We start from the raw sequence: 72,089 nt of genomic DNA on the forward strand, positions 1-72,089 counted from the left end.
GGTTGGTCCATCTGCTTCGTTCCCGAAGTGTGGTTCTCCCTGAGATCCCAAGTTTAGGGATCCCTCGTGCACAATTTATTTACCTAGATCGTAGGAACGGTCACCGAGTGAAGATTCACATCCCTCCTCGTCGCCAAATGTCGTAGGAAATGTCCTCTATTTACCAAATCATGAGCGCAAGCCACACACAGTCAGAGTTAGTTATCAAAGTCCATCTTTAATTATATGAGCTCCATCACAACCCTGTGACTCTCAGGCAATTCAGTTTCTATCAATGAATTCTCTGAGAGCCCCTTACTAAACACATTGCAACTGAGATCCTTTAATAGCAAAGAACACACATAGTCAGACAGCATAGACATAATCTTGAAAACAGATAACTGTTCAGAGAAGTAACTCAAACATATGATGAATATAAAACATCTTACCTATGTTACAAACCCCAGAACCATAAACCAATCCTCCATATCAACAGGCATATATCAAATTGTCATTTAGATACAACCCAATAGTTATGATGAACTAAATAAAAACCCAATCCTGGAAACCCAAGTTATGATGAACTTAAACCCACGTAGTTATGAGAACAGACAATCAGTAGGTTAAACCCACAACAGTAGTTATGATGAACAGACAATCAGTAGGTTAAACCCACAACAGTAGTTATGATGAGACAATCAGTAGGTAAAAACCCACAACAGCACAACACAGTGGAGCAAAATATATGTAAATGATGATCCCTTGAAACCCACGACCAGTAGTTATGATGAACAGACAATCAGTGCCCACAACAGTAGTTATGATGAACAGACAATCAGTAGGTTAAACCCAACAGTAGTATGAACAGACAATCAGTAGGTTAAAACCACAACAGTAGTTATGATGAACATCAGAGGTTAAACCCACAACAGTATGATGAACAGACAATCAGTAGAGTAAAAACCCACAACAGTACCAATCAGTAGGTTAAACCACAACAGTAGTTATGATGAACAATCAGTAAACCCACAACAGTAGTTATGATGAACAATCAGTAGGTTAAACCCACAACAGTAGTTATGATGAACAGACAATCAGTAGGTAAAACCCACAACAGTAGTTATGATAATGAGACAATCAGTAGGTTAAACCCACAACAGTAGTTATGATGAATAAACCCAAACAGTACAATCAGTAGGTTAAACCCACAACAGTAGTTATGATGAACAGACAATCAGTAGGTTAAACCCACAACAGTAGTTATGATGAGACAATCAGTAGGTAAAACCCACAACAGTAGTTATCTGCAAATGATAAATGTAAATGATGAGACAATCAGTAGGTTAAACCCACACAGTAGTTATGATGAACAGACAATCAGTAGGTTAAACCCACAACAGTAGTTATGATGAACAGACAATCAGTATCAGTAGGTTAAACCCACAACAGTAGTTATGATGAACAGACAATCAGTAGGTTAAACCCACAACAGTAGTTATGATGAGACAATCAGTAGGTTAAACCCACAACAGTAGTTATGATGAACAGACAATCAGTAGGTTAAACCCACAACAGTAGTTATGATGAACAGACAATCAGTAGGTTAAACCCACAACAGTAGTTATGATGAACAGACAATCAGTAGGTTAAACCCACAACAGTAGTTATGATGAACAGACAATCAGTAGGTTAAACCCACAACAGTAGTTATGATGACAATCAGTAGGTTAAACCCACAACAGTAGTTATGATGAGACAATCAGTAGGTTAAACCCACAACAGTAGTTATGATGAGACAATCAGTAGGTTAAACCCACAACAGTAGTTATGATGAACAGACAATCAGTAGGTTAAACCCACAACAGTAGTTATGATGAACAGACAATCAGTAGGTTAAACCCACAACAGTAGTTATGATGAACAGAAACCCAATCAATCAGTAGGTTAAACCCACAACAGTAGTTATGATGAACAATCAGACCCACAATAGTTATGATGAGACAGTAGGTTAAACCCACAACAGTAGTTATGATGAACAGACAATCAGACAATCAGTAGGTTAAACCCACAACAGTAGTTATGATGAACAGACAATCAGTAGGTAAATGAACCAATCAGTAGGTTAAAACCCAAACAGTAGTTATGATGAACAGACAATCAGTAGGTTAAACCCACAACAGTAGTTATGATGAACAGACAATCAGTAGGTTAAACCCACAACAGTAGTTATGATGATCAGTTTATGTAGTTATGAGTTGACAGATAAACCACAACAGTAGTTATGATGAACAGACAATCAGTAGGTTAAACCCACAACAGTAGTTATGATGCAAATCAAATTAAACCCACAACAGTAGTTATGATGAGACAATCAGTAGGTCCCACAACAGTAATTATTTTTATGGTTTCAGGTAAACCATGAAATACCAAATACAGTGAAATGCTGAATACAACAGGTACCATGAAATACCTTACAGTGAAATGTTGAATACAACAGACAATCAGTACCATGAAATACCAATTACAGTGAAATGCTGACTACAACAGGTACCATGAAAACCCACAACAGTAATTACAGTGAAATGCTGAATACAACAGGTACCATGAAATACCTTACAGTGAAATGCTGAATACAACAGGTACCATGAAATACCTTACAGTGAAATGCTGAATACAACAGGTACCATGAAATACCTTGACAGTGAAATGTGAAATGTCTGAATACAACAGGTACCATGAAATACCTTACAGTGAAATGCTGACTACAACAGGTACCATGAAATACCTTACAGTGAAATGCTGAATACAACAGGTACCATGAAATACCTTACAGTGAAATGCTGAATACAACAGGTACCATGAAATACCTTACAGTGAAATGCTGAATACAACAGGTACCATGAAATACCTTACAGTGAAATGCTGAATACAACAGGTACCATGAAATACCTTACAGTGAAATGCTGAATACAACAGGTACCAAATAATTAAATAATTATAATTAATAATCAAATAATTAAAGAGCAAATAATAAAATGTGATTAGAATAGAATAAAAGTAACAAATAATTAAAGAGCAAAGTAGAAAACCTGCATTTGCAGAAAGGATCCCAAGGCACCTTGATTACATAGATCACACAGAGGAGAGGTTATGGTTTTCATTAAATGATGTTTTCTAGGTGGAAGGTGAACCCTGTTTATGAGATTATAATGTATCAGCTGGTGATTAGGATTGTTAGATGAACCCACTAAGTTCCTGATGAATTCCTCTTCAGCAGCTACTTCCATGGACACAGTGATTTCAATGTCCTTCACCAAGGTCAGATGACCCTCAGTCAACAGTCTCTTTGGTGCATCTTCACTCCGTAGCCACATTCTAGTCTGTCTCTTATGATGTCATTTAGAACACCATTCAACTCAGTGTTCTGATAGGTTCTTTACTGCAGCAGCAAACATTGGTCCTGATTCTCCCTCTTCCTGATGTGTCCTGTGGAACCTGAACCTTTCAGTATTAACTAGTGGTTCTGGTGAAACATGTCCTTTCAGTATTAACTAGTGGTTCTGGTGAAACAGGTCCTTTCAGTATTAACTAGTGGTTCTGGTGAAACATGTCCTTTCAGTATTAACTAGTGGTTCTGGTGAAACAGGTCCTTTCAGTATTAACTAGTGGTTCTGGTGAAACAGGTCATTTCAGTATTAACTAGTGGTTCTGGTGAAACATGTCCTTTAAGTATTAACTAGTGGTTCTGGTGAAACAGGTCCTTTCAGTATTAACTAGTGGTTCTGGTGAAACAGGTCCTTTCAGTATTAACTAGTGGTTCTGGTGAAACATGTCCTTTAAGTATTAACTAGTGGTTCTGGTGAAACATGTCCTTTCAGTATTAACTAGTGGTTCTGGTGAAACAGGTCCTTTCAGTATTAACTAGTGGTTCTGGTGAAACAGGTCCTTTCAGTATTAACTAGTGGTTCTGGTGAAACAGGTCCTTTCAGTATTAACTAGTGGTTCTGGTGAAACAGGTCCTTTCAGTATTAACTAGTGGTTCTGGTGAAACAGGTCCTTTCAGTATTAACTAGTGGTTCTGGTGAAACAGGTCCTTTCAGTATTAACTAGTGGTTCTGGTGAAACAGGTCCTTTAAGTATTAACTAGTGGTTCTGGTGAAACAGGTCCTTTCAGTATTAACTAGTGGTTCTGGTGAAACAGGTCCTTTCAGTATTAACTAGTGGTTCTGGTGAAACATGTCCTTTAAGTATTAACTAGTGGTTCTGGTGAAACAGGTCCTTTCAGTATTAACTAGTGGTTCTGGTGAAACAGGTCCTTTCAGTATCTTCACAACATCCCCATACGTCTTATTACCTGTTCTGTCTGGATGTAACAGGCTGACTAGTAAATTACATGTCTTTGGCCCCATTACACTAAAAACTATAAGCACAATGATGTCCTCATCAATGTAATTTGCAAGAACAGAATATTCAAACCTTTCTGTATATGAGCTCGACTGTCCAATGGTACCAACAATTCCAGACATTTTTCATTATTCAATAGGCTCCTGATTGTCACTCACTTCAGTATTGTCCTCAACCACAGCAATAATTTCCTCAGTCACGTGATCTTTATTCACTTCGCTCATTTAGCAGTTTTAAATTCCAAAGTTCTTTGGTTTAAGTGTAATTAATGTCCTTTCTTTTAATCACTGTATATTTCTCCCGTTTTAATCAAATTGTTTTCCCGCTCCGACATCCGTCTCGGGTCCTTTTCTGCCCTTCATGATGGGTGATTCCTTCCGGAGACACCTGAAACCCCACCTCTTTCAGGAATACCTAGGATAGGATAAAGTAATCCTTCTCACCCCCCTTAAAAGATTTAGATGCACTATTGTAAAGTGGCTGTTCCACTGGATGTCTTAAGGTGAACGCACCAATTTGTAAGTCGCTCTGGATAAGAGCTTCTGCTAAATGACTTAAATGTAAATGTAAAATGATAACTCTCTCTGTTAGCTCCACTTCCCTCCATGATGATGTTAACTCTCTCTGTTAGCTCCACTTCCCTCCATGATGATGTTAACTCTCTCTGTTAGCTCCACTTCCCTCCATGATGATGTTAACTCTCTCTGTTAGCTCCACTTCCTCCATGATGATGTTAACTCTCTCTGTTAGCTCCACTTCCCTCCATGATGATGTTAACTCTCTCTGTTAGCTCCACTTCCTTCCATGATGATGTTAACTCTCTCTGTTAGCTCCACTTCCTCCATGATGATGTTAACTCTCTCTGTTAGCTCCACTTCCCTCCATGATGATGTTAACTCTCTCTGTTAGCTCCACTTCCCTCCATGATGATGTTAACTCTCTCTGTTAGCTCCACTTCCCTCCATGATGATGTTAACTCTCTCTCCACTTCCCTCCATTAGCTCCACTTCCCTCCATGATGATGTTAACTCTCTCTGTTAGCTCCACTTCCCTCCATGATGATGTTAACTCCTCTGTTAGCTCCACTTCCTCCATGATGATGTTAACTCTCTGTTAGCTCCACTTCCCTCCATGATGATGTTAACTCTCTGTTAGCTCCACTTCCCTCCATGATGATGTTAACTCTCTCTGTTAGCTCCACTTCCCTCCATGATGATGTTAACTCTCTCTGTTAGCTCCACTTCCCTCCATGATGATGTTAACTCCTCTGTTAGCTCCACTTCCCTCCATGATGATGGTAACTCTCTCTGTTAGCTCCACTTCCCTCCATGATGATGTTAACTCTCTCTGTTAGCTCCACTTCCCTCCATGATGATGTTAACTCTCTCTGTTAGCTCCACTTCCCTCCATGATGATGTTAACTCTCTCTGTTAGCTCCACTTCCCTCCATGATGATGTTAACTCTCTCTGTTAGCTCCACTTCCCTCCATGATGATGTTAACTCTCTCTGTTAGCTCCACTTCCCTCCATGATGATGTTAACTCTCTGTTAGCTCCACTTCCCTCCATGATGATGTTAACTCCCTCTGTTAGCTCCACTTCCTTCCATGATGATGTTAACTCTCTCTGTTAGCTCCACTTCCTCCATGATGATGTTAACTCTCTCTGTTAGCTCCACTTCCCTCCATGATGATGTTAACTCTCTCTGTTAGCTCCACTTCCCTCCATGACGATGTTAACTCTCTCTGTTAGCTCCACTTCCCTCCATGATGATGTTAACTCTCTCTGTTAGCTCCACTTCCCTCCATGATGATGTTAACTCTCTCTGTTAGCTCCACTTCCCTCCATGATGATGTTAACTCCCTCTGTTAGCTCCACTTCCCTCCATGATGATGGTAACTCTCTCTGTTAGCTCCACTTCCCTCCATGATGATGTTAACTCTCTCTGTTAGCTCCACTTCCCTCCATGATGATGTTAACTCTCTCTGTTAGCTCCACTTCCCTCCATGATGATGTTAACTCTCTCTGTTAGCTCCACTTCCCTCCATGATGATGTTAACTCCCTCTGTTAGCTCCACTTCCCTCCATGATGATGTTAACTCTCTCTGTTAGCTCCACTTCCCTCCATGATGATGTTAACTCTCTCTGTTAGCTCCACTTCCCTCCATGATGATGTTAACTCTCTCTGTTAGCTCCACTATGCACTTGCCTCTGCTAGTAATACACTGTGTTAACATGAGCCTTGACTGAACCACAGAAAATCAGTTTTAAACAGTTGTAAAAACCGACTCCTTCCAGACAGAATAGTTCCTGTTGTCAGGGTTTTCCTGTGGTGAAGTAGAGGAGGACCAAAACGCAGCGTGGTTATATTGACTCATGTGTTGTCAGGGTTTTCCTCTGGTGAAGTAGAGGAGGACCAAAACGCAGCGTGGTTATATTGACTCATGTTTAATAAAAACAGATAAACATGAACACTACAAAACAATAAACGTGGAAAACCAAAAACAGCCCTATCTGGTGCAAAACAGGAACAATCACCCACAAACACACAGTGAAACCCAGGCTACCTAAGTATGATTCTCAATCAGAGACAACTAATGACACCTGCCTCTGATTGAGAACCATACTAGGCCGAAACATAGAAATACCCCCAAAACATAGAAAAACAAACATAGACTGCCCACCCAACTCACGCCCTGACCATACTAAATAATGACAAAACAAAGGAAATAAAGGTCAGAACGTGACACCTGTAGATTCAGACTCATCGACAATCTTTCGTTATGTTTTGTGGGTTTCATAACCAGGTCTGTATAACAATTCAATAATGATGAGACGGGAGACAGGAATCAGTTCAACCATTTATCTGGAACGTGATCATCTCAACACATACAAACCCCCATGATGCTCTGCGGCACAACCCCAATACACAACAAATACATCATACATAAGTAAATGGACAGTAAACAAAACTCAGAGGACTTTAAATGTTCAGTTATAGAAAGTAGAACCATGGGACAGGGTCAGAAAGGTCAGTATGTTTGATACCTGGTTACAGAGGTGACATAACAAGCATAAGGTCCATTATAACACAGTGAAGTAGGGCCATGGGACAGGGTCAGAAAGGTCAGTATGTTTGGTACCTGGTTACAGAGGTGACATAACAAGCATAAGGTCCATTATAACACAGTGAAGTAGGGCCATGGGACAGGGTCAGAAAGGTCAGTATGTTTGATACCTGGTTACAGAGGTGACATAACAAGCATAAGGTCCATTATAACACAGTGAAGTAGAGGTGGGAGCTAAAAGCAGACATGGACAGTGAGACGGTGTGAGGAGGTCAGGGGTCAAACACTAGATCAGGACAGGTAGAAATGGCAGGGCTGGAAATAGACAGAGACACATTCTGATCATGGCTCAGACCTGACCTGAGACACCCAATCAGAAGATGCCATAACAAAGTCCTGACCTGAGACACCCAATCAGAAGATGCCATAACAAAGTCCTGACCTGAGACACCCAATCAGAAGATGCCATATCAAAGTCCTGGCCAGTAGGCTATATGGGATTTAATCATCAAAATCCAGAACATTTAACATCTGTCAATAAAACATTAGTTTAGAGCTTTAGTGAAAGGATGGAATGACTTAGTGTTACTACCATTTAGTGAAAGGATGGAATGACTTAGTGTTACTACCATTTAGTGAAAGGATGGAATGACTTAGTGTTACTACCATTTAGTGAAAGGATGGAATGACTTAGTGGTACTACCATTTAGTGAAAGGATGGAATGACTTGGTGTTACTACCATTTAGTGAAAGGAAGGAATGACTTCAGAGTGTTACTACCATTTAGTGAAAGGATGGAATGACTTAGTGTTACTACCATTTAGTGAAAGGATGGAATGACTTAGTGTTACTACCATTTAGTGAAAGGATGGAATGACTTAGTGTTACTACCATTTAGTGAAAGGATGGAATGACTTCAGAGTGTTACTACCATTTAGTGAAAGGATGGAATGACTTAGTGTTACTACCATTTAGTGGAAGGATGGAATGACTTAGTGTTACTACCATTTAGTGAAAGGATGGAATGACTTAGTGTTACTACCATTTAGTGAAAGGATGGAATGACTTAGTGTTACTACAATTTAGTGAAAGGATGGAATGACTTAGTGTTACTACCATTTAGTGAAAGGATGGAATGACTTAGTGTTACTACCATTTAGTGAAAGGATGGAATGACTTAGTGTTACTACCATTTAGTGAAAGGAAGGAATGACTTAGTGTTACTACCATTTAGTGAAAGGATGGAATGACTTAGTGTTACTACCATTTAGTGAAAGGAAGGAATGACTTCAGAGTGTTACTACCATTTAGTGAAAGGATGGAATGACTTAGTGTTACTACCATTTAGTGAAAAGAAGGAATGACTTCAGAGTGTTACTACCATTTAGTGAAAGGATGGAATGACTTAGTGTTACTACCATTTAGTGAAAGGATGGAATGACTTTGTGTTACTACCATTTAGTGAAAGGATGGAATGACTTAGTGTTACTACCATTTAGTGAAAGGATGGAATGACTTAGTGTTACTACCATTTAGTGAAAGGAAGGAATGACTTCAGAGTGTTACTACCATTTAGTGAAAGGATGGAATGACTTAGTGTTACTACCATTTAGTGAAAGGATGGAATGACTTTGTGTTACTACCATTTAGTGAAAGGATGGAATGACTTAGTGTTACTACCATTTAGTGAAAGGATGGAATGACTTAGTGTTACTACCATTTAGTGAAAGGATGGAATGACTTTGTGTTACTACCATTTAGTGAAAGGAAGGAATGACTTAGTGTTACTACCATTTAGTGAAAGGATGGAATGACTTTGTGTTACTACCATTTAGTGAAAGGATGGAATGACTTAGTGTTACTACCATTTAGTGAAAGGATGGAATGACTTAGTGTTACTACAATTTAGTGAAAGGATGGAATGACTTAGTGTTACTACCATTTAGTGAAAGGATGGAATGACTTAGTGTTACTACCATTTAGTGAAAGGATGGAATGACTTAGTGTTACTACCATTTAGTGAAAGGAAGGAATGACTTAGTGTTACTACCATTTAGTGAAAGGATGGAATGACTTAGTGTTACTACCATTTAGTGAAAGGAAGGAATGACTTCAGAGTGTTACTACCATTTAGTGAAAGGATGGAATGACTTAGTGTTACTACCATTTAGTGAAAGGATGGAATGACTTAGTGTTACTACCATTTAGTGAAAGGATGGAATGACTTAGTGTTACTACCATTTAGTGAAAGGATGGAATGACTTAGTGTTACTACCATTTAGTGAAAGGAAGGAATGACTTCAGAGTGTTACTACCATTTAGTGAAAGGATGGAAGGACTTCAGAGTGTTACTACCATTTAGTGAAAGGATGGAATGACTTAGTGTTACTACCATTTAGTGAAAGGATGGAATGACTTAGTGTTACTACCATTTAGTGAAAGGATGGAATGACTTAGTGTTACTACCATTTAGTGAAAGGATGGAATGACTTAGTGTTACTACCATTTAGTGAAAGGAAGGAATGACAAACATAAAACATTGAATACTGATCTTTTTATTAAACTGAACAATAAAATAAACCCAACATTCAACAATTTCAAGCATTTTAGTGAGTTTCAGTTCACATAAGGACATCAGTCAGTTGAAATACTAAATTCATTAGGCCCTAGTCTATGGATTTCACATGACTGGGAATACAGATATGAATATGATTATCAGACACCTTAAAATAAAACAGTAGGAGTGTGGATCAGAAAACCAGTCAGTATCTGTTGTGACCACCATTTGCCTCATGCAGCGCGACACATCTCCTTCACCTTGAGTTGATCAGGCTGTTAATTGTGGCCTGTGGAATGTTGACCCAGTCCTTTTCAATGGCTGTTCAAAGTTGCTGGATATTGGCGGGAATTGGAACACGCTGTCGTACACATCTATCCAGAGCATCCCAAACATGCTCAATAGGTGACATGTCTATCCAGAGCATCCCAAACATAATCAATAGGTGACATGTCTATCCAGAGCATCCCAAACATGCTCAATGGGTGACATGTCTATCCAGAGCATCCCAAACATGCTCAATGTGTGACATGTCTATCCAGAGCATCCCAAACATGCTCAATGGGTGACATGTCTATCCAGAGCATCCCAAACATGCTCAATAGGTGACATGTCTATCCAGAGCATCCCAAACATAATCAATAGGTGACATGTCTATCCAGAGCATCCCAAACATGCTCAATGGGTGACATGTCTATCCAGAGCATCCCAAACATGCTCAATGTGTGACATGTCTATCCAGAGCATCCCAAACATGCTCAATGGGTGACATGTCTATCCAGAGCATCCCAAACATGCTCAATAGGTGACATGTCTATCCAGAGCATCCCAAACATGCTCAATAGGTGACATGTCTATCCAGAGCATCCCAAACATGCTCAATAGGTGACATGTCTATCCAGAGCATCCCAAACATGCTCAATAGGTAACATGTCTATCCAGAGCATCACAAACATGCTCAATGGGTGACATGTCTAGTGAGTAGTCAGGCCATGGAAGAACTGTGTTTTTTCAGCTCCCAGAAATTGTGTACAAATGCTTGCCACATCGGGCCGTGCATTATCATGCTGAAACATGAGGTGATGGCAGCAGATGAATGGCACGACAGTGGGATCTCATCACGGTATATCTGTGCATTATCATGCTGAAACATGAGCTGATGGCAGCAGATGAATGGCACGACAATGGGATCTCATCACGGTATCTCTGTGCATTATCATGCTGAAACATGAGGTGATGGCAGCAGATGAATGGCACGACAATGGGATCTTATTACGGTATCTCTGTGCATTATCATGCTGAAACATGAGGTGATGGCGGTGGATGAATGGCACCACAATGGGATCTTATCACGGTATCTCTGTGCATTATCATGCTGAAACATGAGATGATGGCGGTGGATGAATGGCACGACAATGGGATCTTATCACGGTATCTCTGTGCATTATCATGCTAAAACATGAGATGATGGCTGTGGATGAATGGCACCACAATGGGATCTCATCACGTTCAAATTGCCATCGATTAAAATGTACTTGTGTTCGTTGTCCGTAGCTTATGCTGAACAAAAAAATAAACCCAACAGTATGTGTGTGTTTGTCCTGTGTGTGTGTGTCTCAGTGTGTGCATCCTCCGTGTGTGTGTGTGTGTGTGTGTCTAGTGTGTGTCCACTGTGTGTGTGTGTCCTCTACGTGTGAATGTGTGTGTGTGTCAGTGTGTGCCCTCTGTGTGTGCCCTGTGTGTGTGAGTGTCCAGCGTGTGTGTCAGTGAGTGTGTGTCCTCTGTTTGATTGTGTGTGTCCGCTGTGTGATTGTGTATGTGAGTGTGTGTGTCCTGTGTGTGTGTGTCCAGTGTGTGTGTGCCAATATGTATGTGTGTGTATGTGTCAGTCTGAGTCTGTGTCCAGCGTGTGTGTATTTGTCCTGTGTGTTTGTGTGTGTGTGTCCTGTATGTTTGTGTGTCCAATGTGTGAGTGTGTGTGTGTGTCCAGTGTGTGTGTGTGTGTGTGTGTGTGTGTCCAGTGTGTGTGTGTGTGTTTGTGTGTCCAGTGTGTGAGTGTGTGTGTATGTGTTTCAGGTTATTATTTACAGAGTCACTGAGGAATCATCATGAACCCTAAACCCTGGATAGAGGGGCTCAGTGAATGTGGAGGTGAATGTGTACAGGTGGGTCAACGTGTCAGAGGAGGCTCTATAGAAGGACAGAGTGCCGGCTGGCCAGTCCAGATACACTCCTACTCTGTGGGAGCTGGAGGAGGGGACGACTATGGTCGTGGGATTCTCATTGTGCCAGGCAATGTAACTGTTGTGAGAGCAGAACAGACTCCAGGACTTGTCATTCCATCCAAGACAACAGTCATCACCCCTTCCTCTCCTGCTGATTCCTTTATATGTCACTCCTATATCAGCCCCTCTCCCACTCCACTCTACCTCCCAGTAACAGCGCCCAGTCAGACCCTCTCTACACAGCACCTGTCCACAGTCCTCAAATCTCTCTGGGTGATCAGGATACGGCTGCTCCTCTGTCCTACATGTCACCTTTCTGTTCTCCTCAGACAGAGAGAGGCATCTGTCTACTGTGTTTGGGTCCAGTGTGAGATCACAGACATCTGATGGATGAAACCAGACACAATATTAGAAATCATCATCATTCACATTAGAATGTTAACTCACTTTTCACTAATTCATTTAATGTAGATGTTTCTAGGTATCAAAAGGAGAAGTTAAGGTAACTTGAGACTTGTTGAATGATCATATGTTATAGTGTATGGTAATATAAAACACACTTATTCCTATTAATTACACACACACACACACACACACACACACACACACACACACACACACTTAAAGCAACTCTTTGTAAACGTTGGTGTCCCTGATTTCTGCTTCTGTGGAACTACAGCTGATATTTAATATAACCAAGTAAGTAATGATGGTGGTCTTTGACTTTGACTTAACTTGAATTAAGACTTATTCTTAGTCATATTCTTCACAGCAGTCAATACTCACATTTTCTAAGTCCAGGTTTCATTGTGTTCTCTCCACCATGTTCCACACTGTAGCGGTAAGCAGAAGAACAGACAGTCATTGGGGATACACCTGAACTCACTCACACACACACACACACACACACACACACACACACACACACACACACACACAGTCAAGCGTTGGTAAGAATGTGTGTGTCCAGTAAGTGTGTGTGTGTCCAGTCTGTGTGTCCAGTGTGTGTGTGTGTGTGTCCAGTATGTGTGTGTGTCCAGTGTGTGTGTGTGTGTGTGTGTCTGTGAGTATAACAGAACTGATATTGCATGCGAAACCCTGAGAAAAATCAAACCAGGAAGTTGCTTCTATTTTGAAAACTCCATCAAATCAAATCAAATCTAATTTTATTTGTCACATACACATGGTTAGCAGATGTTAGTGCGAGTGTAGCGAAATGCTTGTGCTTCTAGATCTGACAATGCAGTAATAACCAACAAGTAATCTAGCTAACAATTCCAAAACTACTACCTTATAGACACAAGTGTAAGGGGATAAGGAATCTGTACATAAAGATATATGAATGAGTGACGGTACAGAGCGGCATAGGCAAGATACAGTAGATGGTATTGAGTGCAGTATATACATATGAGATGAGTATGTAAACAAAGTGGCATAGTTAAAGTGGCTAGTGATACATGTATTACATAAGGATGTAGTAGATGATATAGAGTACAGTATATACATATACATATGAGATGAATAATGTAGGGTATGTAAACATTATATTAGGTAGCATTGTTTAAAGTGGCTAGTGATATATTTTACATCATTTTCCATCAATTCCCATTATTAAAGTGGCTGGAGTTGGGTCAGTGTCAATGACAGTGTGTTGGCAGCAGCCACTCAATGGTGGCTGTTTAACAGTCTGATAGCCTTGAGATAGAAGCTGTTTTTCAGTCTGTCGGTCTCAGCTTTGATGCACCTGTACTGACCTCGCCTTCTGGATGATAGCGGGGTGAACAGGCAGTGGCTTGGGTGGTTGTTGTCCTTGATGATCTTTATGGCCTTCCTGTAACATCGGGTGGTGTAGGTGTCCTGGAGGGCAGGTAGTTTGCCCCCGGTGATGCGTTGTGCAGACCTCACTACCCTCTGGAGAGCCTTACGGTTGTGGGCGGAGCAGTTGCCGTACCAGGCGGTGATACAGCCCGACAGGATGCTCTCGATTGTGCATCTGTAGAAGTTTGTGAGTGCTTTTGGTGACAAGCCGAATTTCTTCAGCCTCCTGAGGTTGAAGAGGCGCTCCTGCGCCTTCTTTACGATGCTGTCTGTGTGGGTGGACCAATTCAGTTTGTCTGTGATGTGTACGCCGAGGAACTTAAAACTTACTACCCTCTCCACTACTGTTCCATCGATGTGGATAGGGGGGTGTTCCCTCTGCTGTTTCCTGAAGTCCACAATCATCTCCTTAGTTTTGTTGACGTTGAGTGTGAGGTTATTTTCCTGACACCACACTCTGAGGGCCCTCACCTCCTCCCTGTAGGCCGTATCGTCGTTGTTGGTAATCAAGAATACCACTGTTGTGTCATCCGCAAACTTGATGATTGAGTTGGAGGCGTGCGTGGCCACACAGTCGTGGGTGAACAGGGAGTACAGGAGAGGGCTCAGAACGCACCCTTGTGGGGCCCCAGTGTTGAGGATCAGCGGGGTGGAGATGTTGTTGCCTACCCTTACCACCTGGGGTGGCCCGTCAGGAAGTCCAGTACCCAGGTGCACAGGGCGGGGTCGAGACCCAGGGTCTCGAGCTTGATGACGAGCTTGGAGGGCACTATGGTGTTAAATGCCGAGCTGTAGTCGATGAACAGCATTCTCACATAGGTATTCCTCTTGTCCAGGTGGGTTAGGGCAGTGTGCAGTGTGGTTGAGATTGCATCGTCTGTGGACCTATTTGGGCGGTAAGCAAATTGGAGTGGGTCTAGGGTGTCAGGTAGGGTGGAGGTGATATGGTCCTTGACTAGTCTCTCAAAGCACTTCATGATGACGGAAGTGAGTGCTACGGGGGCGGTAGTCGTTTAGCTCAGCTACCTTAGCTTTCTTGGGAACAGGAACAATGGTGGCCCTCTTGAAGCATGTGGGAACAACAGACTGGGATAGGGATTGATTGAATATGTCCGTAAACACACCAGCCAGCTGGTCTGCGCATGCTCTGAGGGCGCGGCTGGGGATGCCGTCTGGGCCTGCAGCCTTGCGAGGGTTGACACGTTTAAATGTTTTCCTCACGTCGGCTGCAGTGAAGGAGAGTCCGCATGTTTTAGTTGCGGGCAGTGTCAGTGGCACTGTATTGTCCTCAAAGCGGGCAAAAAAAGTTATTTAGTCTGCCTGGGAGCAAGACATCCTGGTCCGTGACGGTGCTGGTTTTCTTTTTGTAATCCGTGATTGACTGTAGACCCTGCCACATACCTCTTGTGTCTGAGCCGTTGAATTGAGATTCTACTTTGTCTCTATACTGACGCTTAGCTTGTTTGATTGCCTTGCGGAGGAATAGTTACACTGTTTGTATTCAGTCATGTTTCCAGTCACCTTGCCCTGATTAAAAGCAGTGGTTCGCGCTTTCAGTTTCACGCGAATGCTGCCATCAATCCACGGTTTCTGGTTTGGGAATGTTTTAATCGTTGCTATGGGAACGACATCTTCAATGCACGTTCTAATGAACTCGCACACCGAATCAGCGTATTCGTCAATGTTGTCGTCTGACGCAATACGGAACATATCCCAGTCCACGTGATGGAAGCAGTCTTGGAGTGTGGAATCAGATTGGTCGGACCAGCGTTGAACAGACCTCAGCGCGGAGCTTCTTGTTTTAGTTTCTGTCTGTAGGCAGGGATCAGCAAAATGGAGTCGTGGTCAGCTTTTCCGAAAGGAGGGCGGGGCAGGGCCTTATATGCGTCGCGGAAGTTGGAATAGCAATGATCCAAGGTTTTTCCAGCCCTGGTTGCGCAATCGATATGCTGATAAACTTTAGGGAGTCTTGTTTTCAGATTAGCCTTGTTAAAATCCCCAGCTACAATGAATGCAGCCTCCGGATATATGGATTCCAGTTTGCAAAGAGTCAAATAAAGTTCGTTCAGAGCCATCGATGTGTCTGCTTGGGGGGGAATATATACGGCTGTGATTATAATCGAAGAGAATTCCCTTGGTAGATAATGCGGTCTACATTTGATTTTGAGGAATTCTAAATCAGGTTAACAGAAGGACTTGAGTTCCTGTATGTTGTTATGATCACACCACGTCCCGTTAACCATAAAGCATATGCCCCCGCCCTTCTTCTTACCAGAAAGATGTTTGTTTCTGTCGGCGCGATGCGTGGAGAAACCAGCTGGCTGCACCGTCTCCGAAAGCGTCTCTCCAGTGAGCCATGTTTCCGTGAAGCAAAGAACGTTACAGTCTCTGATGTCCCTCTGGAATGCTACCCTTGCTCGGATTTCATCAACCTTGTTGTCAAGAGACTGGTCATTGGCGAGGAGAATGCTAGGGAGTGGTGCACAATGTGCCCGTCTCCGGAGTCTACCAGAGGACCGGTTCGTTTTCCCCTTTTTCAAAGTAGTTTTTTGGGGTCGCCGGCTGGGATCCATTCCGTTGTCCTGGGTGAAAGGCAGAACGCAGGATCCGCTTCGCGAAAGTCATATTCTTGGTCGTACTGATGGTGAGTTGACGCTGCTCTTATGTTCAGTAGTTCTTCTCGACTGTATGTAATGAAACCTAAGATGGCCTGGGGTACCAATGTAAGAAATAACACGTAAAAAAACAAAAAACTGCATAGTTTCCTAGGAACGCGGCGAGGCGGCCATCTCTGTCGGCGCCGGAAGTAGTATACATGTTCCATAGCCTCACATTGCTCCATTTAAAGGGATATCAACCAGGTGTCAACAGTCTTCAGACATAGTTTCAGGCTTTTATTTTGAAAAATGAGCCAGAACGATGACATTGTGTCAAGTGGTCACATGAGTTTTGCTCGCAACAGAATATGGACAGTTATTGTTTTTCCCTCTCCTACTGTGAAAGACATTTGCGGTTGATATATTATTGATTATATATTTTAAAAACAACCTGAGGAATGTGTGCAGGTAGGCTACAGGAGCGCCTTGGTTAAGTGATTGTTTGACAATCAGATGAAAACATCATGACTGGTTGTGTTTATGCCACAATTAGAAGGCATAGGCGTGTCCATGAGGCTGGGGAAGCTGGGGAAGTTTTCACTAAAGTACATTTGAAGTAGCTTCTTTAAAAAAAAAAAACGGTATATTGTTTGAAATCGCATAGCCCACAGGCTAATTGATTATAAAAAACGTTTGACATGTTTCTGTGGACATTATGGAAACTATTTGAATTTTCGTCTGCGTTGTTGTGACCGTTCTTTCCTGTGGATTTCTGAACATAACGCGACAAACAAACGGAGGTATTTTGAATCTAAACATAATCTTTATGGAACATTTGTTGTGTAACTTGGAGTCTCGTGAACGAAAACATCCGAAGATCATCAAAGGTAAACGATTAATTTGATTGCTTTTCTGATTTTCGTGACCAAGCTACCTGATACTAAGTGTACTTAATGTTTTATCATGCGATCGATAAACTTACACAAATGCTTGGATTGCTTTCGCTGTAAAGCATAATTTCAAAATATGAGATGAATTAACAAAAGGCTAAATTGTGTTTTGCAATATTGCACTTGTGATTTCATGAATTTGAATATTTTTAGTAATATTATTTGACTGAGGCACTATGCTATTCAGCGGTTGCTGATGACAATTATCCTGTTTAAGGGATGGGCAGTCAAGAAGTTAAGAATGTTTGTCCTAACCAGCCTGCTAATTCAAACATATCTGATATGAACATTGACATAAACCCTCTACATACTTGAGTTTCTCCAGTCTGCAGTGTGGATCCTCCAGTCCAGCAGAGAGCAGTCTGACACCTTGTCTCCTGGGTGATTGTAGCTTAGGTCCAGCTCTCTCAGGTGTGAGGGGTTTGACCTCAGAGCAGAGACCAGAGAAGCACAGCCTTCCTCTGTGACCAGACAGCCTGACAGCCTGCAAAGAGTCAAATCATATTAAAACCACACTGCTATTCTTTGGTGGTGACATATTCAACATATTCAGATATATCAGTGTTCTGAAACCTGTCATATCTATTCATAAATGAATGGTTCATTATTAGAAATAATTATTATTATAAATGATCATAATATTACTTGTAGAGAGAAACATGTATAGTACAAATATTATAGTAGACTGACCAGACCAGTTTAAAAGCAGTATCAGTCAAAAGACAGACAGTGAGGTATCAGATTTAGATTGTATTGAGTATACAGTCCACACCATATCTATTTAGACAGTGAGGTATCAGATTTAGATTGTATTGAGTATACAGTCCACACCATATCTATTTAGACAGTGAGGTATCAGATTTAGATTGTATTGAGTATACAGTCCACACCATATCTATTTAGACAGTGAGGAATCAGATTTAGATTGTATTGAGTAAACAGTCCACACCATATCTATTTAGACAGTGAGGTATCAGATTTAGATTGTATTGAGTATACAGTCCACATCATATCTATTTAGACAGTGAGGTATCAGATTTAGATTTTATTGAGTATACAGTCCACACCATATCTATTTTGACAGTGAAACAAACATTTTACATGTGTCTCTATACTCCAAAATGTTGGACTTGGGATCTAATGTTTCATATGAGGTGATATAATGTCACCATTCATTTGAGGGTATTTTCATACATTTCTATTTCAACATTTAGAAAAATAAAAGCACTTAATTTAATGTATCTAGCCCTTTGTGTATCTAGTCCCCCTATTTGAAGTCATAAGATTTCTGACCAATTCACTCATAGACTATTAAAGTAGTCACAAGTTTAGCATTTGGTCCCATATTCTTTGAACACAATAACAACATCAAGCCTGTGACTGCCATGATTGAGAAAGATCATGAATAATAATGAGTGAGAGAGTTACAGAGGCTACAACAAAACATGCTAACCTCTCACCATTACCAATAACAGACTACAACAAAACATGCTAACCTCTCACCATTACCAATAACAGAGGCTACAACAAAACATGCTAACCTCTCACCATTACCAATAACAGAGGCTACAACAAAACATACTAACCTCTCACCATTACCAATAACAGAGACTACAACAAAACATACTAACCTCTCACCATTACCAATAACAGAGACTACAACAAAACATACTAACCTCTCACCATCAACCTTAAATAAAAGGTGACATTCTGTACTGTCTCCTAATATGAAACATTATATCTCAAATCCTAAATGCTGGAGCAAAGCACCACATTTAAAACTGTAAACCTCACTGTCCAAACACATATGGTGTGGACTATGTGTGTCTGGTAAACACATGTGGATCTGGTGAACAGTTATCACTTGTTGACCAACTACAGGAATACTGACCTCAGAGTCTCCAGTTTACAGTGGGGATTCCCCAGTACAGCAGAGAGCAGCTTCACTCCTGAATCCTTCAGGTCATTGTTCCTCAGATCCAGCTCTCTCAGGTGTGAGGGGTTTGACCTCAGAGCTGAGACCAGAGAAGCACAGCCTTCCTCTGTGACTAGACAGCCTGACAGCCTGCAAAGAGTCAAATCATATTAAAATCACACTTATATTCTTTGGTGGTGAAAATAGTGGCAGTATATTTTTTTAACGTTCAGATTCATCAGTGTCCTGAAACCTGCTTTTCATAAATGAAGGAATGTTTCATGATTATAAATGATCATAATATTTCTTGTAGAGAGAAAAATGTATACTACAAATATTTGAGCACTGATCAGACCAGTTTAAAAGCAGTATCAGTCAAACGACAGACAGTGAGGTATCAGATTTAGATTGTATTGAGAATAAAGCCAACACCATATCTATTTTGACAGTTAAGCTGACATTTTAAATGTGACTCTATACTCCAGCATTTTGGATTTGAGATCAAATGTTTCATATGAGGTGACATTGACTCATTTGCAGTTTGTTTTGGTAGTGTTTTGCCCAATAGAAACTGAATGGTGTATGATGAGTAATATTCTGTCTAAGAGAGTAGATAAAATGTTTCTAAACACTACTAATTAATCCTGATGATTAATACAAATCATTAACGAATCATTAATAATAATGAGTGAGAAAGTTACAGAGGCTACAACAAAACATGCTAACCTCTCACCATTACCAATAACAGAGGCTACAACAAAACATGCTAACCTCTCACCATTACCAATAACAGAGGCTACAACAAAACATGCTAACCTCTCACCATTACCAATAACAGAGGCTACAACAAAACATACTAACCTCTCACCATTACCAATAACAGACACTACAACAAACCATGATAACCTCTCACCATTACCAATAACAGAGGCTACAACAAAACATGCTAACCTCTCACCATTACCAATAACAGACTACAACAAAACATGCTAACCTCTCACCATTACCAATAACAGAGGCTACAACAAAACATGCTAACCTCTCACCATTACCAATAACAGACACTACAACAAAACATGATAACCTCTCACCACTATCAATAACAGACACTACAACAAAACATGATAACCTCTCACCATTACCAATAACAGAGGCTACAACAAAACATGCTAACCTCTCACCATTACCAATAACAGAGGCTACAACAAAACATGTTAACCTCTCACCATTACCAATAACAGAGGCTACAACAAAACATGCTAACCTCTCACCATTACCAATAACAGAGACTACAACAAAACATGCTAACCTCTCACCATTACCAATAACAGAGGCTACAACAAAACATGTTAACCTCTCACCATTACCAATAACAGAGGCTACAACAAAACATGCTAACCTCTCAACATTACCAATAACAGGGGGGGTCAGCATTTATTCTGATCTTTGTGCCTCAGTAACTTTCTCATTCATCATTATTCTCGATTCATTCATGTTTATTCATAATTTTAGTAGCATCCACATGAATGTAGAAGTGTTCAGAAACATCTTCTATTCTTACTGACAATACAAGTGAAGTGACTCCAAAATGACAGGACATTATTCACCATTCAGTTTCTATTAGGAAAACACCCAACACACAACCAAGACAAACTGCAAATTAATTCAACAAGTTAGTAGAATCACAAGCTTGATGTAATCACTGCAGGCATGGAATATGTGACCCAACACTAAACTCAGCAAAAAATGAAACGTTCTCTCACTGTCATTTGCGTTTATTTTCTGCAAACTTAATAAAACTTCATGTGTAAATATTTGTATGAACATAACAACATTCAACAACTGACACATAAACTGAACAAGTTCCGCAGACATGTGACTAGCAGAAATGGAATAATGTGTCCCTGAAAAAAGGGGGGGTCAAAATCAAAAGTAATTCAGTATCTGGTGTGGCACCAGCTGCATTATGTACTGCCATGCATCTCCTCCTCATGGACTGGACCAGATTTGCCAGTTCTTGCTGTGAGATGTTACCCCACTCTTCCACCAAGGCACCTGCAAGTTCCCGGACATGTTTTGGGGGGAATGGCCCTCACCCTCCGATCCAACAGGTCCCAGATCTGCTCAATGGGATTGATAACCTGGCTCTTCGCTGGCCATGGCAGAACACTGCCATTCCTGTCTTGCAGGAAATCACGCACAGGACAAGCAGTATGGCTGGTGGCATTGTCATGAAGGAGGGTCATGTCAGGATGAGCCTGCAGGAAGGGTACCACATGAGGGAGGAAGATGTCTTCCCTGTAACGCACAGCGTTGAGATCGCCTGCAATGACAACAAGCTCAGTCCGATGATACTGACACACCGCCCCAGACCATGACGGACCCTCCACCTCCAAATCGATCCCGCTCCAGAGTACAGGCCTCTGTGTAACGCTCATTCCTTCGACGATAAACGCAAATACGACCATCACCCCTGGTGAGACAAAACCACGACTCGTCAGTGAAGAGCACTTTTGCCAGTCCTGTCTGGTCCAGTGACAGTGGGTTTGTGCCCATAGGCGACGTTGTTGCCAGTGATGTCTGGGGAGGACCTGCTTCACAACAGGTGTACTAGCCCTCAGTCCAGCCTTTCTCAGCCTATTACGGACAATCTGAGCACTGATGGAGGGATTGTGTGTTCCGGTATAACTTGGGCAGTTGTTGTTGCCATCCTGCACCTGTCCCGCAGGTGTCATGTTCGGATGTACCGATCCTGCGCAGGTGTTGTTACACGTGTTCTGCCACTGCGAGGACGATCAGCTGTCCATCCTGTCTCCCTTTAGCGCTGTCTTAGGTGTCTCACAGTACAGACATCACAATTTATTTCCATGGCCACATCTGCAATCCTCATGCCTCCTTGCTGCATGCCTAAGGCACGTTCATGCAACTGAGCAGGGACCCTGGGCATCTTTCTTTTGGTGTTTTTCAGAGTCAGTAGAAAGACCTCTTTAGTGTCCTAAGTGTTTATAACTGTGACCTTAATTGCCTACTGTCTGTAAGCTGTTAGTGTCTAAACGACCGCCCCACAGGTGCATGTTCATTAATTGTTTATGGTTCATTGAACAAGCACGGGAAACAGTGCTTAAACCCTTTACAATAAAGATCTGTGAAGTTATTTGCATTTTTACAAATGATCTTTTAAAGACAGGGTCCTGAAAAAAGGGATGTTTCTTTTTTTGATGACTTTAGATACATAAAGTGCTTTCATATCTAAACTGTAAAATATACAGTCGTGGCAAAACGTTTTGAGAATGACACAAATATTAATATCCACAAAGTCTGATGCTTCAGTTTGTATGATGGCAATTTGCGTATACTCTAGAATGTTATGAAGAGTGATCAGATGAACTGCAATTAATTACAAAGTCCCTCTTTGCCATGCTAATGAATTGAATCCCCCCAAAAACATTTCCACTGCATTTCAGCCCTGCCACAAAAGGACCAGCTGACATCATGTCAGTGATTCTCTTGCTAACACAGGTGTGAGTGTTGACAAGGACAAGGCTGGAGATCACTCTGTCATGCTGATTAGGTTCGAATTATAGACTGGAAGCTTCAAAAGGAGGGTGGTGCTTGGAATCATTGTTCTTCCTCTGTCAAACATGGTTACCTGCAAGGAAACTTGTGTCGTCATCATTGCTTTGCACAAAAAGGCCTTCACAGGCAAGGATATTGCTGCCAGTAAGATTGCACCTAAATCAACCATTTACCGGATCATCAAGAACTTCAAGGAGAGCGGTTCAATTGTTGTGAAGAATGCTTCAGGGTGCCCAAGAAAGTCCAGCAAACACCAGGACCGTCTCCTAAAGTTGATTCAGCTGCGGGATCGGGGCACCACCAGTACAGAGCTTGCTCAGGAATGGCAGCAGGCGGGTGTGAGTGCATCTGCATGCACAGTGAGGTGAAGACTTTTGGAGGATGGCCTGGTGTCAAGAAGGGCAGCAAAGAGGACACTTCTCTCCAGGAACAACATCAGGGACAGACTGATATTCTCCAAAAGGTACAGGGATTGGACTGCTGAGGACTGGGGTAAAGTCATTTTCTCTGATGAATCCCCTTTCCGATTGTTTGGGGCATCCGGAAAAAGGCTTGTCCGGAGAAGACAAGTTGAGCGCTACCATCAGTCTGTGTCATGCCAACAGTAAAGCATCCTGAGACCATTCATGTGTGGGGTTGCTTCTCAGCCAAGGGAGTGGGATCACTCACAATTTTGCCTAAGAACACAGCCATGAATAAAGAATGGTACCAACACATCCTCCAAGAGCAACTTCTTCCAACCATCCAGGAACAGTTTGGTGACGAACAATACCATTTCCAGCATGATGGAGCAAGTTGTCATAAGGCAAAAGTGAAAACTAAGTGGCTCAGGGAACAAAACATCAATATTTTGGGTCCATGGCCAGGAAACTCCCCAGACCTTAATCCCATTGAGAACTTGTGGTCAATCCTCAAGAGGCGGGTGGACAAACAAAAACCCACAAATTCTGACAAACTCCATGCATTGATTATGCAAGAATGGGCTGTCATCAGTCAGGATGTGGCCCAGAAGGTAATTGACAGCATGCCAGGGCAGAGTGCAGAGGTCTTGAAAAAGAAGGGTCAACACTGCAAATATTGACTCTTTGCTTCAACTTCATGTAATTGTCAATAAAAGCCTTTGACACGTATGAAATGCTTGTAATTATACTTCAGTATTCCATAGTAACATCTGACAAAAATATGTAAAGACACAGAAGCAGCAAACTTTTTTGAAATTACTATTTGTGTCATTCTCAAAACTTTTGGCCACAACTGTATATGTATGAATTCCCTCAAATAAAAGGTGACATTCTGTACTGTCTCCTAATATGAAACATTGTATCTCAAATCCAAAATGCTGAAGCAAAGCACCACATTTAAAACTGTAGGCTTCACTGTCCAAACACATATGGTGTGGACTATGTGTGTCTGGTAATACTGACCTCAGAGTCTCCAGTTTACAGTGGGGATTCCCCAGTCCAGCAGAGAGCAGCTTCACTCCTGAATCCTTCAGGTCATTGTTACTCAGGTCCAGCTCTCTCAGGTGTGAGGGGTTTGACTCCAGAGCTGAGACCAGAGAAGCACAGCCTTCCTCTGTGACTAGACAGCCTGATAGCCTGCAAAGAGTCAAATCATTTTAAAAACACTGATATTCTTTGGTGGGGAACAGAGTGGCAGTAAATGTTTTAACATATTCAGATATATCAGTGTCCTGAAACCTGCCATACATATTCATATATTAATGTATCATTATTAGAAATGACAAATTATCCAAGTATTGGTTGTAGATAGAAACATGTATAGTACAAATATTATAGTAGACTGACCAGACCAGTTTAAAAAGCAGTATCAGTCAAAATACAGACAGTGAGGGATCAGATTTAGATTGTATTGAGTATACAGTCCACACCATATCTATTTAGACAGTGAGGTATCAGATGTAGATTGTATTGAGTATACAGTCCACACCATATCTATTTAGACAGTGAGGAATCAGATTTAGATAGTATTGAGTATACAGTCCACACCATATCTATTTAGACAGTGAGGTATCAGATTTAGATTGTATTGAGTATACAGTCCACACCATATCTATTTAGACAGTGAGGTATCAGATTTAGATTGTATTGAGTAAACAGTCCACACCATATCTATTTAGACAGTGAGGTATCAGATTTAGATTGTATTGAGTAAACAGTCCACACCATATCTATTTAGACAGTGAGGTATCAGATTTAGATTGTATTGAGTATACAGTCCACACCATATCTATTTAGACAGTGAAGTTAACATTTTAAATGTGGCTCTATTCTCCAACATTTTGGATTTCAGATTAAATGTTTCATGTGAGGTGACAGTATATGTCACGTTCTGACCTTTATATCCTTTGCTTTGTATTTATTTAGTATGGTCAGGGCGTGAGGTGGGTGGGCAGGCTATGTTTGTTTTTCTATGTTTAGGGTATTTCTATGTTTCGGCCTAGTATGGTTCTCAATCAGAGGCAGGTGTCATTAGTTGTCTCTGATTGAGAATCATACTTAGGTAGCCTGGATTTCACTGTGTGTTTGTGGGTGATTGTTCCTGTCTCTGTGTTTTGCACCAGATAGGGCTGTTTTTGGTTTTCCACGTTTATTGTTTTGTAGTGTTCATGTTTATCTGTTTTTATTAAACATGAGTCAATATAACCACGCTGCGTTTTGGTCCGCCTCTACTTCACCACAGGAAAACCCTGACAGTATATAATGTCACCTTTTATTTGAGGATAATTGAATACATATCTGATTCAACCTTTAGAAATGAAAGCACTTTATGTATCTAGTCCCCCTATTTGAAGAAGTCATAAGTATTCTGACCAATTCACTCAAAGTATTAAAGTAGTCAACAGCCTACATGAACAATAACAGAGGCTACAACAAAACATGCTAACCTCTCACCATTACCAATAACAGAGGCTACAACAAAACATGTTAACCTCTCACCATTACCAATAACAGAGGCTACAACAAAACATGCTAACCTCTCACCATTACCAATAACAGAGACTACAACAAAACATGCTAACCTCTCACCATTACCAATAACAGAGGCTACAACAAAACATGCTAACCTCTCACCATTACCAATAACAGAGGCTACAACAAAACATGCTAACCTCTCACCATTACCAATAACAGAGGCTACAACAAAACATGCTAACCTCTCACCATTACCAATAACAGAGACTACAACAAAACATGCTAACCTCTCACCATTACCAATAACAGAGGCTACAACAAAGCATGCTAACCTCTCACCATTACCAATAACAGAGGCTACAACAAAACATGCTAACCTCTCACCATTACCAATAACAGAGGCTACAACAAAGCATGCTAACCTCTCACCATTACCAATAACAGAGGCTACAACAAAACATGCTAACCTCTCACCATTACCAATAACAGAGGCTACAACAAAACATGCTAACCTCTCACCATTACCAATAACAGAGACTACAACAAAACATGCTAACCTCTCACCATTACCAATAACAGAGGGGGTCTGATCTTTGTGCCTCTGTAACTTTCTCATTCATCATCATTCACGATTCATTCATGATTATTCATAATCATAGTAGCATCCACATGAATGTAGAAGTGTTCAGAAACATCTTCTATTCTTACTGACAATACAAGTGAAGTGACTCCAAAATGACAGGACATTATTCACCATTCAGTTTCTATTAGGAAAACATCTAAAACACAACCAAGACAAACTGGAAATACATTCAACAAGTTAGTAGAATCACAAGCTTGATGTAATCACTGCAGGCTTGGAATATGGGACCAAATACTAAACGTATGACTAAAATAATTTATCCAAAATAACTAAGACTTTTTCAAATGGGAGAACTAGATACATAAAGTGTTTCATTTCTAAATAGTAAAATATATATATGTATGAGTACCTTTAAATAGAAGGTGACATTCTGTACTGTCACCTAATATGAAACATTCTCAAATCCAACATGCTGGAGCACCAAATGGGCGGCAGGGTGGTTAGAGCGTTGGACTAGTAACCGGAAGGTTGCAAACACAACAAACACAAATGTTAAACTGTAAGCTTCACTGTCCAAACACATGTGGATCTGGTTAACAGTTATCACTTGTTGACCAACTACAGGAATACTGACCTCAGAGTCTCCAGATTACAGTGGGGATTCTCCAGTCCAGCAGAGAGCAGCTTCACTCCTGAATCCTTCAGGTCATTGTTACTCAGATCCAGCTCTCTCAGGTGTGAGGGGTTTGACTCCAGAGCTGAGACCAGAGAAGCACAGCCTTCCTCTGTGACTAGACAGCCTGACAGCCTGCAAAGAGTCAAATCATATTAAAACCACACTGATATTCTTTGGTGGTAAAAATAGTGGCAGTATATTTTTTCAACATATGGAACCTTCCATATCTATTCGTAAATGTATGTATCATCATTAAAAATGACAAATGATCAAATCATCACCTGAGGATAGAAACATGTAAAGTACAAATATTATAGTAGACTGACCAGACCAGTTTAAAAAGCAGTATCAGTCAAAAGACAGACAGTGAGGAATCAGATTTAGATTGTATTGAGTATACAGTCCACACCATATCTATTTAGACAGTGAGGTATCAGATTTAGATTGTATTGAGTATACAGTCCACACCATATCTATTTAGACAGTGAGGAATCAGATTTAGATTGTATTGAATATACAGTCCACACCATATCTATTTAGACAGTGAGGTATCAGATTTAGATTGTATTGAATATACAGTCCACATCATATCTATTTTGACAGTGAAGCTAACATTTTAAATGTGTCTCTATACTCCAACATTTTGGATTTGAGGTCAAATGTTTCATATGAGGTGACAGTTTATAATGTCACCTTTAATTTGAGGATATTTTAATACATATGTGTTTCACGATTAAAAATGAAAACACTATGTTTCCAGTCTCCCCATTAGAAGAAGACATAAGTAATCTGACCAATTTACTTATAGTGTATTAAAGTAGTCAAAAGTTTAGTATTTGGTCCCAAACTCGTTGGTTGCATTTGCAGTTTTTTTGGGTTGTGTTTTGAGCAATAATAAAATGGTGGATGATGAGTGGAGTAACTTTTCTGTCTAAGAGAGTAGATAACATGTTTCTAAACAATAATAAATTAATCCTGATGATGTCATGATTAAGAAAAATCATGAAAGAATCATGAATAATAATGAGTGAGAAAGTTACAGAGGCTACAACAAAACATGCTAACCTCTCACCATTACCAATAACAGAGGCTACAACAAAACATGCTAACCTCTCACCATTACCAATAACAGAGGCTACAACAAAACATGCTAACCTCTCACCATTACCAATAACAGAGGCTACAACAAAACATGCTAACCTCTCACCATTACCAATAACAGAGACTACAACAAAACATGCTAACCTCTCACCATTACCAATAACAGAGGCTACAACATAACATGCTAACCTCTCACCATTACCAATAACAGAGACTACAACAAAACATGCTAACCTCTCACCATTACCAATAACAGAGGATACAACAAAACATGCTAACCTCTCACCATTACCAATAACAGAGACTACAACAAAACATGCTAACCTCTCACCATTACCAATAACAGAGGCTACAACAAAACATGCTAACCTCTCACCATTACCAATAACAGAGGCTACAACAAAACATGCTAACCTCTCACCATTACCAATAACAGAGGCTACAACAAAACATGCTAACCTCTCACCATTACCAATAACAGAGACTACAACAAAACATGCTAACCTCTCACCATTACCAATAACAGAGGCTACAACATAACATGCTAACCTCTCACCATTACCAATAACAGAGACTACAACAAAACATGCTAACCTCTCACCATTACCAATAACAGAGGATACAACAAAACATGCTAACCTCTCACCATTACCAATAACAGAGACTACAACAAAACATGCTAACCTCTCACCATTACCAATAACAGAGGCTACAACAAAACATGCTAATCTCTCACCATTACCAATAACAGAGGTGGTTAGCATTTATTCTGATCTTTGTGCCTCTGTAACTTTCTCATTCATCATCATTCTCTATCCATTCATGATTATTCATAATCATGGTAGCATCCACATGAATGTAGAAGTGTTCAGAAACATATTCTATTCTTACTGACAATACAAGTGAAGTGACTCCAAAATGACAGGACATTATTCACCATTCAGTTTCAATTAGGAAAAATATAATCTAAAACACAACCAAATTTAAAACTGTAAGCTTCACTGTCCAAACACATATGGTGTGGACTATGTGTGTCTGGTAAACACATGTGGATCTGGTGAACAGTTATCACTTGTTGACCAACTACAGGAATACTGACCTCAGAGTCTCCAGTTTACAGTGGGGATTGTCCAGTCCATCAGAGAGCAGCTCCACTCCTGAATCCTTCAGGTCATTGTTACTCAGGTCCAGCTCTCTCAGGTGTGAGGGGTTTGACTCCAGAGCTGAGACCAGAGAAGCACAGCCTTCCTCTGTGACTCCACATCCTGACAGCCTGACAAAGAGATCATCATGACTTCGCAAACACACTGTTTATTTAACACCAGTAGTGTAGAAGGACAATGGCAGATGCATTTGGTTTATTCTCTCAAACAACATATAGATTCATCTTCCGTTTTCCTAGAATTGTATGGTCATATTGTTCTACTAATGTGAAAATCAATGCATTTATTCAATACGTTTTTCAATATAGTATTATACACATATTATAATACATATTTTTCTCTGAACTGAATATCTCTTCCTGATGATTAGTTCTTATATGTCATTTTATTTACTCACAGAACAGCTCTGGAGGCTTTGACCACTGGCAGCAGCCTCAGAAGACCTTCCTCTGATCTGGAGTATTTCTTCAGGTCAAACACATCCAGCTCCTTTTCTGAAGTCAGCAACACAAAGACCAGAGCTGACCACTGTGCAGGTGACAGTTCTTCTTCTGAGAGACTTCCTGATCTCAGGAAGCTTTGGATCTCCTCCACTAGAGAATGGTCTTTCAGTTCATTCAGACAGTGGAACAAATTGATGCTCCTCTCTGGAGAGGGATTCTCCCTGATCTTCTCCTTGATGTACTTGACTATTTCTTCATGGCTCTGTGAGCTGCTTCTTGTCTTTGTCAGTAGACCTTGTAAGTGCTTCTGATTGGACTCCAGTGAGAGGCCCAGAAGGAAGCGGAGGAAAAGGTCTAGGTTTCCCGTCTGACTTTGTAAGGCTTTATCCACAGCACTCTTGTAGACAGTAACTACAGACTTGTCTTTTGTTTGCAGTTTGTCCATTAGATTCTCATTGTTGTTGATGAATGAGAGGAACACATATACAGCAGCCAGAAACTCCTGAATGCTCAGATGAACAAAGCAGTACACCTTGTCCTGGTACAGCCCACATTCCTCTTTAAAGAGCTGTGTGCACAATCCTGAGTACACTGAGGCTTCATTGACATCAATGCCAGCCTCTTTCAGGTCTTCTTCATAGAAAATCAGATTGCCATTCACAAGCTGTTGAAAAGCCAGTTTTCCCAGTGACAGAATGCTCTCTTTATTCCAGTGTGGACCTGTCTCTTCTTTCCCAAGATACTTTTCATTCTTCTGTTTGATATGAAACACCACAAGGTGTGTGTACATCTCAGTCAGAGTCTTGGGCATCTCTTCTCTCTTATGTTCCAGCATGTGTTCAAGGACTGTTGCAGAAATCCAACAGAAGACTGGAATGTGGCACATGATGTGGAGGCTCCTTGATGTCTTTATGTGTGAGATGATTCTGCTGGCCATGTCCTCATCACTGAATCTCTTCCTGAAGTACTCCTCCTTCTGCGTGTCATTGAACCCTCGTACCTCTGTTACCTGGTCAACACACCTTGAAGGGATCTTATTGGCTGCTGCAGGTCTGGTAGTTATCCAGAGGAGAGCAGAGGGAAGCAGATTTCCCTTGATGAGATTTGTCAGCAGAACATCCACTGAGGTTGACTCTGTGACGTCCCAACAGATCTTGTTCTTCTGGAAGTCTAGGGGCAGTCGGCACTCATCCAGACCATCAAAGATTAACAGAACTTTGTACTTGTCGTAGTTGGAGATTCTTGATTGTTCGGTTTCCATTGAGAAGTGATTGAGAAGTTTAATGAAAGTGTGTTTGTCCCCTTTCATCAAATTCAGCTCCCGGAAAGGGAATGAAAACACAAATTGGACATCCTGATTTGCATTTCCTTCAGCCCAGTCCAGAATGAACTTCTGCACAGAGACTGTTTTTCCAATGCCAGCGACTCCCTTTGTCAGCACAGTTCTGATAAGTTTGTCTTGTCCAGTTAAGGGTTTGAAGATGTCGTTACATTTGATTGCAGTCTCTGGTCTTGCTTGTTTCCTGGTTGTTGTCTCAATCTGTCTCAGCTCATGTTCATTATTGACCTCTCCTGTTCCACCCTCTGTGATGTAGAGCTCTGTGTAGATCTTATTGAGAAGTGTTGGGTTTCCTTGTTTAGCGATCCCCTCAAATACACATTGAAACTTCTTCTTTAGATTAGATTTGAGTTCACGTTGGCAAATCACAGCAAGCTCATCTGAATGAAGAAATACCACAGAGGATATTAATATTACGTCTGTTTTAATGTCTACAGTATTGTAGGACTCTTATAAAGTTTTTTTTAATCAATAATGACTAATTATGTATACATTTCAATCAGGACTGACTAATCAGAATACTATTATGTTACTGTATATGTACTAATCAGAATACTATTATGTTACTGTATATGTACTAATCAGAATACTATTATGTTAATGTATAGATGTATGAATTTTCTTTTTAATCCTAGTACTGAATATAATGTGTGTAAATATAATCAAGAATTAGAACAATGACTGTCTGTTCCTTGATAAAAACGAATGAATTATGTTACTTATCGTCAGACTGGGTAGAATGCTGATCTACACAGGAAGACCTTAGCTCGGTCATAAATTATCTAAAGTGGTGGGAGAACTATACTGTACTATAACTATACTGCCATTGTACTATACTGTACTATAACTATACTGTACTATAACTATACTGCCATTGTACTATACTGTACTATAACTATACTGTACTATAACTATACTGTACTATAACTATACTGCCATTGTACTATACTGTACTATAACTATACTGTACTATAACCATACTGCCATTGTACTATACTATACTATAACTATACAGCCATTGTACTATACTGTACTATAACTATACTGTCATTGTACTATACTGTACTATAACTATACTGTACTATAACTATACAGCCATTGTACTATACTGTACTATAACTATACTGTCATTGTACTATACTGTACTATAACTATACTGTACTATAACTATACTGCCATTGTACTATACTGTACTATAACTATACTGTACTATAACCATACTGCCATTGTACTATACTGTACTATAACTATACTGTACTATAACTATACAGCCATTGTACTATACTGTACTATAACTATACTGTACTATAACTATACTGCCATTGTACTATACTGTACTATAACTATACTGTACTATAACCATACTGCCATTGTACTATACTGTACTATAACTATACTGCCATTGTACTATACTGTACTATAACTATACTGTACTATAACTATACTGTACTATAACTATACTGCCATTGTACTATACTGTACTATAACTATACTGTACTATAACTATACTGCCATTGTACTATACTGTACTATAACTATACTGTACTATAACTATACTGTACTATAACTATACTGCCATTGTACTATACTGTACTATAACCATACTGCCATTGTACTATACTGTACTATAACCATACTGCCATTGTACTATACTATACTATAACTATACAGCCATTGTACTATACTGTACTATAACTATACTGTCATTGTACTATACTGTACTATAACTATACTGTACTATAACTATACTGCCATTGTACTATACTGTACTATAACTATACTGTACTATAACCATACTGCCATTGTACTATACTGTACTATAACTATACTGTACTATAACTATACAGCCATTGTACTATACTGTACTATAACTATACTGTACTATAACTATACTGCCATTGTACTATACTGTACTATAACTATACTGCCATTGTACCGGGTGGAGAAGAGACGGGACAGTTCGAAAACTAATGACGTCATTTTCAGTTTATAACCTGTTGTAAATTTTTTCATGTTCAGTTCTCTCGAGAATAAACACTACTGATTGGTTTTGAGACTGGTCTCTGTCCATTTTATGCAAATAAGAGTCTTACAAATTCTTAGGAGTGGACAGAGTGTTTAATTTAATTGGGTATTAAAACATATTAATTCCCGTAACAGATTTTAATTATGATAATTTATTCTCTTAGCTGACTGTATAAATGTGTAAATGTTGTCATAATGCATTACAGACTGGTGTGACTGATTATATTATTATTGGTATTATTGATGGTATTATTAATGTTGTCTCTCTCTAAATGAATCACCACAACACATCCCTGCTGCTACTTGATGAGGTCACTAGGTGTTGTGTTAAGGCTAGAGGTCGGGACGATTTCAAGTTTTCATAACAATTGGAAATCGGAATTTTTGGACACCGATTTTACCGTTTATTTTTGTACACCTTTATTTAACTAACTGGTCTAGGAACAGTGGGTTAACTGGTCTAGGAACAGTGGTTAATTGGTCTAGGAACAGTGGTTAACTGGCCTAGGAACAGTGGTTAACTGGCATAGGAACAATGGTTAACTGGTCTAGGAACAGTGGGTTAACTGGTCTAGGAACAGTGGGTTAACTGGTCTAGGAACAGTGGGTTAACTGGTCTAGGAACAGTGGTTAACTGGTCTAGGAACAGTGGGTTAACTGGTCTAGGAACAGTGGGTTAACTGGTCTAGGAACAGTGGGTTAACTGGTCTAGGAACAGTGGGTTAACTGGTCTAGGAACAGTGGGTTAACTGGTCTAGCAACAGTGGGTTAACTGGCCTAGGAACAGTGGGTTAACTGGTCTAGGAAAGGTGGGTTAACTGGCCTAGGAACAGTGGGGTAACTGGCCTAGGAACAGTGGGTTAACTGGTCTAGGAACAGTGGGTTAACTGGTCTAGGAACAGTGGGTTAACTGGTCTAGGAACAGTGGGTTAACTGGTCTAGGAACAGTGGGTTAACTGGTCTAGGAACAGTGGGTTAACTGGTCTAGGAACAGTGGGATTTCATCATTTCATTCATTTTTCATTTTCAGTTTATAATCTGTGGTAAACTGTATCATATTCAGTTCTCTCGAGAATAAACGCTGCTGATTGGTTTTGAGACTGGTCTCTGTCCATTTTATGCAAATAAGAGTCTTACAAATTCTTAGGAGTGGACAGTGTTTAATTGAATTGGGTATTAAAACATATTAATTCCTGTAACAGATTTTAATTATGATAATTTATTCTCTTAACTGACTGTATAAATGTGTAATGCATTACAAACATCATATTATTGATGGTATTATTAATGTTGTCTCTCTCTCTAAATTAATCACCACAACACATTCCTGCTGCTACTTGATGAGGTCACAGAGGATATTAATATTACGTCTGTTTTAATGTCTACAGTATAAATGTTTTCATAATGCATTACAGACTGGTGTGACTGATTATATTATTATTGGTATTATTGATGGTATTATTAATGTTCTCTCTCTCTAAATGAATCACCACAACACATCCCTGCTGCTACTTGATGAGGTCACTAGGTGTTGTGTTCAGGCTGCTACAATATCATTGAGTTACACAGCTACTTTAGCTGTACTTTAGCTACAGCTTTTAAATGTTATAAAACATCATTCAACATGAGGCAGACAGATCTTACATTTCTCCAGTGTGTCAGCAAGCTCCTTCTGGTTCATTTTCCTCAGGATGTGCAGTGTGATCTTCAGAGCCCCCTCTCTGGCACTGCTCTCCTGCTGCTCATCTTCAGGGTCCACCACTTCCTGCTTCAGACTCTCAAAGCCTTCTGGGAGTTCTGGACTAAGAATCCTCTTGAACATCTTCAGCTCGTTCTTCACAAATGTCATAATTTTCTCTTCAAGCATCTGGAATAAATTAAGTAAATGAGTTTAAGTAAGAGACAAATGCTTTCTCATTAACACATTAATGAATGATTGACAGATCAACTTTACTTGAGGTAAACAAAAACAATTGTACATAACAGGACCACATACACTGAATATGGAGGCCAGGTCTGTTTGATGACTCTGGGAAGACTGACCACTGAGAATCTCTGACTCTGATCTCTCCTGTTGGTTTCTGTGGACAAAACATGAGATTACATCTCCTCATCCAGGGAGTGCACACACACACACACACACTCACACACACACACTCACACACACACACACAGGGAGGGAATGTTGTGTTTGTTTAATTTTGTTTTAGGACTATGAAAATGGACAAAATGATTAGCCTATGGATTATGAAAACAACAACAATAAATGGGAAAATGGGAGAGGAGAAATGACTAGAGACAGTGTTGTTTAACTCACTGACCAGGACCCATGAGTTCTTCTTACCTTTGTTCAGTAGAAAAGTCTCCCTCTCTAAAGGTTAGAGGACGATCCATAGACCAGTCACTCTTCATGGACACACAGCTGGGAACAGGGGAGGCTGGTCTCTCCTGCTTGATTGGTCTTCAACACAACAGAGACAAACATTACATCTCTCATCTACTCTGAGCTCAGATGGGGAAACATAAGAAGAGTTTCATTCCAAAAAGCTATTTATCCATTTTCAGAAATGTTCGTAAATGAGCTTTTATTGTTTAAAGAAGTTCAGTTTACGTTAAGTTATGTTTTTTTTGCGAAATGAGGAGATGGCACGTGGGTACCTGCTTCTCTAAACCAATGAGGAGATGGCACGTGGGTACCTGCTTCTATAAACCAATGAGGAGATGGCACATGGGTACCTGCTTCTATAAACCAATGAGGAGATGGCACGTGGGTACCTGCTTCTATAAACCAATGAGGAGATGGCACGTGGGTACCTGCTTCTATAAACCAATGAGGAGATGGCACGTGGGTACCTGCTTCTATAAACCAATGAGGAGATGGCACGTGGGTACATGCTTCTATAAACCAATGAGGAGATGGCACGTGGGGACCTGCTTCTATAAACCAAAGAGGAGATGGCACATTGGTACCTGCTTCTATAAACCAATGAGGAGATGGCACGTGGGTACCTGCTTCTATAAACCAATGAGGAGATGGCACGTGGGTACCTGCTTCTATAAACCAATGAGGAGATGGCACGTGGGTACCTGCTTCTATAAACCAATGAGGAGATGGCACGTGGGTACCTGCTTCTATAAACCAATGAGGAGATGGCACGTGGGTACCTGCTTCTATAAACCAATGAGATGGCACGTGGGGACCTGCTTCTATAAACCAATGAGGAGATGACACGTGGGTACCTGCTTCTATAAACCGATGAGGAGACCAATGAGGAGATGGCACGTGGGTACCTGCTTCTATAAAGCAATGAGGAGACCAATGAGGAGATGGCACGTGGGTACCTGCTTCTATAAACCAATGAGGAGATGGCACGTGGGTACCTGCTTCTATAAACCAATGAGGAGATGGCACGTGGGTACCTGCTTCTATAAACCAATGAGGAGATGGCACGTGGGTACCTGCTTCTATAAACCAATGAGATGGCACGTGGGGACCTGCTTCTATAAACCAATGAGGAGATGACACGTGGGTACCTGCTTCTATAAACCGATGAGGAGACCAATGAGGAGATGGCACGTGGGTACCTGCTTCTATAAAGCAATGAGGAGACCAATGAGGAGATGGCACGTGGGTACCTGCTTCTATAAACCAATGAGGAGACCAATGAGGAGATGGCACGTGGGTACCTGCTTCTATAAACCAATGAGGAGACCAATGAGGAGATGACACGTGGGTACCTGCTTCTATAAACCAATGAGATGACACGTGGGTACCTGCTTCTATAAACCAATGAGGAGATGGCACGTGGGTACCTGCTTCTATAAACCAATGAGGAGATGGCACGTGGGGACCTGCTTCTATAAACCAATGAGGAGATGACACGTGGGTACCTGCTTCTATAAACCAATGAGGAGACCAATGAGGAGATGGCACGTGGGTACCTGCTTCTATAAAGCAATGAGGAGACCAATGAGGAGATGGCACGTGGGTACCTGCTTCTATAAACCAATGAGGAGACCAATGAGGAGATGGCACGTGGGTACCTGCTTCTATAAACCAATGAGGAGACCAATGAGGAGATGACACGTGGGTACCTGCTTCTATAAACCAATGAGGAGATGGCACGTGGGTACCTGCTTCTATAAACCAATGAGGAGATGCAGCGCGAACTGCGTCACAAATAGAACTGACTTCCAGACGCTCGTTGACGCGAATAATGAGACTATAAGGAGAACCAGTACTGAGTCAATGTGCAGGGTACTAGGTAGTTGAGGTAATAATGAGACTATAAGGAGAACCAGTACTGAGTCAATGTGCAGGGTACCAGGTAGTTGAGGTAATAATGAGACTATAAGGAGTACCAGTACTGTGTCAATGTGCAGGGTACCAGGTAGTTGAGGTAATAATGAGACTATAAGGAGTACCAGTACTGAGTCAATGTGCAGGGTACCAGGTAGTTGAGGTAATTGAGGTAATATCCACATGTAGGTAGGGATATAAGTGACTAGGCAACCAGAATAGAGATTACATCTCCTCATCCAGGGAGTTCAGACACACACACACACACACACACACACACACACACACACAGGGAGGGAATGTTGTGTTTGTTTAATATTGTTTTAGGACTATGAGAATGGACAAAAGGATGAGCCTATGGATTATGAAAACAACAACAATAAATGGGAAAATGGGAGAGGAGAAATGACTAGAGACAGTGTTGTTTAACTCACTGACCCATGAGCTCTTCTTACCTTTGTTCAGTAGAAAAGTCTCCCTCTCTAAACACTATAGGACGATCCATAGACCAGTCACTCTTCATGGACACACAGCTGGGAACAGGGGAGGCTGGTCTCTCCTGCTTGATTGGGCTTCAACACAACAGAGACAAACATTACATCTCTCATCTACTCTGAGCTCAGATGGGGAAACAGAAGAAGAGTTTCACAAATAGAACTGACTTCTAGACGCTCGTTGCAGCGCGCGAGCAGTGTGTCATTTTTAATAACGAGATTAATTTATCGACGCGAGCGTTGTAGTCAGTCTGTCAGCCCGCTAAAAGGCTGGTGTCGTTACTCTGCCTTCTCCGGGGGCATGTTGAGGTAAATTTACTAACTGGGAGGGTTGAATGATGTAATTTATTGGAGGGCTGGAAGACGCACTCTCGAGGTTGTTTACTCACAATATCAGATATTAAATATATTTTTTATAATGAATGTATACTGAGGTTGAGGTTCTGACTAGTGATTATTTACCCGGGGTTCAATACCTGCTATTGAGGCGCCCTGAAAATAATATTCAAAAGTTCGGTCCTTGGACACAGAGGGTTTAAACACTAAAGAAACAACCGGGGAGCCGGTGATGATGTAGTGGTAGCTATGGTAACTAGGATGCTGCTGGTAGAGTAGCTAGCTAGCTTACCGAGCTGTACCGACTAGCTTGGTTAGTTAGCAGGTCGTTCGTCTGTCCCTCCTCTCGATGATGAATCCGGTGAACCACAAAATGAAATGAGGATAGAGAGTGAAAAGGATCTGGCTACACTCATAATGTCCCTCACCGTAAAGAAAAAAGCAAATTGAACAATAAACTTCGGTGTCTCAACACTGTAACAAACTCAGTCGATATTCCCCAAGATCACCTCAGTCCACTCTGCGCGTAACCGGACAATATCCACACCGAACGTGGACGCGGACAGTTCTGTACGGGGACGCGGACAGTTCCAGAACGCGGACATGAGCAGTGAAACACAATAACCTAAACCCAGTCTTTACAGTGGGTTACATTAGTAATATTCATTTTTTATTATTACGTTTAACAAACATTTTACAAAATTATAACAACATTTTGAGATCAAACATTCAGTTTTTTTATGACAATATGTTGAGATCTGGGTCCATATGGCCAAAGTGTCTGAGTAGAAAATTGGCCGTATAAGTGCTGAGAATAAAGACATTTTACACTTATGGGTATAAATGACCTAGTTACCTACCCATTGCCTAAATTACCTACCCACCTAGTCAGTAGATATTTAGGACACCTCGTGAGCTGTCCTAAGTAGTTAAGAGTTAACAGCAGGTGTCTTGATAATACTATAGAATCATGCAGTGAGTCAGTGGTTCCTGAGCCACATGTAATTGCATTGCAGTAGTTAAAAATAATGTTTTTATATCTCTATGTGATCAACCCATAAATAATATAGACCTACATGCAACAGTATGTCTTGTGCTTTTGGCGATGAGTTATGTATGATAATTATGCATAACAAGTGATACCATGTATGCATAGCATTTTGTCTTCATTTTGGCAGATTAACTCATGCTTATTTCTGAAGATTAACTCAGGTTGGAGTTGGAGCTGTGACCGAAGGGTGGCTGGTTCGAATCCCGGGCCGGGCGCTGGAAAAAACAGGTGGAATTGATCTGACCACTGGATGGCTGCTGGGTTCACATCCTCAAAACATGAACCTTTTGTTGATCAGAACTCTAGAGGTTCTTCTTCACTGAACCCCAAAATATATATAACTTTTATTGATTTCATATTTTAAGGAAGTGATAGAAGCCTTTTTATAAGGAACCTTGTTTTCTAAACACGTTTTTCTTTTGATGATTTAATTATCTACATCATGTTATTTCAAGTTCTCCCTTTGGAGCGCAACATCATATTGTTAAAAAATACTCCTAAATTGGGGATGGATATAAATTGGGCAGTTGAAGGCGTCTAGGGTGTAATATGTGTTCAATGAATATGAACATTGTATGAAACGTTGTAGGCAACATTATTGGAAGGGACTTGATGCCCACTATGCCAAAGATATTTAGAGTTGTTAAACGGGTGTGAAGAGAGTGTTGATGTAACAGTTATATTGTCAATATTCTGCTGGTAACAACCATCACAATTGGTTAAAATATGCATTCCATTATATTAGTCAATAATTAAGAGAAGGCAAAGTGGTTGTGTCATGTAAAAATCCTATCAAATGTCTGACATTGCAACGAGTACAGTCAGGGTGCCGTGGAACCCCTGCAGTACCTCCCCAGACCCAGGATTGAGAACCCCTGCAGTACCTCCACAGACCCCGGATTGAGAACCCCTGCAGTACCTCCACAGACCCCGGATTGAGAACCCCTGCAGTACCTCCCCAGACCCCGGATTGAGAACCCCTGCAGTACCTCCACAGACCCCGGATTGAGAACCCCTGCAGTACCTCCACAGACCCCGGATTGAGAACCCCTGCAGTACCTCCACAGACCCCGGATTGAGAACCGCTGCAGTACCTCCCCAGACCCCGGATTGAGAACCCCTGCAGTAGCTCCACAGACCCCGGATTGAGAACCCCTGCAGTACCTCCACAGACCCCAGATTGAGAACCCCTGCAGTACCTCCACAGCCCCCGGATTGAGAACCCCTGCAGTACCTCCACAGACCCCGGATTGAGAACCCCTGATTTAGCAGATGCTCTTATCCAGAGAGATTTACAGTAAGTGCATTCATCTTAAGATAGATATTTATTTTGGAAATAAACTTTATAAAGTGCTTTCATCTTAATTAAGATAGCTACGTGTATATATATATATATATACCCATCTAAAATCTATTAGTAAAAAATCTGAGAACAGTAATATTGAAGGAACCCATAAGCAACCATTTCTGATTAAAAAACAAATGTGAACATTTAGGAAATAAACTCATAATAATGATATCAAAAATTGTCATCTCACCTCTTAGCTTTGGTGTCATGTTCCCCAGAGAGACTCATTTTAGAGGCAGGGCCCCCCTCCTCTCTCTCCCCAGAGAGACTCATTTTAGAGGCAGGGCCCCCCTTCTTTCTCTCCCCAGAGAGACTCATTTTAGAGGCAGGGCCCCCCTCCTCTCTCTCCCCAGAGAGACTCATTTTAGAGACAGGGCCCCCCTCCTCTCTCTCCCCAGAGAGACTCATTTTAGAGCACTGACCCCTAAACAGAGATCCAACATGTTGTTTGTGGTTAACACAGTAATTATTTAATGTTAATTGTTATCATTTATTAATTGTCTCTTATAAAACATTTATTAACAGACACAGAAACAATCAGATGATTTAATGCATCACATGAAAACGTAGTTGTGACATTTCATCTCCATGGTAACTGTCTGTAATAATAATAAGTCACTGTTTGTTAAGGTAGTTATAGACAGTACAGCAACAATAATAATAATAATAATAATAAGTCACTGTTTGTTAAGGTAGTTATAGACAGTACAGCAACAATAACAATAATAATAATAATAAGTCACTGTTTGTTAAGGTAGTTCTAGACAGTACAGCAACAATAATAATAATAATAATAATAAGTCACTGTTTGTTAAGGTAGTTCTAGACAGTACAGCAACAATAATAATAATAATAATAATAAGTCACTGTCTGTTAAGGTAGTTCTAGACAGTACAGCAACAATAATAATAATAATAATAATAAGTCACTGTTTGTTAAGGTAGTTCTAGACAGTACAGCAACAATAATAATAATAATAATAATAAGTCACTGTCTGTTAAGGTAGTTCTAGACAGTACAGCAACACAAGGCCATGTCTCACACTTATTTGTATTAATCAAAAGTGGCTTTTTATTGTCTTTCAATCTGTTATTTTCTAAATGTATCTGAGAATGTAGACAGAAGGGATAAAACGGACATGATTGATCTGAGGGGGAAATCATTGATCCATTCAGAAAGTTTATTTGCAACAAGTAAGAGATTTTATATTACGTAGACTAGGTTATAATGTATAATAGTGGGTTGTTAGTGATATGTAGATGTTATATTATGTAAAGTAGACTAGGTTATAATGTATAGTAGTGGGTTGTTAGTGATATGCAGATGTTATATTATGTAAAGTAGACTAGGTTATAATGTATAGTAGTGGGTTGTTAGTGATATGTAGATTTTATATTATGTAAAGTAGACTAGGTTATAATGTATACTAGTGGGTTGGTAGTGATATGTAGATGTTATATTATGTAAAGTAGACTAGGTTATAATGTATAGTAGTGGGTTGTTAGTGATATATCTATGTTATATTATGTAAAGTAGACTAGGTTATAATGTATAGTAGTGGGTTGGTAGTGATATGTAGATGTTATATTATGTAAAGTAGGCTGGGTTATAATGTATAGTAGTGGGTTGTTAGTGATATGTAGATTTTATATTATGTAAAGTAGACTAGGTTATAATGTATAGTAGTGGGTTGGTAGTGATATGTAGATGTTATATTATGTAAAGTAGGCTGGGTTATAATGTATAGTAGTGGGTTGTTAGTGATATGCAGATGTTATATTATGTAAAGTAGACTAGGTTATAATGTATAGTAGTGGGTTGTTAGTGATATGTAGATGTTATATTATGTAAAGTAGACTAGGTTATAATGTATAATAGTGGGTTGTTAGTGATATGTAGATGTTATATTATGTAAAGTAGACTAGGTTATAATGTATAGTAGTGGGTTGTTAGTGATATGTTATATTATGTAAAGTAGACTAGGTTATAATGTATAATAGCAGGTTGTTAGCGATATGCAGATCGAGGTCTATACCTTGGCTACAGCCTACATATCATAGATGACCAGTCTAAACCTGTTCAGATCAGTTCACATAATGTTATAGTCCTACCAGTAGCAGGACAGAGAATGTACTGTATATAACCTACATATCATAGATGACCAGTCTAAACCTGTTCAGGTCAGTTCACATAATGTTATAGTCCTACCAGTAGCAGGACAGAGAATGTACTGTATATAACCTACATATCATAGATGACCAGCCTAAACCTGTTCAGATCAGTTCACATAATGTTATAGCCCTACCAGTAGCAGGACAGAGAATGTACTGTATATAACCTACATATCATAGATGACCAGCCTAAACCTGTTCAGATCAGTTCACATAATGTTATAGTCCTACCAGTAGCAGGACAGAGAATGTACTGTATATAACCTACATATCATAGATGACCAACCTAAACCTGTTCAGATCAGTTCACAGAGACCATCAGGTGTGTCAGCATGATAAGTGATCATAGCTCAAACCTACTCTGACTATTGAATGTCTGACATCGACTAACCTTATAATAGTTTGTAGAAAGCCAAGAACAACGAGAGTTTGCCCATCTTTCCTATGTCTCAACACATTTATCTGACTTCTAATGTACTGAGAAATATGTGTTACAGTTTCAACAGCCGTTTTATAACTGCGTAGGCTACAAACATACTTTCAATTTCATATGAGGAAATCACATAACTTACAGTCACTGGTGCAGACGCCTGTTTTCTTACAGATGAAGTAGCTTTCATAGGCAACTCATTCAACCAGCCTAAACAACAGTAAATACAAGATGCCAAATGGTCAAAGGAGAATACCTGAAAGACAGGTGTTTTGCTACAGATGTAGGATCTTAATTTGAGACAGTTTACTGAAGCAGAAAAATTATGTGGATTATAATTAACATTTTAAAGTGGAAAGTGGAAATGACAAACTTTAGAAGCCTTTTAAAACATCAAATACACTACAAGTTTTAGTTTTCCTGCAACAGGGTGATCAAATTCAGATCCTACATCTGTACAGAGATGATGTCTTTATCTGAAAAAGGAAGTTTGAGTTATTAGCAATGAAGTTGCAACTGTCAGCTGCTGTAAACCTAAGTGATTGGATGTTATAGACCCCAATCTGAACAGTTTCTTCCCCGTGGTTACAGCCTTTAGCTCTATGCTCAGTCTACCTAGTTCAATATAATGTTGTTCGTAAACTTTGTACAAACTCCACTGCCTGTATTCTGTCTCTTAATGTTTTCTATCACTAGCAGCACCATGTCACCATGTTAAATAATGTGTTCAGATGTAGGATCTTTCCAACTCTGAGGACATGTCATTGTGATGTCATTTATTACATTACAACCTGTTGATAAAGGCAACTAGAAGGCTGAACCCAGAAGACAACTCTAAATCAACACTTACTGATATTATCCTAAAATCCTTTCACTCGTATTATTGTGTCTCTTTGTTCAACGAATGTCGGGCAGCCTGTGCTGTTAATATAGTTGAAAACAGCAGGCAGGGAGGTCAACACCCTACAGGCAGCCTGTGCTGTTAATATAGTTGAAAACAGCAGGCAGGGAGGTCAACACCCTACAGGCAGCCTGTGCTGTTAATATAGTTGAAAACAGCAGGCAGGGAGGTCAACACCCTACAGGCAGCCTGTGCTGTTAATATAGTTGAAAACAGCAGGCAGGGAGATCAATACCCTACAGGCAGCCTGTGCTGTTAATATAGTTGAAAACAGCAGGCAGGGAGGTCAACACCCTACAGGCAGCCTGTGCTGTTAATATAGTTGAAAACAGCAGGCAGGGAGGTCAACACCCTACAGGCAGCCTGTGCTGTTAATATAGTTGAAAACAGCAGGCAGGGAGATCAACACCCTACAGGCAGCCTGTGCTGTTAATATAGTTGAAAACAGCAGGCAGGGAGGTCAACACCCTACAGGCAGCCTGTGCTGTTAATATAGTTGAAAACAGCGGGCAGGGAGGTCAACACCCTACGTATTGCACCAATAGGGTTAACCCACATGGTGGGAATTGTTACCTGGCTCACACAAAAGCATGTCTCAGACACCACTTCTGACACCAATGTAGCAAACAGCGGGGCAGGGAAGTGAACCCAGGTTGCATGTGTTAAAGGTGAACAACCTACGCATCGCACCATTGGCATCAATTGGGTAACTTGGTTGGAATTGTGACATGGCTCATATAGTGAGGATCACTACACTATAGAGGAACTATGATAAACATATACAATGTGTTCTGTATATTCTGATGGATGAGGTCTGAGCTGGAATGTGAAGCTAACTGAACCTGGCTATTTTTAGAAAACCAGTATATCTGGCTAGTATCATAGTTTACCCCTCAGGCTACGTTCAGGTTTCAGCATCAGGCAGGTATCAACATGCCGAGTCGTAGGCTACAACCTGGGTTGTATTCATTAGTTTACTCCACAGCCAACAGTTTTAAAATGTTGCTGTCACGCCCTGACCACAGAGAGCCCTTGGTTCTCTGGGTGTTGTAGATCAGGCATGACTAGGGGGTGTTCTAGTTTTCCTATTTCTATGTTGGTGTGCTTGGTATGGTTCCCAATTAGAGGCAGCTGATTATCGTTGTCTCTAATTGGGGATCAGCTTCAGTTCTCCATTGTTGTTTTGTGTCTGTGTGTGTTGCACCACGTCGTCACATTTTGTTGCTTGGTTATTGTTTTGTTAAGTAGTTTCACTTTAAATAAATATGTGGAACTCAACACACGCTGTGCCTTGGTCCGTCCATTACAACGACCGTGACAGTTGCATAAAACACAAACAGTTCACTGTAAACGCTGTACAATGTGACGTAAACAGTTCACTGTAAACGCTGTACAATGTGACCTAAACAGTTCACTGTAAACGCTGTACAATGTGACCTAAACAGTTCACTGTAAACGCTGTACAATGTGACCTAAACAGTTCACTGTAAACGCTGTACAATGTGACCTAAACAGTTCACTGTAAACGCTGTACAACGTGACCTAAACAGTTCACTGTAAACACTGCACAATGTGACCTAAACAGTTCACTGTAAACGCTGTACAATGTGACCTAAACAGTTCACTGTAAACGCTGTACAATGTGACCTAAACAGTTCACTGTAAACGCTGTACAATGTGACCTAAACAGTTCACTGTAAACGCTGTACAATGTGACCTAAACAGTTCACTGTAAACGCTGTACAACGTGACCTAAACAGTTCACTGTAAACGCTGTACAACGTGACCTAAACAGTTCACTGTAAACGCTGTACAATGTGACCTAAACAGTTCACTGTAAACGCTGTACAATGTGACCTAAACAGTTCACTGTAAACAATGTACAATGTGACCTAAACGGTTTCTGTTGCCAAACGTTTTGCTACGGTGGGAACTAATGAACACACACAACCTGTTTTGAGGAAGTGTAAGTTGTTGTTAGTCTCTCCACAATATTTATTTGTCTCTTTCACACAACAAACCTTCCTGATTGAAAAGCATTAACAGCATTAACAGAAAATGTTTGATTGTTGATTGTTGTGTTTTAAGTCTGTTTTGAGAAGACAAGTCTATAGACCTATGATACAGTAGGAGATCACCCTGGTCTATAGGCCTATGATACAGTAGGAGATCACCCTGGTCTATAGACCTATGATACAGTAGGAGATCACCCTGGTCTATAGACCTATGATACAGTAGGAGATCACCCTGGTCTATAGACCTATGATACAGTAGGAGATCACCCTGGTCTATAGACCTATGATACAGTAGGAGATCACCCTGGTCTATAGACCTATGATAGAGTAGGAGATCACCCTGGTCTATAGGCCTATGATACAGTAGGAGATCACCCTGGTCTATAGACCTATGATACAGTAGGATATCACCCTGGTCTACAGACCTATGATACAGTAGGAGATCACCCTGGTCTATAGACCTATGATACAGTAGGAGATCACCCTGGTCTATAGACCTATGATACAGTAGGATATCACCCTGGTCCATAGACCTATGATACAGTAGGAGATCACCCTGGTCTATAGACCTATGATACAGTAGGATATCACCCTGGTCCATAGACCTATGATACAGTAGGAGATCACCCTGGTCTATAGACCTATGATACAGTAGGAGATCACCCTGGTCTATAGACCTATGATACAGTAGGAGATCACCCTGGTCTATAGACCTATGATACAGTACACTCTTAGACTAAAGGGTTCCAAACAGGTCCTCTGTCTGTCCCCATAAGAGAACGCTTTTGGGTTCCACGTAGAATTCTCCTGGCTTCTATGTAGAACCCTCTGTGGAAAGGGTTCTTCATGGAACCCAAAAGGGTTCTACCTAGTACCAAAATAGTGTAGGATAGTGTAGGAGTGATCACCTTGGGGCACACAGATGGGCACAGAACAAATTCACCCCACTCATCTAATTTATATCAAAAACATTTTAAGGAGAGTAGGACTATTATAACACTGTCCACCAGAAATATTATCAAGTATATGAATACACATAACAATATCATCAACTATATGAATACACATAACTATATCATCAACTATATGAATACACACAACAATATCATCAACTATATGAATATAACAATATCATCAACTATATGAATACACATAACAATATCATCAACTATATGAATACACATAACAATATCATCAACTATATGAATACACATAACAATATCATCAACTATATGAATACACATAACAATATCATCAACTATATGAAAACACATAACAATATCATCAACTATATGAATACACATAACAATATCATCAACTATATGAATACACATAACAATATCATCAACTATATGAATACACATAACAATATCATCAACTATATGAATACACACAACAATCGTTGTCTTACCTTTTATCTCTCAATAGAAACACAGTCTGGTTGATCATCAGGTCGTCAAAAGTGAGTTTCATTTGCTCTGCTCATTTACATATCAGGTTCTGCCTGTTCTCTCTCCCTCCCTCTCTCTTAACAGCTCTTACAATGTGTCTTGGCATACATTCTACAACTGTCTGGAACTCTATTCTTCTGTCTCTCTCCATCACTTTCTCTGTGTCGTCTGTTGCTGTCTCTGTGTCTTGTCTGGTGTTTCTCTCTATCACATCCTATTCTTCTGTTGCTGTCTCTGTGTCTTGTCTGGTGTCTCTCTCCATCATATCCTATTCCTCTGTTGCTGTCTCTGTGTCTTGTCTGGTGTCTCACATCATATCCTACTCTGTTGCTGTCTCTGTGTCTTGTCTGGTGTCTCTCTCCATCACATCCTATTCTTCTGTTGCTGTCTCTGTCTTGTCTGGTGTCTCTCTCCATCATTTCCTATTCTTCTGTTGCTGTCTCTGTGTCTTGTTTGGTGTCTCTCTCCATCATATCCTATTCTTCTGTTGTCTCTGTGTCCTGTCTGGTGTCTCACTCCGTCATATCCTACTCTGTTGCTGTCTCTGTGTCCTGTCTGGTGTCTCTCTCCATCATCAGAAAAAAGTATTTGGGCCTACTACAATACAACATGACAACACAACTACATAACACCATTAAATACAGTTGAGGGTTACTACAATACAACATGACAACACAACTACATAACACCATTAAATACAGTTGAGGGTTACTACAATACAACATGACAACACAACTACATAACACCATTAAATACAGTTGAGGGTTAATACAATACAACATGACAACACAACTACATAACACCATTAAATACAGTTGAGGGTTACTACAATACAACATAACAACACAACTACATAACACCATTAAATACAGTTGAGGGTTACTACAATACAACATGACAACACAACTACATAACACCATTAAATACAGTTGAGGGTTACTACAATACAACATGACAACACAACTACATAACACCATTAAATACAGTTGAGGGTTACTACAAGGCAACATGACAACACAACTACATAACACCATTAAATACAGTTGAGGGTTACTACAATACAACATGACAACACAACTACATAACACCATTAAATACAGTTGGAATGTAGTTAGAACTCAAACTGTTTCCATCAAACAGAAAAACAACAATAAATCTGGATCAACACATTTAGATTTCTAGATGCTGCACTTTGCTGTTTCATTACCCAGACAGCTGTTTAAGGTCAGACCAAGGCAGAGTGTAGTATCAGTACTTAGGGGTCATAGGTCATACCAAGGCAGAGTGTAGTATCAGTACTTAGGGGTCATAGGTCATACCAAGGCAGAGTGTAGAATCAGTACTTAGGGGTCATAGGTCATACCAAGGCAGAGTGTAGAATCAGTACTTAGGGGTCATAGGTCAGATCAGTGGTCATGGTTGATATGCATGGAAACAAACAAACTTTAAAGCCATTTTTCTCAGATTCACTGTTTGTGTAGATGCTCTTTGTCTCTTTAGGACAGTAGTTCAGGTGGCTGTTTGTCTTTGTAGGACAGTAGTTCAGGTGGCTGTTTGTCTTTGTAGGACAGTAGTTCAGGTGGCTGTTTGTCTTTGTAGGACAGTAGTTCAGGTGGCTGTTTGTCTCTGTAGGACAGTAGTTCAGGTGGCTGTTTGTCTCTGTAGGACAGTAGTTCAGGTGGCTGTTTGTCTCTGTAGGACAGTAGTTCAGGTGGCTGTTTGTCTTTGTAGGACAGTAGTTCAGGTGGCTGTTTGTCTCTGTAGGACAGTAGTTCAGGTGGCTGTTTGTCTTTGTAGGACAGTAGTTCAGGTGGCTGTTTGTCTCTGTAGGACAGTAGTTCAGGTGGCTGTTTGTCTTTGTAGGACAGTAGTTCAGGTGGCTGTTTGTGTAGATGCTGTTTGTCTTTGTAGGACAGTGGTCAGGTGACTGTTTGTGTAGATGCTGTTTGTCTCTGTAGGACAGTAGTTCAGGTGGCTGTTTGTGTAGATGCTGTTTGTCTTTGTAGGACAGTAGTTCAGGTGGCTGTTTGTGTAGATGCTGTGTGTCTCTGTAGGACAGTAGTTCAGGTGGCTGTTTGTGTAGATGCTGTTTGTCTTTGTAGGACAGTAGTTCAGGTGGCTGTTTGTGTAGATGCTGTTTGTCTTTGTAGGACAGTAGTTCAGGTGGCTGTTTGTGTAGATGCTGTTTGTCTTTGTAGGACAGTAGTTCAGGTGGCTGTTTGTGTAGATGCTGTTTGTCTTTGTAGGACAGTAGTTCAGGTGGCTGTTTGTGTAGATGCTGTTTTTCTCTGTGGGACAGTAGTTCTGGTGGCTGTTTGTGTAGATTCTGTTTGTCTTTGTAGGACAGTAGTTCAGGTGGCTGTTTGTGTAGATGCTGTTTGTCTCTGTAGGACAGTAGTTCAGGTGGCTGTTTGTGTAGATGCTGTTTGTCTTTGTAGGACAGTAGTTCAGGTGGTTGTTTGTCTTTGTAGGACAGTAGTTCAAGTGGCTGTTTGTGTAGATGCTGTTTGTCTTTGTGGACAGTAGTTCAGGTGGCTGTTTGTGTAGATGCTGTTTGTCTTTGTAGGACAGTAGTTCAGGTGACTGTTTGTCTCTGTAGGACAGTAGTTCAGGTGGCTGTTTGTGTAGATGCTGTTTGTCTTTGTAGGACAGTAGTTCAGGTGGCTGTTTGTGTAGATGCTGCTTGTCTCGGTAAGACAGTAGTTCAGGTGGCTGTTTGTGTAGATGCTGTTTGTCTTTGTAGGACAGTAGTTCAGGTGGCTGTTTGTGTAGATGCTGTTTGTCTTTGTAGGACAGTAGTTCAGGTGGCTGTTTGTGTAGATGCTGTTTGTCTTTGTAGGACAGTAGTTCAGGTGGCTGTTTGTGTAGATGCTGTTTGTCTTTGTGGGACAGTAGTTGAGGTGGCTGTTTATGTAGATGCTGTTTGTCTCGGTAAGACAGTAGTTCAGGTGGCTGTTTGTGTAGATGCTGTTTGTCTTTGTAGGACAGTAGTTCAGGTGGCTGTTTGTCTCTGTAGGACAGTAGTTCAGGTGGCTGTTTGTCTTTGTAGGACAGTAGTTCAGGTGGCTGTTTGTGTAGATGCTGTTTGTCTTTGTAGGACAGTAGTTCAGGTTGCTGTTTGTGTAGATGCTGTTTGTCTTTGTAGGACAGTAGTTCAGGTGGCTGTTTGTCTCTGTAGGACAGTAGATCAGGTGGCTGTTTGTCTTTGTAGGACAGTAGTTCAGGTGGCTGTTTGTATAGATGCTGTTTGTCTTTGTAGGACAGTAGTTCAGGTGGCTGTTTGTCTTTGTAGGACAGAAGTTCAGGTGGCTGTTTGTGTAGATACTGTTTGTCTTTGTAGGACAGTAGTTCAGGTGGCTGTTTGTGTAGATGCTGTTTGTCTTTGTAGGACAGTAGTTCAGGTAGCTTCCCTTGCAGTTTAGTCTGCCTCCTGTCTTTCCTATCGTCATGGTTACACCTTCCTGAAAACATTGACACCATACATTACTGAAACCTGTTCTGCCAGATCATGTCCTTAAAGACTAGAATGTTCCAATGTGGTTAGCCAAAGAGATGACAAGATAGTTCACACATGCATCTTTCAGGGTAACTGTCAAACACACATGTCACATTTCTGGTTCATCCATAACTTGTTTCCTGCTTGTAGTAGGCCGTGTTAACAGGAATCCTCTTCTCTAACTAGAAGTCATGTGATTTCATGAGGATCCTCTAGTGGTGGGTTGTTCTGCAGTGAGAGTGTAATGCAGGTCAAGGTGTCCTGGGATGAATGTCAACTAGATTTATAAACAGCATTGTTAAATTAACTGTTGTAATAAAACACATCTATGCTGTCATTTTCTTTACGTTGGTTTGCTTTTAAAGTGTTTGCTTGTCACAGACATCAGATTGGTTCATTGTAATGTGTTGTTTTACAGGGTCAGTAATAGTAGTATGACATGTGTTGTTGTACAGGGTCAGTCATAGTAGTATGATAGGTGTTGTTGTACAGGGTCAGTCATAGTAGTATGATAGGTGTTGTTGTACAGGGTCATAGTAGTATGATAGGTGTTGTTTTACAGGGTCAGTCATAGTAGTATGATAGGTGTTGTTGTACAGGGTCAGTCATAGTAGTATGATAGGTGTTGTTTTACAGGGTCAGTCATAGTAGTATGATAGGTGTTGTTGTACAGGGTCAGTCATAGTAGTATGACATGTGTTGTACAGGGTCAGTCATAGTAGTATGATAGGTGTTGTTTTACAGGGTCAGTCATAGTAGTATGATAGGTGTTGTTGTACAGGGTCATAGTAGTATGATAGGTGTTGTTTTACAGGGTCATAGTAGTATGATAGGTGTTGTTTTACAGGGTCAGTCATAGTAGTATGATAGGTGTTGTTTTACAGGGTCAGTCGTAGTAGTATGATAGGTGTTGTTTTACAGGGTCAGTCATAGTAGTATGATAGGTGTTGTTTTACAGGGTCAGTCATAGTAGTATGATAGGTGTTGTTTTACAGGGTCAGTCATAGTAGTATGATAGGTGTTGTTGTACAGGGTCATAGTAGTATGATAGGTGTTGTTTTACAGGGTCAGTCATAGTAGTATGATAGGTGTTGTTTTACAGGGTCGTAGTAGTATGATAGGGGTTGTTTTACAGGGTCAGTCATAGTAGTATTATAGGTGTTGTTGTACAGGGTCAGTCATAGTAGTATGATAGGTGTTGTTTTACAGGGTCAGTCATAGTAGTATGATAGGTGTTGTTTTACAGGGTCAGTCATAGTAGTATGATAGGTGTTGTTTTACAGGGTCAGTCATAGTAGTATTATAGGTGTTGTTGTACAGGGTCAGTCATAGTAGTATGATAGGTGTTGTTTTACAGGGTCAGTCATAGTAGTATGATAGGTGTTGTTTTACAGGGTCAGTCATAGTAGTATGATAGGTGTTGTTTTACAGGGTCAGCCGTAGTAGTATGATAGGTGTTGTTTTACAGGGTCGTAGTAGTATGATAGGTGTTGTTGTACAGGGTCGTAGTAGTCTGGTGACCATGGAGCAAATTAGATGTAAGTGTCTTGCTTAAGGGCACATCGACAGATTTTCACCTTGACGGGTCAGGTATTCAAACCAGCGATACCAGTTACTGACCACCACCACTCTAACCACTAGTCTACCTGACCATACCAGTTACTGACCCACCACTCTAACCACTAGTCTACCTGACCATACCAGTTACTGACCCACCACTCTAACCACTAGTCTATCTGACCATACCAGTTACTGACCCACCACTCTAACCACTAGTCTATCTGACCATACCAGTTACTGATCCATCACTCTAACCACTAGTCTATCTGACCACCACCACTCTAACCACTAGTCTATCTGATCATATCAGTTACTGACCCACCACTCTAACCACTAGTCTATCTGACCATACCAGTTACTGACCCACCACTCTAACCACTAGTCTGTCTGACCATACCAGTTACTGACCCAACACTCTAACCACTAGTCTATCTGACCATACCAGTTACTGACCCACCACTCTAACCACTAGTCTATCTGACCATACCAGTTACTGACCCAACACTCTAACCGCTAGTCAATCTGACCATACCAGTTACTGACCCACCACTCTAACCACGAGGTTACCTGACCATACCAGTTACTGACCCACCACTCTAACCACTAGTCTATCTGACCATACCAGTTACTGACCCACCACTCTAACCACTAGTCTATCTGACCATACCAGTTACTGACCCACCACTCTAACCACTAGTCTATCTGACCATACCAGTTACTGATCCATCACTCTAACCACTAGTCTATCTGACCACCACCACTCTAACCACTAGTCTATCTGATCATATCAGTTACTGACCCACCACTCTAACCACTAGTCTATCTGACCATACCAGTTACTGACCCACCACTCTAACCACTAGTCTATCTGACCATACCAGTTACTGACCCACCACTCTAACCACTAGTCTGTCTGACCATACCAGTTACTGACCCACCACTCTAACCACTAGTCTATCTGACCATACCAGTTACTGACCCACCACTCTAACCACTAGTCTATCTGACCATACCAGTTACTGACCCAACACTCTAACCGCTAGTCAATCTGACCATACCAGTTACTGACCCACCACTCTAACCACGAGGTTACCTGACCATACCAGTTACTGACCCACCACTCTAACCACTAGTCTATCTGACCATACCAGTTACTGACCCACCACTCTAACCACTAGTCTATCTGACCATACCCGTTACTGACCCATCACTCTAACCACTAGTCTATCTGACCATACCAGTTACTGACCCACCACTCTAACTTCTAGTCTGACCATACCACAGACCATGTGGACACCTCCCAGTGGCGGGGTTGTTAGGAGTGTTTATCAGACCATGTGGACACCTCGTAGTGGTCTGGTTGTTAAGAGTGTTAATCAGACCATGTGGACACCTCCTAGTGGTCTGGTTGTTAGGAGTGTTTATCAGACCATGTGGACACCTCCTAGTGGTGGGGTTGTTAGGAGTGTTTATCAGACCATGTGGACACCTCCTAGTGGTGGGGTTGTTAGGGTGTTTATCAGACCATGTGGACACCTCCTAGTGGTGGGGTTGTTAGGAGTGTTTATCAGACCATGTGGACACCTCCTAGTGGTGGGTTGTTAGGAGTGTTTATCAGACCATGTGGACACCTCCTAGTGGTGGGGTTGTTAGGAGTGTTTATCAGACCATGTGGACACCTCCTAGTGGTGGGGTTGTTAGGAGTGTTTATCAGACCATGTGGACACCTCCTAGTGGTGGGGTTGTTAGGAGTGTTTATCAGACCATGTGGACACCTCCTAGTGGTGGGGTTGTTAGGAGTGTTTATCAGACCATGTGGACACCTCCTAGTGGTGGGGTTGTTAGGAGTGTTTATCAGACCATGTGGACACCTCCTAGTGGTGGGGTTGTTAGGAGTGTTTATCAGACCATGTGGACACCTCCTAGTGGTGGGGTTGTTAGGAGTGTTTATCAGACCATGTGGACACCTCCTAGTGGTCTGGTTGTTAGGAGTGTTTATCAGACCATGTGGACACCTCCTAGTGGTGGGGTTGTTAGGAGTGTTTATCAGACCATGTGGACACCTCCTAGTGGTGGGGTTGTTAGGAGTGTTTATCAGACCATGTGGACACCTCCTAGTGGTGGGGTTGTTAGGAGTGTTTATCTGCCCATGTGTTTATAGCCACTATGCTGCATCAGTTGATACAGGTGATAATGTAGATAGCTTATTGGTTATATGGTCCAATATGTTAATATGGACCATCCATACAGGTCGTAGTGGTCCACTATGTTAAACTCATTTAACATCTGATAATATGGACCATCTATACAGGTTGTATGGTCCACTATGTTAAACTCATTTAACATCTGATAATATACCTAGAGTTAGGGTTGTTAGGGTTAAAATAGGTTATACCTGGAGTTAGGGGTTAAAATAGGTTATACCTAGAGTTGGGATTAAAATGGTTATACCTAGAGTCCTCTGTGTTACACTGAAAATTTATACCTGGAGTTAGGGGTGAGGGGTTAAGGTTAAAATATTATACCTAGAGTTAGGGGTTAAGGCTAAAGTTTGTTATAGGTAGAGTTAGGTTAAAGGTTAAAATAGATTATACGTAGGGTTAGAGTTTCTGTATAGCACATTGTGACATCTGCTGATGTAAAAGGGCTTTATAAATACATTTGATTGATTGTTAGGTTTAGGGTTTTAAGGCAAAAACAGTATGGGTTTATAGCTCTCTTGCTCCTCCCTGTGGCCTTCACTCATAACTCATTCACGACACCTCCTCATAATCTGAGTTAGCAACTGTGTTAAACACACTCATACTTTCCCAGACCGTAAACAAGGATAGAGAGAGAAAAGGATCTGGCTACACTCATACTGTCCCTGACTGTAAACAAGGACCTGGCTACACTCATACTGTCCCTGACCGTAAACAAGGACCTGGCTACACTCATACTGTCCCAGACCGTAAACAAGGACCTGGCTACACTCATACTGTCCCTGACCGTAAACAAGGACCTGGCTACACTCATACTGTCCCTGACCGTAAACAAGGACCTGGCTACACTCATACTGTCCCTGACCGTAAACAAGGACCTGGCTAAACTCATACTGTCCCAGACCGTAAACAAGGACCTGGCTACACTCATACTGTCCCTGACCGTAAACAAGGACCTGGCTACACTCATACTGTCCCAGACCGTAAACAAGGACCTGGCTACACTCATACTGTCCCAGACCGTAAACAAGGACCTGGCTACACTCATACTGTCCCTGACCGTAAACAAGGACCTGGCTACACTCATACTGTCCCTGACCGTAAACAAGGACCTGGCTACACTCATACTGTCCCAGACCGTAAACAAGGACCTGGCTACACTCATACTGTCCCAGACCGTAAACAAGGACCTGGCTACACTCATACTGTCCCTGACCGTAAACAAGGACCTGGCTACACTCATACTGTCCCAGACCGTAAACAAGGACCTGGCTACACTCATACTGTCCCAGACCGTAAACAAGGACCTGGCTACACTCATACTGTCCCTGACCGTAAACAAGGACCTGGCTACACTCATACTGTCCCAGACCGTAAACAAGGATAGAGAGAGAAAAGGACCTGGCTACACTCATACTGTCCCTGACCGTAAACAAGGACCTGGCTACACTCATACTGTCCCAGAGAAAAAGGACCTGGCTACACTCATACTGTCCCTGACCGTAAACAAGGATAGAGAGAGAAAAGGACCTGGCTACACTCATACTGTCCCTGACCGTAAACAAGGATAGAGAGAGAAAAGGACCTGGCTACACTCATACTGTCCCTGACCGTAAAGCAAAAAAAAGTCTGAACAATAAACTTCGGTGTCTCAACACCATAGAACTCCATCGTTATTCTCCAAGACCACCTCAGTCCACTCTGCGCGTAACCGGACAATATGCTTGGTGCCACACCTTACGTGGACACGGACAGCTCTGTACAGGGACGGGGACAGTTCTGTAGGGTGATAGTTAGTGATTTTTTTGGGGGGTTGCCATGGATTTCAAGCAGGCAACACCATCAGGTCCAAACCCAAAACAAGGAAATTGGAGGAGACAGGAGTGTTGTTGTTTTTTCAGATTGATGGTCCCCCACCAGCAGTCTCTTCCAGACTGTACTCCACAGACTGGTAAGTAACAGATTGATGGTCCCCCACCAGCAGTCTCTTCCAGACTGCATTCCACAGACTGCAGAGGAACAGATTGATGGTCCCCCACCAGCAGTCTCTTCCAGACTGTACCATGCAGAGGAACAGAATGATGGTCCCCAAGCAGTCTCCCAGACTGCATTCCACAACTGCAGAGGAACAGATTGATGGTCCCCCAGCAGTCTCTTCCAGACTGACACAGGAGAGTAACAGATTGATAGTGCAGTTTTTCCAGACTGCACTCCACAGAATGCATTGATGGTCCCCCACCAGCAGTCTCTTTGCACAGACTGCAGAGTAACAGATTGATAGTCCCCCACCAGCAGTCTCTTCCAGACTGCACTCCACAGACTGCAGAGGAACAGATTGATGGTCCCCCACCAGCAGTCTCTTCCAGACTGCACTCCACAGACTACAGAGGAACAGATTGAGGACCAATCTGGAGGGAACCTTGCTGCTAGACCATAGGAACCTCTGAGGCCTGATGACAAAATATGCAGGTTATATACAGTGGGGAGAAAAAGTATTTGATACACTGCCGATTTTGCAAGTTTGCATACTTACAAAGCATGAAGAGGTCTGTAATTTTTATCATAGGTACACTTCAACAAAAAACAAAAATCCAGAAAATCACATTGTATGATTTTTAAGTAATTAATTTGCATTTTATTGCATGACATAAGTATTTGATCCATCAGAAAACCAGAACTTAATATTTGTTACAGACACCTTTGTTTGCAATTACAGAGATCATACGTTTCCTGTAGTTCTTGACCAGGTTTGCACACACTGCAGCAGGGATTTTGACCCACTCCTCCATACAGACCATCTACAGATCCTTCAGGTTTTGGGGCTGTCGCTGGGCATTACAGACTTTCAGCTCCAAAGATTTTCTATTGGGTTCAGGTCAGGAGACTGGCTTGGCCACTCCTGTGTCTTGAGATGCTTCTTACGGAGCCACTCTTTAGTTGCCCTGGCTGTGTGTTTCGGGACCTTGTCATGTTGGAAGACCCAGCCACGACCCATCTTCAATGCTCTTACTGAGGGAAGGAGGTTGTTGGCCAAGATCTCGCGATACATGGCCCCATCCATCCTATCCTATCCTCAATACGGTGCAGTCGTCCTGTCCCCAAATAATTATGTTTCCACCTCCTTGCTTCACAGTTGGGATGGTATTCTTGGGGTTGTACTCATCCTTATTCTTCCTCCAAACACGGCGAGTGAAGTTTAGACCAAAAAGCAAAATTTTTGTCTCATCAGACCACATGACCTTCTCCCATTCCTCCTCTGGACCATCCAGATGGTTATGAGCAAGGGGACCTTGCGTGGGCTGCAGGATTTTAATCCATGACGGCGTAGTGTGTTACTAATGGTTTTCTTTGAGACTGTGGTCCCAGCTCTCTTCAGGTCATTGACCAGGTCCTGCCGTGTAGTTCTGGGCTGATCCCTCACCTTCCTCATGATCATTGATGCCCCACGAGGTGAGATCTTGCATGGATCCCCAGACCGAGGGTGATTGACCATCATCTTGAACTTCTTCCATTTTCTAATAATTGTGCCAACAGTTGTTGCCTTCTCACCAAGCTACTTGCCTATTGTCCTGTAGCCCATCCCAGCCTTGCGCAGGTCTACAATTTTACCCCCGATGTCCTTACACCCTCTCTGGTCTTGGCCATTGTGGATAGGTTGGAGTCTTTTTGATTGAGTGTGTGGACAGGTGTCTTTTATACAGGTAACAAGTTCAAACAGGTGCAGTTTATACAGGTAATGAGTGGAGAACAGGAGGGCTTCTTAAAGAAAAACTAACAGGTCTGTGAGAGCCGGAATTCTTACTGGTTGGTAGGTGATCAAATACTTATGTCATGCAATAAAATGCTAATTAATTAGTTAAAAATCATACAATGTGATTTTCTGGATTTTTGTTTTAGATTCCGTCTCTCACAGTTGAAGTGTACCTATGATAAAAAATTACAGACCTCTACATGCTTTGTAAGTAGGAAAACCTGCAAAATCGGCAGTGTATCAAATACTTGTTCTCCCCACTATATATATTCAACAATAGGAACAAGTCAACTCATACCAGTTCTATGATCATTCTGGGAGGACAAACACAATAATAATGTGTATTTGTATATGTTTCTGAACTTGGTTTCTGTTGCTAATGATCTGTTGTTGGATGGTCACAGAGTAATTGCATAGCAGCTTCTGTCATTTCTGAAAGTTTTTTTGTTTAGATTGGATTTCCTTGAACATATTTTCTGTCTGTTTTATCTGTTATCAATAGATGGTCAAGGTATTGATTATCTATTATCAATAGATGGTCAAGGTATTGATGATCTATTATCAATAGATGGTCAAGGTATTGATGATCTATTATCAATAGATGGTCAAGGTATTGATTATCTGTTATCAATAGATGGTCGAGGTATTGATGATCTATTATCAATAGATGGTCAAGGTATTGATTATCTGTTATCAATAAATGGTCAAGGTATTGATTATCTGTTATCAATAGATGGTCAAGGTTTTGATTATCTGTTATCAATAGATGGTCAAGGTATTGATTATCTGTTATCAATGATTATTATATTGCCAACCGCCTGTCCTAAAGGCCACGGTCGTAGTAGCATAAAAACATGTGAAGGACTACAACCTGAGGAGACGGTTTGTCCTCACAGCTCCTACAGGCCCTGGTGTACGAGGATGAAGTGCAGGTGGACAGCACTGCTTGGTCCTGGACAGCAGGAGGAGCAGAGGATGATGGGAAGGTTCACCTCAAGCAAAGGCTCTTTGTTCTCTTTGTGAAGAGAAGCAGAGGATGATGGGGAACTGATCGTGGAGGAATAACAACATTACACAGAGCAAGATGTTCACACTCACAGGAGCAGGAACTGAAGAGGAATAACAACATTTGTTCCACTCACAGGAGCAGGAACTGATCGTGAGGAATAGAGAGCAAGATGTTCCACTGAGCAGGAACTGATGTCTTAACAACATTACACAGAGCAAGATGTTCCACTCACAGGAGCAGGAACTGATCGTGGAGGAATAACAACATTACACAGAGCAAGATGTTCCACTCACAGGAGCAGGAACTGATCGTGGAGGAATTAACAACATTACACAGAGCAAACTGATGTTCCACACAGAGCAAGATGTTCCACAGGAGCAGGAACTGATCGTGGAGGAATAACAACATTACACAGAGCAAGATGGAACTTTTAACAACATTACACAGAGCAAGATCCACTTGGGGAGGAGTAACAACATTAAACAGAGCAAGATGTTCCACTCAGAGGAGCAGGAACTGATCGTGGAGGAGTAACAACATTACACAGAGCAAGATGGATTTTGTCTTGGGGCAAGAGTTGTCCTTGCTGGAAAGCTTGATGAGCTCCAGCAGGCAGAAGGACAATTTGAATTGTTCAGATGGGGGTTTATTGAGGACAGAAACTATGATGTGGAGGACATCCAGGAAGTGGATGATGACTATTATGATGTCGACGACAACAACGATGGTGATGTTGATGGAGGAATAGATGAATGAGGTTGAGGGTGATGACTACAACAACGATGGTGATATTGATGGAGGAATAGATGAATGAGGCTGAGGGTGATGACTACAACAACGATGGTGATATTGATGGAGGAATAGATGAATGAGGCTGAGGGTGATGACTACAACAACGATGGTGATATTAATGGAGGAATAGATGAATGAGGTTGAGGGTGATGACTACAACAACGATGGTGATGTTGATGGAGGAATAGATGAATGAGGCTGAGGGTGATGACGACAACAACGATGGTGATGTTGATGGAGGAATAGATGAATGAGGCTGAGGGTGATGACTACAACAACAATGGTGATATTGATGGAGGAATAGATGAATGAGGCTGAGGGTGATGACTACAACAACGATGGTGATATTGATGGAGGAATAGATTAAACCTATGACAGAATGTTCTCACTACAGTTGAGGACTCTTACTGTGGTGGACTTTATTTAATAAATAGGTCTGTAGGCTTTTAGCTGGGGTTGAATATACTCCTCAGTAAACTGGGGAAACAGCTTGATTGTGCTACTAGAGACTTGTAATGAGTAGAATAAGAACATATTTGATTGATCAGAAAGTTTATGTCCACATGCCAAGACATCAGGCTTTAGGTGAGAGCTTAAAACGCATCAGTTTTCACTGTCTGAACGCCTGAAACACTACATGGGCTGGTTGAATATAACGCTACTATATATTATAACATTATGTCCACATGCCAAGACAACAGGCTTTAGGTGAGAGCTTAAAACGCATCAGTTTTCACTGTCTGAACGCCTGAAACACTACATGGGCTGGTTGAATATAACGTTACTCATCATATAGGCCAGGCTACACATATTCATATACAGCAGACAGGCCTACAAGTTGTTGACATTTAAAGGAGATGTTCCCCCTTCATGGAGACTCACAGTAAACACTACATGGGCTGGTTGAATATAACGTTACTCATCATATAGGCCAGGCTACACATATTCATATACAGCAGACAGGCCTACATGTTGTTGACATTTAAAGGAGATGTTCCCCCTTCATGGAGACTCACAGTAAACACTACATGGGCTGGTTGAATATAACGTTACTCATCATATAGGCCAGGCTACACATATTCATATACAGCAGACAGGCCTACAAGGATGTTGCGAATTTTCTTAGCTTTTTGTTAAAAATCGCGCAACATTTCAGCGCCCTGCTATTCATGCCAGGAATATAGTACATGCATATGATTAGTGTGTGTGGATAGGAAACACTCAGACGTTTCCAAAACTGTTTAAATCACGCCTGTGCCATTTACAGAACGTGCGTTTCGTCAAATAGTGCATGAAAATCTGTTCACTGAAAATGGAAAAATATATTCTTCCGCTACGACAGGCAATTGTTAAAAGTGAACAGAATTACATAGAGCCGAGTTTTCATTGGCTACAGCTTCCCCAGCTTGTCTAGAGTCACGTCATTTGTTGCGCAATTGATTCTTGGTCTAACCGAAACAAAGGAACTCCTTTCCTACTGTCCCCGCCCAGATTTTGGTTCGACTTTTTCAAGACAGCAATTTTTCCACAGGCAAGCTAATCTTTTCACATCGCCTCTTGAGGATTTTTATCGCTTATTAACGTGTACTAATACCTAAAGTTGCATTACAAAAGTATTTCGAAGTGTTTTGTGAAAGTTTATCGTCGACTTTTTGAATTTTAAAAAATGACGTTACGATATGAAACGCAGCTTTTTTTCCGTTGATCACACAGTCTACATATAACGATATCTAGGCTATATATGGACCGATTTTGTCACGAGTGGCGCTCGGTGGTCGTCATCACCGGCCTATTAGCTGCCACTGATTGTCTTTCCTCCCCCTCCTTGTATGTTTATTGGTAGCACCTGTTTAGGTATGATTAGTTTGTCTTTATTAGACAGCCGGCCCGCCTGGTTGTTGTGCGGGATTATTTCAGTGTAACCTTCGGCTCTGTTGTAGAGGTACGTGTTAGTGCCTGGTCGTGACTTTTCCGTTGTACATTTTTCATTCCCTGTGTTTGGGGTCGTTACTATTGTGAGTACCCTGTGGTGCGTTGGTGCAATTAAAGACGCACAGCATTGCACTCTCTGTCTCCTGCGTCTGACTCCACACCCACGACACCAGCAGCATTACAGATTTAATCGAAAAAAAAGACCCAATAGTGATTATGGGACATCTAAGAGTGCCAACAAAGAAGATGGTCAAAGGTAATGAATGTTTTCTATTTTATTGTGCGGTTTGTGTATTGCCGAATATGCTAATTATTTTGTTTACGTCCCCTGCGGGTCTTTTGTGGTGTTACATGCTATCAGATAATAGCTTCTCATGCGTTCCCCGAAAAGCATTTTACAAATCTGACTTGGTCGATAGATTCACAACGAGTGTAGCTTTAATTCAGTATATTGTATGTCAATTTTAATGAAAGTTTGAGGTTTATCAACCTCTATGGTGGCGCTCTTGAGCATTTCTGCTGATTTGATCCCCACAGCGGGAGCACTTCTCTAACAAGATATAGGAAATGTTCCCCCTTCATGGAGACTCACAGTAAACATGGGCTGGTTGAATATAACGTTACTCATCATATAGGCCAGGCTACACATATTCATATACAGCAGACAGGCCTACAAGTTGTTGACATTTAAAGGAAATGTTCCCCCTTCATGGAGACTCACAGTAAACACTGCATGGGCTACATATGTCGGCTTAGTCTGAAATGACCTTTACATTTCGATGGCCTTAGTCTGAAATGACCTTTACATTTCTATGGCCTTAGTCTGAAATGACCTTTACATTTCTATGGCCTTAGTCTGAAATGACCTTTACATTTCTATGGCCTTAGTCTGAAATGACCTTTACATTTCTATGGCCTTAGTCTGAAATGACCTTTACATTTCTATGTGTCTCAGCTGGGATTCTTTCTGAATGTTCTGATTAATCCATTATTGTTGCTCCATCGTTCTTTCGTTGGAATCACAGCTACATTTTAGTTTGTAACGTGGGATTCTTTTAATGTATGTAACAACAGTTCTCTCATCAATAGCCAGGGAAACAACAGTTCTCTCATCAATAGCCAGGGAAACAACAGTTCTCTAATCAATAGCCAGGGGAACAACAGTTCTCTCATCAATAGCCATGGAAACAGCAGTTCTCTCATCAGTAGCCAGGGAAACAACAGTTCTCTCATCAATAGCCAGGGGAACAACCATTTTCTAATCAATAGCCAGGGGAACAACAGTTCTTTCATCAATAGCCAGGGAAACAACAGTTCTCTCATCAATAGCCAGGGAAACAACAGTTCTCTCATCAGTAGCCAGGGAAACAACAGTTCTCTCATCAATAGCCAGGGGAACAACAGTTCTCTAATCAATAGCCAGGGGAACAACAGTTTTTTCATAAATAGCCAGGGAAACAACAGTTCTCTCATCAATAGCCAGGGAAACAACAGTTCTCTCATCAATAGCCAGGGAAACAACAGTTCTCTCATCAATAGCCAGGGAAACAACAGTTCTCTCATCAATAGCCAGGGGAACAACAGTTCTCTCATCAGTAGCCAGGGAAACAACAGTTCTCTTATCAATAGCCAGGAGAACAACAGTTCTCTCATCAATTGCTAGGAGAACAACAGTTCTCTCATCAATAGCCAGGAGAACAACATTTCTCTCATCAATAACTAGGAGAACAACATTTCTCTCATCAATAGCCAGGAGAACAACAGTTCTCTCATCAATAGCTAGGAGAACAACAGTTCTCTCATCAATAGCCAGGGGAACAACAGTTCTCTCATCGATAGCCAGGTGAACAACAGTTCTCTCATCAGTAGCCAGGAGAACAACAGTTCTCTGATCAATAGCCAGGGAAATAACAGTTCTCTCATCAATAGACAGGGAAACAACAGTTCTCTCATCAATAGCCAGGGAAACAACAGTTCTCTGATCAATAGCCAGGGAAACAACAGTTCTGTCATCAGTAGCCAGGAGAACAACAGTTCTCTGATCAATAGCCAGGGAAATAACAGTTCTCTCATCAGTAGCCAGGAGAACAACAGTTCTCTGAGGGAAACAACAGTTCTCCTCAATAGCAACAACAGTTCTCTGAAACCAAAACAACAGTTCTCTCATCAATAGCTAGGAGAACAACAGTTCTCTCATCAATAGCCAGGGAAACAACAGTTCTCTCATCAATAGCCAGGGGAACAACAGTTCTCTCATCAATAGCCAGGAGAACAACAGTTCTCTCATCAACAGACAGGAGAACAACTGTTCTCTCATCAGTAGCCAGGGAAACAACAGTTCTCTCATCAATAGCCAGGGAAACGACAGTTCTCTCATCAATAGCCAGGGAAACAACAGTTCTCTCATCAATAGCCAGGGAAACAACAGTTTTCTCATCAATAGCCAGGGGAACAACAGTTCTCTCATCAATAGCCAGGGGAACAACAGTTCTCTCATCAATAGCTAGGAGAACAACTGTTCTCTCATCAATAGCCAGGGAAAAAACAGTTCTCTGATCAATAGCCAGGGAAACAACAGTTCTCTCATCAATAGACATGGAAACAACAGTTCTCTCATCAATAGCTAGGAGAACAACAGTTCTCAATAGCCAGGGAAACAAGAGTTATCTGATCAATAGCCAGGGAACAACAGTTCTCTCAAACAACAGGTAGCCAACAGTGAGAACAACAGTTCTCTGATCAATAGCCAGGGAAACAACAGGGCCAGGAAACAACAGTTCTCTCATCAATAGCCAGGAAACAACAGTTCTCTCATCAATAGCCAGGGAAACAACAGTTCTCTCATCAATAGCCAGGGAAACAACAGTTCTCTCATCAATAGCCAGGGAAACAACAGTTCTCTCTCATCAATAGCCAGGGAAAACAGTTCTCTGATCAGTTCTCTCATCAATAGCCAGGGAAACAACAGTTCTCTCTGATCATCAGTAGCCAGGAAACAACAGTTCTCTCATCAATAGCCAGGGAAACAACAGTTCTCTCATCAATAGCCAGGGAACAACAGTTCTCTCATCAATAGCCAGGGTTCTCTCAAACAACAGTTATCTGATCAATAGCCATGGAAACAACAGTTCTCTCATCAGTAGCCAGGGAAACAACAGTTCTCTCATCAATAGCCAGGAAACAACAGTTCTCTCATCAATAGAACAACAGTTCTCTCATCAATAGCCAGGGGAACAACAGTTCTCTCATCAATAGCCAGGGGAACAACAGTTCTCTCATCAATAGCCAGGGAAACAACAGTTCTCTCATCAGTAGCCAGGAGAACAACAGTTCTCTCATCAATAGCCAGGGGAACAACAGTTATCTCATCAATAGCCAGGAGAACAACAGTTATCTCATCAATAGCCAGGGAAACAACAGTTCTCTCATCAATAGACAGGGAAACAACAGTTCTCTCATCAATAGCCAGGGAAACAACAGTTCTCTGATCAATAGCCATGGAAACAACAGTTCTCTCATCAGTAGCCAGGAGAACAACAGTTCTATGATCAATAGCCAGGGAAACAACAGTTCTCTCATCAATAGCGAGGGAAACAACAGTTCTCTCATCAATAGCCAGGAGAACAACATTTCTCTGATCAATAGCCAGGGAAACAACAGTTATCTCATCAATAGCCAGGGGAACAACAGTTCTCTCATCAATAGCCAGGGGAACAACAGTTCTCTCATCAATAGACAGGAGAACAACAGTTCTCTGATCAATAGCCATGGAAACAACAGTTCTCTCATCAATAGCGAGGGAAACAACAGTTCTCTCATCAACAGCCAGGGGAACAACAGTTCTCTCATCAATAGCCAGGGAAACAACAGTTCTCTCATCAATAGCCAGGGAAACAACAGTTCTCTCATCAATAGCCAGGGAAACAACAGTTCTCTCATCAATAGCCAGGAGAACAACAGTTCTCTCATCAATAGCCAGGGAACAACAGTTATCTCATCAATAGCCAGGAGAACAACAGTTCTCTCATCAATAGCCAGGGAAACAACAGTTCTCTCATCAATAGCCAGGGAAACAACAGTTCTCTCATCAATAGCCAGGGAAACAACAGTTCTCTGATCAATAGCCAGGAAACAACAGTTCTCTCATCAGTAGCATCACAGTTCTAGCCAGGAAACAACAGTTCTCTCATCAATAGCCAGGAGAACAACAGTTCTCTGCCAGGGAAACAACAGTTCTCATCAATAGCCAGGAGAACATCAATAGCCAGGGAAACAACAGTTATCTCATCAATAGCCAGGGAACAACAGTTCTCTCATCAAACAACAGTAGCCAGGGAACAACAGTTCTCTCATCAATAGACAGGAGAACAACAGTTCTCTGATCAATAGCCATGGAAACAACAGTTCTCTCATCAATAGCCAGGGAAACAACAGTTCTCTCATCAATAGCCAGGGGAACAACAGTTCTCTCATCAATAGCCAGGGAAACAACAGTTCTCTCATCAATAGCCAGGGAAACAACAGTTCTCTCATCAATAGCCAGGGAAACAACAGTTCTCTCATCAATAGCCAGGAGAACAACATTTCTCTGATCAATAGCCAGGGAAACAACAGTTCTCTCATCAATAGCCAGGGAAACAACAGTTCTCTCATCAATAGCCAGGGAAAAACAACAGTTCTCTCATCAATAGCCAGGGGAACAACAGTTCAACAGTTCTCTCATCAATAGCCAGGGAAACAACAGTTCTCTCATCAATAGCCAGGAAACAACAGTTCTCTCATCAATAGCCAGGAGAACAACAGTTCTCTCATCAATAGCCAGGGAAACAACAGTTCTCTCATCAATAGCCAGGGAAACAACAGTTCTCTCATCAATAGCCAGGAGAACAACAGTTCTCTCATCAATAGCCAGGGAAACAACAGTTCTCTCATCAATAGCCAGGAAACAACAGTTCTCTCATCAGTAGCCAGGAGAACAACAGTTCTCTGATCAATAGCCAGGAAACAACAGTTCTCTCATCAATAGCCAGGAAACAACAGTTCTCTCATCAACAGCCAGGGGAACAACAGTTCTCTCATCAATAGCCAGGGAAACAACAGTTCTCTCATCAATAGCCAGGGAAACAACAGTTCTCTCATCAATAGCCAGGGAACAACAGTTCTCTCATCAATAGCCAGGGAACAACAGTTCTCTCATCAATAGACAGGAGAACAACAGTTCTCTGATCAATAGCCATTCTCTCATCAATAGCGAGGGAAACAACAGTTCTCTCATCAACAGCCAGGGGAACAACAGTTCTCTCATCAATAGCCAGGGAAACAACAGTTCTCTCATCAATAGGCAGGGAAACAACAGTTCTCTCATCAGTAGCCAGGGAAACAACAGTTCTCTCATCAGTAGCCAGGAGAACAACAGTTCTCTCATCAATAGCCAGGAGAACAACAGTTATCTCATCAATAGCCAGGGAAACAACAGTTCTCTCATCAATAGACAGGGAAACAACAGTTCTCTGATCAATAGCCAGGAGAACAACAGTTCTATGATCAATAGCCAGGGAAACAACAGTTCTCTCATCAGTAGCCAGGAGAACAACAGTTCTCTGATCAATAGCCAGGGAAACAACAGTTCTCTCATCAATAGCGAGGGAAACAACAGTTCTCTCATCAATAGCCAGGGAAACAACAGTTCTCTGATCAATAGCCATGGAAACAACAGTTCTCTCATCAATAGCCAGGGAAACAACAGTTCTCTCATCAGTAGCCAGGAAACATCAGTAGCCAGGAGAACAACAGTTCTCTCATCAATAGCCAGGGGAACAACAGTTCTCTCATCAATAGCCAGGGGAACAACAGTTCTCTCATCAATAGCCAGGGAAACAACAGTTCTCTCATCAGTAGCCAGGAGAACAACAGTTCTCTCATCAACAGCCAGGGGAACAACAGTTATCTCATCAATAGCCAGGAGAACAACAGTTATCTCATCAATAGCCAGGGAAACAACAGTTCTCTCATCAATAGCCAGGGAAACAACAGTTCTCTCATCAATAGCCAGGGAAACAACAGTTCTCTGATCAATAGCCAGGGAAACAACAGTTCTCTCATCAATAGCCAGGAAACAACAGTTCTCTGATCAATAGCCAGGAAACAACAGTTCTCTGATCAATAGCCAGGGAAACAACAGTTCTCTCATCAATAGCCAGGGAAACAACAGTTCTCTGATCAATAGCCAGGGAAACAACAGTTCTCTCATCAGTAGCCAGGAGAACAACAGTTCTCTGATCAATAGCCAGGGAAACAACAGTTCTCTCATCAATAGCCAGGGAAACAACAGTTCTCTCATCAATAGCCAGGAGAACAACATTTCTCTGATCAATAGCCAGGGAAACAACAGTTATCTCATCAATAGCCAGGGGAACAACAGTTCTCTCATCAATAGCCAGGGGAACAAACAACAGTTCTCTCATCAATAGACAGGGGAACAACAGTTCTCTCATCAATAGCCAGGGGAACAACAGTTCTCTCATCAATAGCCAGGAGAACAACAGTTCTCTGATCAATAGCCAGGGAAACAACAGTTATCTCATCAATAGCCAGGGGAACAACAGTTCTCTCATCAATAGCCAGGGGAACAACAGTTCTCTCATCAATAGACAGGAGAACAACAGTTCTCTGATCAATAGCCATTGAAACAACAGTTCTCTCATCAATAGCGAGGGAAACAACAGTTCTCTCATCAACAGCCAGGGGAACAACAGTTCTCTCATCAATAGCCAGGGAAACAACAGTTCTCTCATCAATAGCCAGGGGAACAACAGTTCTCTCATCAATAGCCAGGGAAACAACAGTTCTCTCATCAGTAGCCAGCAACAGTTCTCTCATCAATAGCCAGGGAAACAACAGTTCTCTCATCAGTAGCCAGGAGAACAACAGTTCTCTCATCAATAGCCAGGGAAACAACAGTTCTCTCATCAATAGACAGGGAAACAACAGTTCTCTCATCAATAGCCAGGGAAACAACAGTTCTCTGATCAATAGCCAGGGAAACAACAGTTCTCTCATCAGTAGCCAGGAGAACAACAGTTCTATGATCAATAGCCAGGGAAACAACAGTTCTCTCATCAATAGCCAGGAGAACAACATTTCTCTGATCAATAGCCAGGGAAACAACAGTTATCTCATCAATAGCCAGGGGAACAACAGTTCTCTCATCAATAGCCAGGGGAACAACAGTTCTCTCATCAATAGACAGGAGAACAACAGTTCTCTGATCAATAGCCATGGAAACAACAGTTCTCTCATCAATAGCGAGGGAAACAACAGTTCTCTCATCAACAGCCAGGGAACAACAGTTCTCTCATCAATAGCCAGGGAAACAACAGTTCTCTCATCAATAGCCAGGGAACAACAGTTCTCTCATCAATAGCCAGGGAAACAACAGTTCTCTCATCAATAGCCAGGAGAACAACAGTTCTCTGATCAATAGCCAGGGAAACAACAGTTCTCTCATCAATAGCCAGGGGAAACAACAGTTCTCTCATCAATAGCCAGGGAAACAACAGTTCTCTCATCAATAGGGGGAACAACAGTTCTCTCATCAATAGCCAGGGAACAACAGTTCTCTCATCAATAGCCAGGAACAACAGTTCTCTCATCAAACAACAGTTCTCCAGGAGAAACAACAGTTCTCTCATCAATAGCCAGGGAAACAACAGTTCTCTCATCAGCCAGGGAAACAACAGTTCTCTCATAGCCAGGAAACAACAGTTCTCTCATCAATAGCCAGGAAACAACAGTTCTCTCATCAATAGCCAGGGAAACAACAGTTCTCTCATCAATAGCCAGGAAACAACAGTTCTCTCATCAATAGCCAGGAGAACAACAGTTCTCTGATCAATAGCCAGGAAACAACAGTTCTCTCATCAATAGCAACAGTTCTCTCAGGGAAACAACAGTTCTCTCATCAATAGCCAGGGGAACAACAGTTCTCTCATCAATAGCCAGGGAAACAACAGTTCTCTCATCAATAGCCAGGGAAACAACAGTTCTCTCATCAATAGCCAGGGGAACAACAGTTCTCTCATCAATAGCCAGGGGAACAACAGTTCTCTCATCAATAGACAGGAGAACAACAGTTCTCTGATCAATAGCCAGGAAACAACAGTTCTCTCATCAATAGCAGGAAACAACAGTTCTCTCATCAATAGCCAGGGGAACAACAGTTCTCTCATCAATAGCCAGGGAAACAACAGTTCTCTCATCAATAGCCAGGGAAACAACAGTTCTCTCATCAATAGCCAGGGAAACAACAGTTCTCTCATCAATAGCCAGGAGAACAACAGTTCTCTCATCAATAGCCAGGGAAACAACAGTTCTCTCATCAATAGCCAGGGAAACAACAGTTCTCTCATCAATAGCCAGGGAAACAACAGTTCTCTGATCAATAGCCAGGAGAACAACAGTTCTATGATCAATAGCCAGGGAAACAACAGTTCTCTCATCAATAGCCAGGAGAACAACAGTTCTCTGATCAATAGCCAGGGAAACAACAGTTCTCTCATCAATAGCGAGGGAAACAACAGTTCTCTCATCAATAGCCAGGGAAACAACAGTTCTCTGATCAATAGCCATGGAAACAACAGTTCTCTCATCAATAGCCAGGGAAACAACAGTTCTCTCATCAGTAGCCAGGAGAACAACAGTTCTCTCATCAATAGCCAGGGGAACAACAGTTCTCTCATCAATAGCCAGGGGAACAACAGTTCTCTCATCAATAGCCAGGGAAACAACAGTTCTCTCATCTGTAGCCAGGGAAACAACAGTTCTCTCATCAATAGCCAGGGAAACAACAGCTCTCTCATCAATAGCCAGGAGAACAACAGTTATCTCATCAATAGCCAGGGAAACAACAGTTCTCTCATCAATAGACAGGGAAACAACAGTTCTCTCATCAATAGCCAGGGAAACAACAGTTCTCTGATCAATAGCCATGGAAACAACAGTTCTCTCATCAGTAGCCAGGAGAACAACAGTTATATGATCAATAGCCAGGGAAACAACAGTTCTCTGATCAATAGCCAGGGAAACAACAGTTATCTCATCAATAGCCAGGGGAACAACAGTTCTCTCATCAATAGCCAGGGGAACAAACAACAGTTCTCTGATCAATAGCCATGGAAACAACAGTTCTCTCATCAGTAGCCAGGAGAACAACAGTTATATGATCAATAGCCAGGGAAACAACAGTTCTCTCATCAATAGCGAGGGAAACAACAGTTCTCTCATCAATAGCCAGGAGAACAACATTTCTCTAATCAATAGCCAGGGAAACAACAGTTATCTCATCAATAGCCAGGGGAACAACAGTTCTCTCATCAATAGCCAGGGGAACAAACAACAGTTCTCTCATCAATAGACAGGGGAACAACAGTTCTCTCATCAATAGCCAGGGGAACAACAGTTCTCTCATCAATAGCCAAATGAACAACAGTTCTCTCATC

At 41.3% G+C, this 72,089-nt stretch overlaps 1 protein-coding gene across 1 annotated transcript; it reads right to left on the minus strand.

Moving 5' to 3' along the window:
- Positions 1-7,231: 7,231 nt before the first annotated feature.
- LOC135564818 (NACHT, LRR and PYD domains-containing protein 12-like) lies at positions 7,232-48,064 on the minus strand. The gene is given in 15 exon segments (XM_065010888.1): positions 7,232-12,615; positions 13,019-13,065; positions 17,909-17,969; positions 17,972-18,081; positions 19,489-19,662; positions 24,513-24,686; positions 29,484-29,657; positions 29,945-31,709; positions 34,990-35,221; positions 35,351-35,435; positions 35,699-35,815; positions 38,110-38,226; positions 41,074-41,307; positions 43,627-43,694; positions 47,812-48,064. Coding segments are annotated over 13 exon segments (3,798 nt in total). The 5' UTR covers positions 41,292-41,307; positions 43,627-43,694; positions 47,812-48,064; the 3' UTR covers positions 7,232-12,091.
- Positions 48,065-72,089: the final 24,025 nt, after the last annotated feature.

Source organism: Oncorhynchus nerka, linkage group LG26 (assembly GCF_034236695.1).
Source record: "Oncorhynchus nerka isolate Pitt River linkage group LG26, Oner_Uvic_2.0, whole genome shotgun sequence".
Classification (NCBI taxonomy): Eukaryota; Metazoa; Chordata; class Actinopteri; order Salmoniformes; family Salmonidae; genus Oncorhynchus; species Oncorhynchus nerka.